The 71,402-nt window shown below is 48.7% G+C and overlaps 1 long non-coding RNA gene across 3 annotated transcripts; it reads left to right on the forward strand.

Annotated features, from left to right (window-relative positions):
- Positions 1–14,091: 14,091 nt before the first annotated feature.
- LOC129060275 (uncharacterized) lies at positions 14,092–39,871 on the forward strand. Of its 3 annotated transcripts, none has more exons than XR_008526854.1 (5): positions 14,092–14,198; positions 18,790–19,064; positions 35,256–35,454; positions 37,859–38,097; positions 39,507–39,871. It is a non-coding gene; the product is annotated as an uncharacterized LOC129060275 (long non-coding RNA). The 3 variants fall into 3 exon arrangements; XR_008526855.1 differs by having other exon boundaries at positions 14,127–14,182; XR_008526856.1 differs by lacking the exons at positions 14,092–14,198; positions 18,790–19,064 and adding an exon at positions 31,671–31,814 and having other exon boundaries at positions 39,507–39,868.
- The last annotated feature ends 31,531 nt before the right edge of the window (positions 39,872–71,402 follow it).

The raw sequence follows: 71,402 nt of genomic DNA on the forward strand, positions 1-71,402 counted from the left end.
TCACCTTCCAGCCCCCACCCTGGCCCTGGCCCTGGCCCTGAGACCTCCCCACATGGATCTCCTGCCTCGGTGCTCCCTGCAGTTGGATGAGCAGCCCCAGTGGTCCTGACAAGGAGTGAGAGCAGTCGCTGCCCCGGTGTGGCCCATGCTGCTGTCTTCAGCCCAGCAGGTCAGTCCTGCTCTGTGACTTTGCTGAGATGGGCTTGGCACTTCTTTGGGTCAAATGCTGCTCTGACCCTTCATTCATTTCAGTTTCCGGGGAAGAGAATCTTCCAGAGTGATAGAGAAGGGCCAAAGGATGTTGGAGCTGGAAGGAACCGAGGCCCCACACAGTCTTATCAGGTTTTCAACTTCAGCTGTACGTTAGAATCATCTGAAAAGTTCTAGAAAAATGCCTCTGTGTAGCCTCACTGCCAGAAGCCATCATTTAATTTGTTTGGGATGGAGCCCAGGAATTATCTTCCAGGTGAGTCTGATGTGTAGCCAGGGCTGAGTTTCATGGATCCCAAAGCTGTGAGCCTATGTGGCTCAGAGTGGGGAAGTGAGTTGGAGGAGGGGGCTGCGGCGCAGGCCTCTGATGGCCTCATGCCCTCTGCCCGCCATGGCTTGCTCCTCAGAGGCTGCGGGTTTAGGCTATGGAGTAATTTTCAAAAATACCAATTCTGGATCTTGCAGGCATTTAGAGTCCCCCAAACAATTTCTTCGGCGAATCCTGAAAACTGCCTTTTATACAAACTTCTGTGCATCTCAGCAGAAACTAACAGCAAAATGGCACTTGGCTTAAGCTCTGGAGACATTTGAAATCTTGGCTAGTTGCACAATGATGTCTTGTGGCATTTCGGCGTGCTGGGGACCCTTTGTGGGCACGGCCGCAGCGAGGCTGCTCTTTGGGGGCTCTTTGACTGGTTGTCCAGCCGCACCTGCTGGGAACCTGAGGCCGAGTCTGCACCACCCCCATTGGAATTCCCAGGCAGTGCCCTGGGAATCTGCCTGCCCCTGGACTGAGTGGTGACAGCTGGTGGGTTGTCCCTCCCATCACGGAAAGCTGCTCCCAAGACAGCCTGCGGCTTCGGACACGCAGTGGCATTTCTGATGGAGGGTGCCAAAGCCTGGGGACACCCGCTTCCTCCTGTAAAACCAAACGGTCTTTGGTTCTGCTGCCTGGGAAGTCCAGCCATGCCTCCACCCTGTCCTCTTTGGGGCCGAGTGGGGAGCACGCAGCTGGGGGCCAGCTGACACATCTGGGGTGACAGAGTTCTCTGGCAGCTGGCATCCTAAAGGCCAGAGGTTTGCAAGTGCACTGTGAATTTCCTGCTCTGTTCTTTAAGGAGAGCTTAGTTCTCAAAAAAGTGCCATTTGCTAGATGAGGCTCAGTGTGGCTCAGTGGGGAGTGCTCCGGAGGGACCTGGGGGGATGGGAGGGCAGGGGCTGCCCAGTGGGCCAAGCCCCATTCATAGCCTGCTAGGCCACTCCTTAAGCCCATGGCGGGAATTGGTTGGTGGTTTTCTGGGTCCATGAGCTGTCACTTAAAAAAAAATTTCTTTTTCAATGTAATTTGCTCACCACACATCGACCCATTTGAATTGTATAATCCAGTGGTTTTTAGCATATTCACAGATACGTGCAGCCATCACCACGTTTTCGGAGCTATTCATGACCTCCAAAAGTAACCTTGAGCTCTAACCCTCCCTTCCCCCGGCCTCTCCCAGCAGATCCACTGTCTGGCTCTGCAGGTTTCCCTCATCTGGACATTTGGCATGAATGAAATGGCACAATGTGAGGTCCCTGCGGCAGCTTCTTTAGAATAGTCACACAGCACGATGCTTCCAGGCTTGCCTGTGTTGTGGTGAGTGATGGGGCTCCTTGTCGCTTTGTGGCTGAGTGACACCACGGGACACGGAGGCGCATTTTCTGTGTCCGTTTGTTCACAATAGATGTTTGTGTTTTCTCCACTTTTGGCCACTGTGAGCCGTGCTACTGTGGCTGTGATGTGTGCAGCTCTCCTGGGTGTGTGTCTAGGTGTGTATTCCTCGACTGGAATCTGCATTCGCTTCGCAGCGAGAAGCCAGGTCAACAGCGGAGGCAGAGTGAGGGGTGAGGCCTCCCTCAGGGGCTGGGTGGCGAGAGGGGAAGGCACTGGGCCAGTGGCCGTTCTCAGAGTTTCCCTCCACAGAGCCAGCCCTTTATCATGTTGTTCTGTGAAGACAGTGACTGTCTCTGAGCCCCTGCCCTTCGTAAGGGTCTCTGAGTTCCTTCCTACAATTCTTTTTTGGTGGGAAGGAGCAGTCAGGGTCTTGCTCTGTTGCCCAGGCTGGGGTGCAGTGGTGCAATCCTGGCTCACTGCAGCCTTAACCCCCTGGGCTCAAGCGATCCTCCCACCTCAGCCTCCCAAAGTACTGGGACCACAGGTGCACACGCCAGGCCTGGTTAATTTTTTTTTTTTAATTTTATGTTTCGCAGAGATGGCGTCTCACTATGTTACCGAGGCTGGTCTTGCACTCCTGGGCTCAAGCAATCCTCCTGCCTTGGCCTCCCAAAGAAATGGGATTATGGGCATGAGCCACTGTACCTGGCTCCTTCCTATAATTCTTACAATTCCTATATATAATAAAAACTATTTACAAAATGATATGTTTAGAGATTATATGTAGGAAATGACTCCTATATATAATTTCCTGGAATTCTCATGATTCCTTTAGTTTATCTTCCGAAATGATGGACAAAAACACACTCTGAGGACAGACTTCTGAACCACAGGGAAGGCCTTGGTGCCTGCAGGTGGTGATGACACAGGTGAGGCCCAAGGGGGATGGCATGGGGCTGGAGCTGGGCGGCTGCCCTTTCTCCCTGAGCTCAGGCTCCCCTGGGCCCAGTGACTTCCAGTCCAGGTTCCTGGTCTGGGCTCCTAGGAAACCTGCCAGTGCTCCTTGTGTCTCTAGGCCTCAGTTTCCCTAGCCTTGAAACAGCACACCCGTTGCCATTTGACGAGTGTGTATCTTCACATCTCTCACGTCCTCACTGCCAGCAGCTGCCCACACCTCCTCAGCATCCCTAGTTCCAGCCACGCCCAGGGCACCATCCCCAGGCACCTGTGACTCCACCTGTGGGTAGGCAGGCCACGGGCTCAGTTTCTGGGAACAGCCGTTGGTCCAGGGCAGACAGATGCTGGAGGATAAGCCCCTCAGTTGCCCCCAGTCCCTGGTGGGCTGACCCAGCTGTGTCCTGTGCTGACCACCAGAGCTCCTGGCAGGACAGAGCCCCACTGTCTGTGCCAGGGACCTGCCTGTCAGTCACCCTGCATCGACTCCTGGGGTCACCTCCCCACAACTGCTTGCTCTGAAATCCCTGTCTTAGGAAACTGAGTTGAGACAAGGATTCCTTTAAAAATCCCTCCTTGCCTTTTGTTGCTCCTGGACAGCAGGGGTTTGGGGTGATTGCATCTGAACAAACTTCCCTTGGCTGTTCCTGCCCGGCCCCGGGCCTCTCTGATCTGTTGTTGTGGAGACCGATTCTTCTTGCCCTTTGTGGTTGAGTCAGGTAAGGGAGGCCTGTTTATCCATGAACACACACAGCGCTCGGCACAAACATTAATGGATGGAGACAAGGTGTGAGCGTGGCTCTGTCGGTGACTGTCACCTGGGGTGGAGCACGCCATCCTCCTTGAGCCCCACGGACTCACACAGAAACACAGGGCAGCTGCACAAGATGAACTTGGACACGGAGGAAATCTGCCAGGGCAGAACTCACCGTCGTGTGAAGTCACACGTGCCCCTCTCCATCCCCAGATGGCAGGAAGTGACTTGGGCAGGGCGGCTCTGAGCTGCGAGCCCGGGGTCCTGACCTCAGGTGGGCACCCGACGTCTCTGGTGGGTTTGAGTTTCCTCCTCTGAAAAACAGTCCTTGCACTTTATCATCCAGTTGGAGGCTCAGCTTGGATCAGACGTCTCTCTCAGCTACACAGGACAGGGTGAAGGCCCTGTGTGTGGGGACTGGCCAGCAAACCCCCCGCCAGGCTTGATGCCCACTGGTGCATGGCCCGGGCTGTAGAGGGTGTGACAGAGCTGGTGTCTGGAGGGGCTGGTGTCTGCGGAGGGGCCGGCAGCTGCCAGGGGACACCAGCAGGCTCTGGCCCTTGGTAGCTGGACACGGGCCTCTGGCTGTGTAGCTCAGGACTGGTGTGAGGCTGTGGTCTCCGGGGCTGTCTCTCCTCCTCCGTCTAGAGAGGGGAAGCTGCAGCACAGCAGGCTGGAGAGGCCTGTGGAGGCTGCTGTGGAATGGGGAGGGTCTTGGGGAGGAGCCTCTATCTAACATGCCTCCCAGATCCCACCTTGTCCCCCACCTTGATCCCACCCTAGCCCTGGTGTAGGCATACAAAGGGTATTTAATAAATACTTGTCAAGTGCTTGACGAATTTTAAGTGATATCCCCAAACTTCACCAATGAAGACATCGCTGGAACACCATGTGAGTGATTCATCTGTCTCTATGTGGTTTTAGCAGGGTGGTCCAGGACACTGGGGTTGCCTTGACTGTTTAGCCTGGGAGAACACCTTTTCTTCTTCACGTTGGCTACCTGGGCCTTGCTGGCAGAGACGGGCTTTGAGACACAGTGTGTACGTGACAATGCCCATTTCAACTAAGAGAAACCCAATCACAGAGCCAGCTTTTTTCTGGAGTCTTTGTCAGCTAATTGTTCAAATAGTGACTCTTCTCAACTTTGCTTTTCTTTTTAAAAATTTTTATTTTTATTTATTTTTTATATTTTTGAGATGGAGTCTCACTCTGTTGCCCAGGCTGAAGTGCAGTGGTGTGATCTTGGCTCACTGCAACCTCCACCTTCAGGGTTCAAGTGATTCTCCTGCCTCAGCCTCCTGAGTAGCTGGGATTACAGGTGCCTGCCATCACACATGGCTAATTTTGTATTTTTGGTAAAGACAGGGTTTCACCGTGTTGGCCTGGCTGTTCTTGAACTCCTGGCCTCAAGTGATCCACCGGCCTCGACCTCCCAAAGTGCTGGTTAATAGGCCTGAGTCACAGCGCCTGGCTGACTTTGCTTTTCATAAAGGGTGACAGAGGCCAAGACTCTTCAAACATGCTCACTTTTTGGGCACTGGGGCCCTTGCATTGACATCCAATTTCTTTCCCTGTGTTGCTGGGATGGGGCTCAGGAGGGAGATCCGGTGTGGTCTCCCCTGATCTCAGTGACCTTGGGAAATCCACTTCTTAGCTACATGCTCTTATTGTAAAGGGGGAGAGTGTCCCTTTACTATCCCATAGGTTTGCATGTGGCTCAAGGAATGCATACACTGGGTGTAGGAGTGAGATAATCAGTATAGAAGAGAATTGACCAGTACAGAGAAATAGAACTAATGCCATGCTCATGATTACTGTGGATGGTTGTGGGACCTGCTTACTTGTTTTTTGATGCAGGTTGTCTTGGAGCACAAACAAATACAGTCGGAATTTGCTCTTTTCTTTTCTGTTTTCTTTTTTTTTTTTTTTGATGGAGTTTCAATCTTGTTGCCCAGGCTGAAGTGCAATGGTGCTATATCGGCTCACTGCAACTTCCGCTTCCCAGGTTCAAGTGATTTTCCTGCCTCAGCCTCCTGAGTAGCTGGGATTACAGGCATGCGCCTCCACGCCCAGCTAATTTAGTATTTTTTTAGTAGAGATGGGGTTTTACCATGTTGGTCAGGCCGGTGTTGAACTCCTGACCTCAGGTGATCTGCCCTCCTCGGCCTCCCAAAGTGCTGGAATTACAGGCGTGAGCCACCACGCCCGGCCTTTCTTGTGTTGTTCATGATAGTGTGGGTCTTCTTTCAAAGCAGTGTTAAGTGCTTCAGATTTCTGGGAGGTGAGACAGAAAGTTATGGTTCAGGATGTCTCAAAATGATGGTTCTGGAAAGCACTGTAGCTCTGTGACTGAACTGAGAGGTTCCTAGAGAAAATAGAGTGGCTTTGGTTGCTTTCTGGAATCATTTGTGATAATAAAGGTTTAAAGCTCAATGAACTGATTAGAAATATAAGTTAATGGATGCATTTCCCTCCATGCTAAGCTTATGACCCATGGAATTTTCTTAAACTGTGGCATCTCTTATCAAGTGTTATCAGATGACAAAAATAAGTGAACACATGAAGTGTGGTTAAGTACTAGGTGAGAATCTTTCCAAAAACAATTATGTTAGGTTCTTAACCTAAGTTAGGTGACTTATTTTTGTTGGACACATGTCCTTGTGGCTATGACTGATTGTATACAAACTTATAAAGTGAAACTTTCAATGAGAAAACCATTTTAACTCCTTAACTGCATTAGATCAGTACATTTGTCACGGTAGTCTTAAAAACTGCCATGTCTATGACAGCTCTTTTGTTGGGAGAGCATGAAAGTGGGAGGACTCGGCACTGAATTCCAGGGTCACCACGAAGCCCAGTAGCTCTCCTATTATTCTGTGGTTAAGGATTTAGGATCAGACACATGAGCTCATTTCACTGGGATGCTGGAAGCCAAGCTCCAAGTCATAGTGCAGATGGCTTATTATGAAGTTACAGCAGAGATATGGGAAACGAACAGCGTGAATCAGACTTCTCTGAAGTCAGCAGTTCTTTACTTACTGTATCTTGATGATGGTAATCTGGATGAAGCTATGCAAATATGCTAAGTCAAGTCATTAATTTTGGCGATGTGGAGGGCTGTGGCCATCTCAGAACCATTACCTCTGGGGACTATTACCCAGTTCCTGGCGAGGGAGGCTGGCTTTCGGGTACCACGTATCTCAGGAGGGCAGAATCTGCTCGATGTGCAGGTGCAGCACTGGGTTTGCTCTTCAGATTCTCTGCTGCGATCGCAGGACTGTTTTATGATGGTATCCATCATGCTGTCAAAGAAGAAATCTTATCTTCTCTCGTTTCTCAGTATACAAAGGGCTGGGATTTCCACTTGGCACATGTTCCTGTTTACCTGAAGACTGTTTTCCCCTGAACTCTGATAAAGTTCATTTGCAGCTATGTGCAGAGACAGACCAAACTTCTAATTCCCAGCATGCTTTAATGCTCATATACTAAGCTCTGCTCTCAGCTAGGAGGACCTTTGTCATGTAGAGGCTTTGGTGATGAGAATCAGAGGTCGGATGGTAGAAACGACCAAGGAGTCTTGAGAAGATGTTCATTCCAGAAGTTAGCACCACCACCAGTTCCCTGTCCTGGAAGCTTCCGGCACCTGTTTCCCTTCGTGTCATAGAAAACCAGAAGAGTTTATTGGAATTTGTGAGCAATTTTCCACTTAGAGTTCACAGACCCTCAAAGTATATTTTGTATGCATGTGCATTTCAGCCAGATTCAGCTAGGTCCTATTTTAAACAGATCCGAGACATAATCACAACAAAACATATCTATTTGAAGGTATATTTGCTTTCAAAAGGGATGGGCTAGTAGGTACCTTTTAATAGTAGATTCCCCAGTGCATTTACTTGTGAGTCTGTCAGCTCTGTGAGGCTTCAAAACAAAGTGTGAGATGTGCCAGCGAGCGGGCACACACACACACACACACACACACACACCTGGCAAGGAAAGAACACCGATTTTTCTTTATCCAATACACTTGACCACACACATCCCCGTGAGTGCTTTCCTTCAAAGTCCTCACCTCAGGAAGCCGAGCTCTTCTGTAGTTTGACCATGCTGGACAGCCCATTGCAGTCACTGCATTTGGCTTATGATATCTCTGGTTGCTTCAGAAGATGAAATTCATCCTTAAAGGACAACTCTCGGTCACTTCTGAGGATATCTGAAAAGCGCGCTTCAGATTCTGAACCCAGGTGTTGTTGGCTGCATGATTGGAACAGGAGCCTGTTTGGAAGGACAAACCTCTTCAGAAGGAGTGGCCCTGCCTGTGTAGAGAAAGTCCAAATCTGTGCTGTTGTCAGAACTGAGTGTGTTTGTTCTACGTGGGCACCTGTCCCCATCGATACGAAGGCTGGAGCCTCAGAGATGGAACGTAACTCACACAGTCACTTAGCTGGCTCAGTCATCTCCAGGTACCTCGGCACCTTCTGGGCTGCCCTTGCGTTGGATTTTTCTGCCCTTGACAAGTGACTCTTGAAAAATTATCTCACTTTTAGGTTTTCTTATGTCATCTCTGGCAAGCTGGCTTCTGGGTTACATGGCACTGTAGTGCTGCCTGCTTGGCCTGCTTTCATCCAAGACCAGTTCTTGGCTTTGTGGACCAGGCCCTATTCCTCCCTGCAAGGTGAGTGATGTCCTGTTCTTTCCTTCCTTGCCTGCCCCAAAGGGAGGACGATGCAATCCCGCGGGCACACGTGTCTCAGGGTGAAGGTCCACGTGCTGACCAATATGTGCAGACAAGAGACCGCGCCTGTGTTGACGCTTTTATTCCTCACCCACGGTGTGCGTATGTTTCTGTGCACCCTGGGTGCTGTTGCCCATCTTCAGTAGCAACCAATTTGTCACTAAACAGCATTCCGTTTGGTTTGCATGGACTGGCAGTTAAACTGACCTGATTTTTACGGTTTTGTCTCTTAAGGCCGACTGCTAATGTTTTGCTACCCCTTTGGTTTAGTGGCAGCCCCCAGGGCTGTAGCGGCTGAGAAACAGGAGGGTGGAGGTCATATCCCTGGGATGTTAGCTTGGCAGGTGCTCACCCTCTGATGCGTCTTCACCTGTACTTTCCTCAGCCTCTTTAATTTTTTTTTTTTCTTGAGACAGTCTCCCTCTGTCACCCAGGCTGGAGTGCAATGGCATGATCTCAGCTCACCATAACCTCCACCTTCTGGGTTCAAGCAATTCTTCTGTCTCAGCCTCCCAAGTAGCTGAGACTATAGGTGCATGCCATCATGGCTGGCTAAATTTTGTATTTTTAGTAAAGACGGGGTTTTGCCATCTTGGCCAGGCTGGTCTCGAACTCCTGACCTCAGATGATCCTCCTGCCTCAGCCCCCCAAAGTGCTGGGATTACAAGCATGAGCCAGCGTGCCCGGCAGCCCCTTCAATTTTTGAGAAAAATCATTCATTTTTATTCTCGGAACAACTTCACCTTGGAAGCGGAAAAGTGAATTCCGATCATGGCCCACAGATCCTACCTGTGTCCTTAGTACCATGCTCTGTCCTGGGTGTGAGGATGTGGGCCAGAGGTAAGTTGATAGCATCGTTTCCACCTCGTTTGATATTAAATCATCTGCAGTAAGATGGGAGAAGCTATGGTGGGTGGACCTTTCCTTTCTCCCTCACCCTCCTGTGTTACAGATATCTTGGAACGACGTCCTTCCTCTCCCTGATGACATGTCAGGGTAGCAGGAAACCAGCACCTTTCCCCTTAGAGCTATTTCCTTCTTCCCCAACCACAGGTGTTTACCAAGTGTCTACACTGTGGTGGTGATGGAGGTGGAGGATATATAAAAAACAAATAGTAGGGCTGGGCGCGGTGGCTTACACCTGTAATCCTAGCACTTTGGGAGGCTGAGGTGGGCAGATCACGAGGTCAGGAATTTGAGACTAGCCTGACCGACGTTGTGAAACCCGTCTCTATTAAAAACACAAAAATTAGCCGAGTGTGGTGGCGTGTGCCTGTAATCCCAGCTACTCAGGAGGCTGAGGCTGGATAATTGCTTGAACCTGGGGGGCGGAGGTTGCAGTGAGCTGAGATCGCGCCACTGCACTCCAGCCGGGGTGACAGAGTGAGACCCTGTCTCATAAAGAAAAATAAAAGTCATTTCTTTGTTTTGGCCCACACAGAGCTTAGCTCCTCCTTCAGGAGTAAAGACTGTGTGCACCAAATGCTGATTTGTGTAACATCAACAGCAAGTGCGAGGGCTTTCGGGGCCCAGGGCAGGAGGAGTGATGTCCTGCGGTGGCTGGGGCAGGAACTTCATGGAAGGGTGGTCAGCACTGAGACGGCGGGAGGCCAGGACAAAGGAGATGCCAGAAGCAGGGAGTGAAGAGGGAGTTTAGGGCCTCAGGTGAGTGCTCCTTTCCATGCAGAAAAGGCCAAACAAACACGTCCCAGACTCACTGACCAGGGAGGACTGAGGATGCCAGGCCAGGACCCTCTGTCCCTTATGGAGCCATTGCCTACAAATGTATACAGGAGACAACAGTGACACACATGAGATGTCCTTGAAGTGAAACTGTTCAAGATTCCCCAGAGGAAATCTTCACGGAGACCCCAAGAAGGGGCTGGGCCCAGGTTACCCTGATCCACGTCTCAGGTCTGAGAGCTGCAGACACAGCAGGTCAGGGCAGAGTAGGGGCTGATCTTGGTGTCCTCAGCGTTCAGGGGTGCATCTGTGAGTTGTTTTGTTTTGTTTTCGCATAGGCTGTGTTTTACACTTATGGACCGTAAGCCCACAAGACTCCCCTGTTCTCAAGGGTGGGACCAGGCCTGCCCCCTGGCAAGGCCCTCATGCTTAGAACTCAGCCACTTAGCACACGCTGAGTCTCCCTTATCCAAATGCTTGGGGCTGCAGTGATTTGGATTTCCGACTGTTTTGGATTTTGGCATATTTGCATAAGGGATATCTTGGGGATGGCACCCAAGTCTAAACACAAAATTCATTTATGTTTCATATGCGCTGTCTATACACAGCCTGAAGGTAATGTGTTTCCCCTCAGGGACGCTGCAGCAACTGTGTGTTGTGCGCCTGAGTTTTGAGCCGTGTGTGGAATTTTCTGCTCGTGGCGTTGTGACTGTGCTCAAAAAAATTCAGATTCTTGAGCATTTCAGATTTCAGATTTTCAGGTTAGGGAAGTTTCACTTCTCAGTAACTGTCTGTGGACCTGAGGCCTGTGGTGTGGTGGCATGGAGAGGCTGGCACCTGCGGGGCCTGGTGTCTGCGGGGCCTGGTGTCTGCAGGGCCTGCTGGCCTAGGCCAGGGCTGTGGGGTTCCTGGGGGGGGACATGAGTAGGATGAACTCAACTGATGTGCTCCATCAGCACCTGCTGGACATTTTCCCAAGAAAGGAGACCGGGAAGGGACGAGAGAAAGCATCCAGAATGGGGCAAGCGTCCCCTGGGGTCAGAGTGTGGATGAGCAGTGTTGGCCAACCCACACCGCACCCAGGCCAGCTGGCAAGGGGTGGGGTCCACAGAAGGGCATGGGGGACGGGCTGCCCCTGCGTGTGGCTGGTGCTTACTCCTCAACTCGGGAAGCCTGGGGGATGTGAGCCCGGCACTCGTGTGGTGGGCTTAGCCCTGCTGAGTGGTGCTGGCCACCTTATGAGGACTCTCAGGTGACTTCTGGGGTGCCGGGTGGGAGACTCCATGAAGAGTGGCTGGCCCTGGCTTCTGGCAGGCCAGGCCCTGTGTAGCTGGGGTCCTGGGCAGGCCATCACCCCCTCACCCCGCAGGCCTTGCCCTCCTTACCCTGCGACCTGATCGCTGGCCGGCACGAGGACTGCACCCCCGCCGCCCGCCTGTGGCTGTTTGCGTGGGGAGGGATGAAAAATGTCTCTGATGTCCAGCTAGGGGCCTCCCTCGAGCTGGCGGCGTCCTCAGGCCACTTCCTTAAGAGCTCTGGACGGCCCCAGGAGCCCAGCAATGATTAACCACAGCGTTCCTGGGTGTTCCCTCCTGGGTCCCCCTCCCCCGCTCTTGAACTGGAGCCAGAAGGGCGTTGGGAGGCGGCATGGCTTGGAAGAACATGAGTGGGGCCCAATTCCAGTTTCTCCACTTTCTGACTCTGAGAATCTCTGGAGGAAGTTACTAAACCAAAGCTGCCCTAACATGAGTCTGTGTCTAAGATCCAGGGACCTGACAGTGGCGGAGACTCAGAACATGCACCAAGAGTTTGGGCAAACCTCCAGACGTGTTTCCACGGAAGATCCCGGGCAGCTGGGACTTCAGCGCCCCCGAGCTCCACGAGGGCATGGAACCTGTTTGGGCCTTTTCCTATATCTCCGTAGGCACTGGGGATGTTTCCCCGCTGAGATCGCCATCTTCTCCTCCTAGCGGCCCGTCCTCCCCATGCCCTGGCCCAAGCACATCACTCCCCGTCCCCTCCTTGCCCCTCTCTGCCCACGGCCTGGGACAGACCCTTGGGTAATGCAGGTCTCCTGAACCCTGGACAGAATGGTCAGATTACCTTTGGGGCTCTCTGCGCAGGAACTCTCTCCCTGGAATTGGAGGCCTGTCTTCCTGGTGGGGCCCTGCCTGTCCCCAAGGCAACATCTGGAGCCCGTGTCTCAGAGGAAGCCCCTCCTGGCTAAGGCAGATGCACACCTGCATCTAAGCCAGGTGAGGGTCCCGAATCCAGACACCTGCTTCCCTTCCTCACCTCCCGATTTCTATCTGTGGTCATTGAGAGAAAGAGGGGTCCAGGTTTTCCAGTTTTTGGGTTTTCCCTGCTAGAAACCTGGAAGCGAATGCAGGCTGTCCACAGTTCACAGGTCTGGGAAGGGAAAGGCCATTCCACTTGGCTTTGCGTGGGTTAGTAGTCTTCGCCACGCCCCTATTTGGTCGTTACTAGTAGATTTCTTCTGTGAGCAGGAATCTGGGGCTCAGGGGTCCTCCCACTTGCCCAGGTCCCTTACCGTGAGCTCCTGGGGGTAGACCCGGACTTCGTACTCAGCAGGACCGGCTCTTTCACAGGAGGATGATGGTGCCCGACGGGCCCTGCAGCATCTCTTATCGGGCCTGGTAGCCCAGCCCCCTGGGGACGAAGGCTCCCGACTCTCACCTAGGGGCACAGCTCCCCGGCACCCCTGATTTTCCCACATTTCAGAACAGTCGCCCTCACATGCAGTGCGGTGCTCATTAGACATTCTCTATTCTTTTCCCTGATACCCTCCGTTTGTCCAGGTACTGCAGCCCTGTCCCTCAATACGTAAAAATGTCCAACAACAAAATTAATGACTTTCCTTCTGTAACTACAACCAGATATGCTCTCACACCTGAACTTCAACATAATTTTACCTATACTTAATCTTTACCACCTGCATATGAACCATAAACTAAAACACTAGATTCAAGTAGTCTCCTAAAACCCATCTAAAAGAACACTCCTGGACTCCCTGACTGGAGGCCTCAGGCTGTAGTTCTCAATAAGACTTCTAATAAAACTAACTTTAAATCTTTGGCCAGGTGCAGTGGCTCCTGCCTGTAATCCCAGCACTTTGGGAGGCCAAGGCGTGTGGATCACAAGGTCAGGAGATCGAGACCATCCTGGCTAACACGGTGAAACCCCGTCTCTACTAAAAATACAAAAAATTAGCCGGGTATGGCAGCGTGTGCCTATAGTCCCAGCTACTCGGGAGGCTGAGGCAGGAGGATGGTGTGAACCCGGAAGGCAGAGCTTGCAGTGAGCTGAGATCGCACCTCTGCACTCCAGCCTGGGCGACAGAGTGAGACTCTGTAAAAAACAAAACAAAACAAAACAAAACAAAACAAAAAAATTAACTTTAAATCTTTAAAAGCTTATGTTTTTTTCTTTAATCAACAAAGGTAATATGTATTTTTAGAAAAAATAGAGCCAGGTAAGGACCTGGGTACGCTTGGGGCAGTGAGATGATGCAAGCTACGTGGGGCATCTGGATGGGACCTTTGAGAAGACGCCAACTGAGCAGAAGGGGAAGCTGGGTGTGTGTAGTGAGCCTGGCAGAATTCTGGGGGAGCATTCTGGGAGGAGGGGTGGTTCACGCAAAGGCCTGTGGCGGTGTGGGCTTGGTAGGGGTGGGCTGAGGGAGATGAGGTTGGAGAAGTGCTGGGGCAAATCTGTAGGACCCTGGAGTCCACTCTGGGAATTCTGCTCTGACGCTAAGAGAAGTGGAGTCCTTAGAGGGCTTTGGCGAAGAACTGTCTGACTTATGCTTTAACAGGATCAGTTTGGAGCTGTGTTGAGAACAGATTCCAGGAGCTTGGATGAAAGCAGGGAGACCAGTAAAGCATGGAAAGATGTCTTGGACCTGTGTGGACTAGGTGGATGGGTTGGAGAAGATCAGAGTGTCTGGTCATGGAGACGTTGTGAAATGGAGACGTCGTGAGGTGGAGACATTGTGAGGTGGCAGACGTTGTGAGGTGGGAGATGTTATGAGGTGGAGAGGTCGTGAGGTGGGGACGTCGTGAGGTGGAGACGTCATGAGGTGGAGACGTCGTGAGGTGGGGACGTCGTGAGGTGGGGACGTCGTGAGGTGGGGACGTCGTGAGGTGGAGAGGTCGTGAGGTGGAGACGTCGTGAGGTGGAGACGTCGTGAGGTGGGGACGTCGTGAGGTGGGGACGTCGTGAGGTGGAGAGGTTGTGAGGTGGAGACGTCGTGAGGTGGGGACGTCGTGAGGTGGAGAGGTTGTGAGGTGGAGACGTCGTGAGGTGGGGACGTCGTGAGGTGGGGACGTCGTGAGGTGGGAACGTCGTGAGGTGGAGAGGTTGAGGTGGAGACGTCATGAGGTGGAGACGTCGTTAGGTGGGGACGTCGTGAGGTGGGGAAGTCCTGAGGTGGAGACGTCGTGAGGTGGGGACGTCGTGAGGTGGGGACGTCGTGAGGTGGAGAGGTCGTGAGGTGGAGAGGTTGTGAGGTGGAGACATTGTGAGGTGGAGACGTTGTGAGGTGGAGAGGTTGTGAGGTGGGAGACTGGGCGGTTCCTCTTCACAAGACCACAAGGCTGGCTGTTGGCTCTCAGGGCACCATCTGCCGACGCAGGGGCTGACGCATCTTTACTTGGGAAGAAGGATACACTGTGAGGGGTGATGTGGGGGCTCAAAGGGGAAGGAAACACTGTCTCGAATGTCAAGGAGTTGATTATAATGTAGCAGAGCAATCAGAGATACGCTGAGGAGACTGTGAGACTGAGCCCAGGTCCCAGGGAGAGCCGTGACTGCAGGGCTGAGGGCGAGGGTGAGGGTCCGGACCATGTGGGTCTTTGTGGGTTGGGAAGGGGTGCTCACCTTTAAACAGCTTTATTGAGATATAATTCACAATACTATACAATTCCCCCATTTAATGTGTACAGTTCAATGGTTTTTGTTACATCGTTTTATTAACTTACGAAACATTTAGCAAAATATGGATAACAAAATTTGTCCTTTAAGACCATTTTTAAGTGTACAACTCTGTGGCATTAATTGCATTCACAACGTTGTGGAACCCACTATTTACTTCCAAGCCTTTTTCATCACCCCAAACAGCAGCTCTGTACCTATTAGGGAAGACCTCCCCACACCTTCCTCCTCGCAGCTGTGAGAACCTCGAGCCCACCTTCTCTGTCTCTGGATTTTAGATATTTCATCTGTGCTTGTTCTTTGGTGAGTGGCTTCCTTCACGGAGCATAAGGTCCTCAAGACTCACCCGTGTTGTGGGTGTTGTGGCAGGATGTCAGAATTTCCTACCTTTTGAAGGCAGAATGACATTCCTCTGTGTGTGGCCACATTCTTTGCCCATGGGTCCCTGGATGGACACCTGGGTTGTTTCCCCGCCTTGGCTGCTGAGGATGCTGCTGCTCTGAGCACTGGAAAGGCTTTAAAGCCACAGGAATGGAAAAAAGGAGTGTGTTCAGGGAAGCGTGGACAGATCGCCCGCTGGTGAGGCTCTGCGTTCAGGAACAGAGGGTGCTTCTCAGGTAGGAGGCAGGTGTGTGGGACAAGCTTCTGCAGTCCTGCAGGGAGTCTCTGCAAGGGCCTGTGGGAAGAAGGCCCTGGCAGGAGGCCCTGAGGCCTCAGGGAAGAACAGGAGGTGCCTGGAGCTTTCCTGCTGCCTGCACAGGCACAAGTCCCTCCCTCAATGTTGGGAGAGCAGGGGATCTGCACCTCCCTCCTTCCCCGCCCACTCTCTAGCCTCCTGTCTCCTATTCTCTGGTGCCCCCAGGCCTGGGGCTCTCAGTGTGTCCCTCCCCTCCCCTCGCCTCCACTCCCCTCCCCTCGCCTTCCCTTCCCTTCCCTTCTCTTTTTGAGAGTCTTGCTCTGTTGCCCAGGCTGGAGTCCAGTGGTGTGATCTCAGCTCACCACAACCTCCGCCTCCTGGGTTCAAGTGATTCTCCTATCTCAGCCTCCCGAGTAGCTGGGATTACAGGCACCCGCCACCATGCCCGGCTTATTTTTGCGTTTTTAGTAGAGATGGGGTTTTGCCATGTTGGCCAGGCTGGTCTCAAACTTCTGACCTCAGGTGATCTGCCTGCCTTGGCTTCCCAAAGTGCTGGGATTACAGGTGTAAGCCACCGAACCCAGCCTGGGTCTCCACTTTCATTGACCCATCCCTCTTGTACTTGGCTCAGAAGACCAGGATTGCCCCAGGAGTTCCTGCCACATCCCTCAGTGTCCTGTCCCCGTCTTCTCTTCCTCTGCCCATGTGACAGGGCTCGTGTGTCAACCACGGTCCTGGGGTCCTGGCTTTCCCACCATCACTCCGTGTCCACTACGGTCTTGGGGTCCTGGCTGTCCCACCATCACTCTGAGTCCACTACGGTCTTGGGGTCCTGGCTGTCCCACCATCACTCTGAGTCCAGGGCTTTTTGCTGTCTGTCAGAAGGATTTATGGGTGTAGGGGTGAAGGGACAGGGTGTGACACGGATGTCGCTAAAGGGAAGGAGATACGTCGCAAGTCCCACAGCTGTTCCCAGGGGCTGGGAGGGCATATGCTTCCTTTAACAGGTGCGTAGTTCACTCTTAATGCCCACTGTGCCTCGTCAATCCTATAAAAAGGCAGTTATCCTCTTAAAGACACTCTTGGAAGTGTGGGGCTGTCCCACTGGCCTCCCTCCTACTCTGAGATGGGATTTTCCGGGTGGCTTCCTCCGCAGGAGTGATTCTGCTCGTGCGGTTTTGCACATTCAGAAAAGTGTGTCTGTAACAGGCTCCACTCCTCTGGCCCCAGAATCTTAACTCCAGCTGTCGCCTGAGGCCTGCTAGTGGACCGTAAAGAACACCTGTGGGGTTACTGCTCTCAAGACTTAAAGACAAGCAGGGAGGAGATGGTGGCTCTCACACACTGTGACAGGGAGCCACCTGCCGCTTACCGAAAGCCAACCTGAGCACCGTGTCCACACACCCAGCTCCAGGGATTGTGTGTAGCAACAATACTTGCTTTCCATCATCCCTCAAGAGGGACTTGGTGCTGTCTGTTTCCTCATCTGCCTTTTGTCTAATCTGTTGGGCACCTTGGTGTCTCCACAGCTCCCGTCTGAGGTCACTCTGGGGTGGATCCAGCAGCAGTGAGACCCTGGGGATGGCGGTGCACAGCGTGACTTAGCCCTGGGGTGCACATAACCCTGTGGCAGCTTGGCCCCAGGGGCAGGGGGCAAGGAAACCTAGGACCAGGGGGCGGGGTGGAGGTAACTTGGAACCGGGGGTGGGGGGTGGAGGTAACTTAGATTCAGGGGTGGGGGGTGGAGGTAACTTAGGCTCAGGGGTGGGGGGTGGAGGTAACTTAGATTCAGGGGTGGGGGTGGAGGTAACTTAGATTCAGGGGTGAGGGGTGGAGGTAACTTAGATTCAGGGGTGGGGGGTGGAGGTAACTTAGATTCAGGGGTGGGGGGTGGAGGTAACAGGCTCAGGGGTGGGGGGTGGAGGTAACTTAGGCTCAGGGGTAGGGGGTGGAGGTAACTTAGATTCAGGGGTGGGGGGTGGAGGTAACTTAGGCTCGGGGGTGGGGGGTGGAGGTAACTTAGATTCGGGGGTGGGGGGTGGAGGTAACTTAGGCTCAGGGGTGGGGGGTGGAGGTAACTTAGATTCAGGGGTGGGGGGTGGAGGTAACTTAGGCTCAGGGGTGGGGGGTGGAGGTAACTTAGGCTCAGGGGTGGGGGGTGGAGGTAACTTAGATTCAGGGGTGGGGGGTGGAGGTAACTTAGATTCAGGGGTGGGGGGTGGAGGTAACTTAGGCTCAGGGGTGGGGGGTGGAGGTAACTTAGGCTCAGGGGTGGGAGGTGGAGGTAACTTAGATTCAGGGGTGGGGGGTGGATGTAACTTGGGCCCAGGGGTGGGAGGTAGAGGTAACTTGGACCCAGTGGTAGGGGGTGGAGGTAACTTGGACCCAAGAGTTGGGGGTAGAGGTAACTTGGTTCCAGGGCTGGGGGTGTCACAGCAGCCCAGGCTCTGGGGAATGGTGGGGCAGGTGCAGCAGCTACTCAGGCCCCAGGCGTGGGGCATGACGGCAGCCCCTTCTTTCAGGGAAGCGCAGCGGTGTGGACTCTGAACAGCTCTCTTTATTGTGCAGAGCCTCGCTGACTAACACAGAGGTGCCTGTGGTGAAGGCTGTGGGTTCTGCAGGGGTGATGGGGACCACCAGGATCCTGCTCACCTTTTCCCTGCAGGGAGAAATCTCTCTGAGAGGACCCCTCCTCCTTGGAGCAGCACAGCTCAGCTCCAAGCTGCTCCCCATGGGGGAATGGGGTGGCAGAGCCAGAGTGGCATCTCTGGTTTCTGCTCTCCACAAAGTTTCTGCAGCTTCTCTGCTGTCTTGGAGCTCTCCCAGCATGGTTTTCATAGTGTGTAGTGTCTTTGTGTTGTTTTGTTGTTTTGTGGGGGGGAAAAGCACTGAGATCTCCTAGTCCACCATCTTGCTGATGTCACCTTGGGAATGGTTTTATACTTTACTAAGGGACAGTCCACAGGGTGGATTTTAATAACAAGGGCCCCAACTTGTATTCAAACTAATGCTTGATTGATTTCAAAGTGCCTTGTGTATGACTTTGCAGGAAGCTGATATCTTGCTAAGGGAGGCACATTGTAGCTGTGGGGTTCCCCCTTTAGTACTTGCTTCCAAAGTGTATTACTATGCCTCTGATGTGTCTTCCACAGGCCCCAGTTGAGTAAGTGTGCAGTTGAGTAAGTGTGCCTGTATCACTTGTTACTTTAAAGGTCTCACCCCAGCCTCTACGATGTTCTCAGGAAGCCAATAGAACATGCCTGGATTTAGCATCTGCTTCATCAAGGCTCCAAAGCACTAGAATAACAGGCAGGTGTTTAAAGCAAAGTCCCTGGCCTTGAGTAACCTACAGCCTGGTAGGAAACAGAAACACATGCTCTGTACAGCATGGAATTGTGAGCAAAGTCCCATGGAGACAGGAGGGGAGAATGACAGGCTGGAGGCAGAAACTGCAGAGACTGGCTCCACATAGCTGCTGTGAGAAACGGTAAGTCACTCGTATGGCTATATGAGTGAGCTATACAGAGTGCGGGCACCTCAGAAAGGGTCCCTGAAGTAAGACAGTCCAGAATTAGGCTCTGGGATTCAGGGCAGGGCTGACGCTCACAAAAGGCAGAGCCTTCCTGGGCATCTGGACCGTGTCCAGCCTCTCACTGCGGTGCTAGGAAGTGCCAGACCGATGTCTGGGAAAGTGCCACCAGGTTTTTAGAAAGCTCACTGGAACCCTGCTTCCATCATTGCTTCTCTGTAAACTCCTCTCTGTCTACACGTGTAATCCAATCACTTCTACAAGGTTCTCTGTAAAGGAAAAGCATCACAGGGAACCAAGCACCCCACCATGCCTACGCTCCCCCGTGGTAAACGTGGGGAACACGTCTGCCCCGACTTCCATGCCGAAGGGTGGCAGGGAGACGCAGCCTCCTTGGCATGAACAGGTCATGGGGCTACCTGGAAAGGGTCTTCTCGGCTTGCAGAACCGGGAGGGTCCTTCCGGGGCTCCAGGTCTGATGTGGGTATGCTCAACATCATCGTAAAATGATGAGACGAACTGCTAAGCGGCTGCAGCCGGGAAAATGTATTAACAGTTGGAGGCAGAAAATCACAAAGTGTGAATCTTCAATGAAGGGGCAAACTTTTCCTACTAAAAATCATTATTCCTGCTATGCAGCACAGCTCAGCAAAGAACAGGAGGGCAGAACACAGGCTGAAACATTATCATCGTTTCAGACAGATCCTGGAAATGGAGCTGATGAGATCTGTGTTCTTGAGGAACCACACCAGAGGCGCTAGGACCCTCTGAAATCACGTTAAAGAGCTCTGAACTCTAGGCTGCTGCAGGCCCAGCCATCCCAGGAACTGAAGTCACCAGCGCTGTACCCTGCCTCTGGGGCCCTAGTCATGGCTGCACCCTGCTGTCCCTGGAGCCGTACCGCCATGGTGTTCTGACATGCCTGGGCATGAGTGGCGGTAGCCCTGTCCCTCCTAGGCCTGAGCCACAACAGCAGTGCTCTACCCCAGGGGCTTCCATTGCCACTGTGCCCTGACATCCTTAGGATCCAAGTCGCTGTGGCACCTCTTGGGGTTGCAGCCACTGGCATGCCGCTGACATCCACTGACACCTTCATCCCCAGGGCTGAGCTGCTGCTTACCCTACTCCCTGGAGCCCGAGCCACTGCCATGCCTCATCTCCCCAGGCCCAAGCTATTGAGGTGCATCCTAGAATCATTGACCCCAGCTCTGTGAGCAGTCTGCACATGGCCATGCCTTAGCAGGTGCACCAGTGCCATAGGACCCATGGATGCACAGCAGTTCTGTAATCCCCTGAGTCCCATACTTGGCTCTGTAGCTGTTCTGAGCATCTGTATCCTGAAATCTAGCACTGCTATGGCTGCCCGCAGACTGTGCCAGGCCAGAACCAAGAGGAATCTCCTGCAGGGGAAAGGCCCTCCTAGGGCCTGAGCCATAACAGTGCTGTACCACCCCAGGGGCCTCAGTTGCCACTGTTCCTTGACATCCTTAAGACCCAAGTCACTGTGGTACCCCTTTTCCTGGGGCTGCGTCCACTGACATGACACCGAGATGCCACTGACCGAGATGCACTTTCATCCCCAGCTGCTGCTTACCCTTCCCCCTGGGGCCTGAGCCACTGCCACACCCCATCTCTCCAGGCCCAAGATATTGTGCCCCAAGAGGACACTAGCAGCTTTTGTCACCAAAGATCCCAACAGCCCTTGCTGCCACCACCACCACTTCAAATGGCCTTGGTCACCAAGGATCCCCACAGTCTTTACCTCCTCTAGCCTCGAGGCTGATGGAGGTAAATAGAGACTGCGCACTGCATTCCGTGGAGCCAGAGCTGCCACACCCCACCTGACTGGGCACCTTATGCTTACCTCCTGGTGAAAGTCTTTCCTCATCAAAGCTATTCTGTAAAGTCTGGAAGAGGTGACTGCTTCTTCAAGTGCTCAGACATCAACACAAGGCTGCAAAAGTCATGGAAAATTAAGGAAACATGACATCACCAAAAGAACAAATAATTCTCCAGTAACTGATTACAAAGAAATGGAGATCTAGGAATTATCTGGAAAGAAATTCAAAATTATTATTTGAAGGAAGCTTAGTAAGATACAAGAGAACATAGATAAACAACTCAATGAAATCAGGAAAACAACATATGAATAAAACAGGAAATTCAACAAAGAGATAAAAATCATGAAAAAGAACCAAACAAATTCTGGGGTTGAAAAATATAATGAATAAAATGAAAAATGCAATGGAGAGTTTCAACCTTCCCAACAGAGTGGAAGAAAGAATCTGTGAACATGAAGATGTGTCTTTGGAAATTGCCCAGTTAGAGGTGAAAGAGAAAATGAATAAAAAAGAGTAAAGAAAGCTGTCCGGGTGCAGTGGCACACGCCTGTAATCCCAGCACTTTGGGAGGCTGAGGTGGGGGGAATTATCAAGATCAGCCTGGCCAACACAGTGAAAATCCATCTCTACCAAAAAATACAAAAATTAGCTGGGTATGATGGTGCATGCCTGTAGTCTCAGCTACTCCGGAGGCTGAGGTGGGAGAATTGCTTGAACTAGGGAGGAGGAGGTTGCAGTGAGCCTCGGTTGTGCCACTGTACTCCAGCTTGGGCAACAGAGTGAGACTCTGTCAAAAAAAAAAAAAAAAAAAAAGAAAAGAAAGAATAAAGAAAGCCTATGGGACTTATGGGACACCATTAAAGGACCCGATATGTGCATTATTGGACTCTCAGAAAAAGAAGACAGAGAGAAAGAAACAGAAAGCTTATTTTAGAAAATAATTGCTGCAAACTTCCCAAATCTTGGGAGAGATATGGACATCTAGACCCCAAGCAGGTTAAACCCAAAGAAATTTTCCCCAAGACACATTATAATCAAATTATCAAGTCAAAGACAAAGAGAGAATTTTGTAAGCCGCAATAGAAAAGTGACATGTGTTAGTCTGTTTGTGTTGCTATAAAGGAACAACTGATGCAGGGTAATTTATTTCCTTAAAAAACAGGTTTCTCTGGCTCACAGTTCTGCAGGCTGTATAAGAAGCTTGGCACCAACATCTGCTCTGGTGAGGGCCTCAAGCTGCTTCCACTCATGGTGGAAAGCAAAGAGGAGCTGGCATATGCAGCAACCACATGGCGAGAGAGAGGGGAGGGAGGTCCAGACTCCTTTTAAACAACCAGTTTTCATGGGAACTAATAAAGCAAGACCTTATTCATTACCATGAGGACAACACCAAGCCTTTTATAAGAAATCCACCTCCATGATCCAAACACCTCCCATTAGGCCCCACCTCCAACACTGGAAGTCAAATTTCAACATGACAATTGTGGGTGGGTGAGTGAGACAAATCAAACTATAGCACCTACCTTACAAGAAACACTAAAGGGAGTTATTCATTGGAAACAAAAATACTAACTACTAATATAAACCATATGAAAATATAAAATTCACTGGTAAAGGTAAATATATAGTCAAATTCAAATATTCTAATACTGTAATGATGATCTGTAAATCTCTTTTAACTCTAGTATAAAGGTTAAAGACAAAAATATTAAAGCTAACAATAGCTTAGTTAAATATTCAATAATTAATAAAATTAAAGATAACTATGAAATATTTCCTTAATGGATACACTGTCTAAAGATTTTGCACTGTGTAAATTGTGAACTCACAAACATGTAAGGTAAGGAGGGAAGTGAAAGTATGGTTTCTGTATGTGATTGAAGATAAGCTGTTATCAGTTCCATATAGATTTGCACAATTAGGTTTTCTGTAAGACTCACAGTAACCACAAAGCAAAAACCTATAGTAGATACTCAACAGACAGAGAAAAGTAACAGCAAACCACTACAAAAATTTATTAAATCACAAAGGAAGGAGCAAGAGAAGAACAAAGGAAAAAGGAAGTACCAAACAGTCAGAAAACAATTAACAAAGTGGCAATAGTGAGTTCTTTTTTTTTCTTTTTATTTATTTATTTATTTATTTTTTATTATACTTTAAGTTTTAGGGTACACGTGCACAATGTGCAGGTTAGTTACATATGTATACATGTGCCATGTTGGTGTGCTGCACCCAGCAACTTGTCATTTAACATTAGGTATATCTCCTAATGCTATCCCTCCCCGCTCCCCCGAGTTCTTACCTATTAATAACTACTTTAAATGTAAATGGATTAAATTTTCTCATCAAAAGACATTCAGTGGCTGAATAAATAAAAATATCAGATCTAACTATGTGTTGCCTACAAGAAACTCATGTTAGCTTTAAGAATATGCATTGGCTGGAAGTGAAGGGATGGGAAAAAAATCCCATGCAAATGGCAACCGAGGGAGAGGCAAAGAAGGTCATTATATAATGATAAAAAAGTCACTTCATCAAGGAGCTATAGCAACAGTAAATATTTATGCACCAAATTTTGGAGCACCTAAATATATAAAGTCAATGTCAACAGAACTGGAAGGAGAAATAAACAGCAATATAATTACAGTAGTGGGACTTTAATACACTTTCAACAATGGATAAATCATCCAGACAGAAAATAAATCAGGAAACAGTCGATTTGAACAACACCATAGACCAAATGGACCTAACACACATGTTCAGAAGATTTCATCCAACCTACTAATTTTTGTATGCTAATTTTGTATTCTGCAACTTTACTGAATTAGTTTTCTAGTTGTAACAGGTTTTGTTTTTGGCAGTCTTTAGGGTTTTCATTATACAAGATTATGTCATCTGCAAACAGAGACAATTTAACTTCTTCCTTTCTGATTTAGATTATTTCTTTTTATTACCTAATTGCTCTGGCGAGGACTTCCAGTGCTATGTTAAATGGGAGTGGTAAGTGTAGGCCTCCTTATCTTGTTCCTTTATAGAAAAAGCTTTCAACTTTTCACTGTTGAGTATGATGTTAGCTGCGGGTTTCATATATGTGTGTGTTATCACACACACATACAATAGTAACTATATGAAGTGATGGATATGTTAATTGTCGTGTCATTTTACAATGTATATGTATATCAAACATTGTGTTACACGCCTTAAATACATACAATTTTTATTAGTCAATTATACCTCAATAAGGCTGAAAAAGAAAATCATCCCCATATTTATACTTTGTGTAAATTCAAATAGAGGGCTTATTTAAATTTATGTATTAACCATGTTGCTCATATAAATGACACCATTGAATCTTCTTAGGAAAGAAAATAGTTTGGGTATACTTTTCCAGTTGAAGCTGGATCCTCACCATCCTTCCACACTTTTTTACTCGATTTTCTGTATGATCTCTGCAAGGCATTTGTGTATCACTAGAGTGAGGGGCACTCATAAAAACCACTCAGGGTACCTGATGCCTGAAGGTAGCCAACTATGTCATTGGCTGTGTCCCTGTCCCATCAGCATGGCTCAGCACAGCCAGGACTGAAATCCAGCATGGCTTATGCCTAGGCTAAGACTTGGGCCATGCTTCTAATTATGGGCTTCCCTAGTACAGAGTGAATTGGGAAAACAAAAGGAAAAGGAACATATTTCCTAGGAGCATTCAGTTCTAAGCTAAAGATCATCTACTTTTCTTGGAGAGCGAGTTAAAAAACTGCCAAGGAGGAATAGCCACTTTTTGCTAGCTTTAGACTTGGATCTTCTCACAGAAGTCCATGACTTTGCTGAGTAATAACCTGGGAGAACTGGGAATTGTGGGAGCCCCCATCAGAACAAACATAGAGCCTTGTATGGCATCAAGATCTCTGGCAAGCTGGCCCAAGCCTACCTTTCCATGGTCTCCCTGGCCAGTCATTCCTTCCCACTCTAAGTCAGCTGCAGGGTGCTGCATGACTGCCTTCACCATGTGACATCATGTTTTCTGGTCTTTATTCTTGGTGTTCCTGCTGTCATGTCTGGAGGGCTTCTAGTCATCCTCCAAGGCCATCTCCACCTGCTGGCTCCCTCTGCGAACTGCCCCTTGCCTTCCTGCTGAGCCAAAGTCCCTCCTGTATGTTGCAGGGCTCTCTAAACATGCCTCTGGCTGTGCCCCCACCTGACCAAAGCTCTTAGAGGTCTTTCTTACTTATCTTGCATTCTTGACAAGGAGTTCAACATGCATGTGCTCCAGATACTGTACAAACACTGGGAGGCACAGAAATGTCTGAGGCTCCTTATGTTATTGATTCTTGGCCGCATTTTCTAGTTTGGTCTGTAAAGTTCCACTTATAAGAGGGAGGCACATATTGCTCAGTGGTGGGCCATCTTCTCGTCAAGAGTCACACAACACGGCGGGGTAATCTTGATGAAAAGTAAGAACAGGGGATATTGGCTATTGGCTAGAAGAAGTGGTGTGAACTTCCATCGCTCACAAGGCTTTATACCCAGGAATGCCGTCGGGTTGCCCACAGTACATATACCTGGATAATCCACAGCAGGGTGAGGGCGCTTCTGCCTCAGTGGGCAACAGTGGAATAAGCACTAGAGACTGGCTTGGCTGCTGAGTGTCTGTGTGACCTTGAGGAAGTCCTTCAGCCTTTCTTGGCCTCAGTCCCCCCATCTGTTAAGTGAGGGTAAAAGATTTGAGGACCTTCAAGTTCCCTTCTTGCTATAATGTTTGATTGCTGTTGCTTAGGATTTTGGCAAGTAATCATGTGAGGATTGAAAGCACTTTAGTCTTGAGAGCTGTACATAGTGCTCCAACACCCCAAAGTGCTCTAAAAATTTCCACTCTTTGGATCTGGATCAAACCCCGAAATATTCTATAACCTGCTCCTCAAAGTGTGGTCTGAGAAGCAGCAGCATCACTGGGAACTTCTCGGAAATGCAGAATCTTTGTCCCACCCAGAACTCCTGCATCAGAATCCGCAGTTAAACGACACCCCAGGTGGTTTGTGTGCATGCTAACCCCCAAGGAAGGTCACAGATGAGAACTTTATTTTTCTATCACTTGTCTGTACATCTTTGATCTTTGCTGCTGCTGTTACTGTGGTTTGAGCCCAAGGCTGGATTTGGGTCAGAATGATCATGACGAGCTTCAGCCTACATGAAGGAGGAAGTGACTATGCTCCTTCCTTTGCAGGCCACGGGAAGTCAGGGGAGAAGTGAACATGGAGGACAGTCTAGGGGAGAAGGAAAGGCAGTGAGATGTCCCAACAAACACTGTGCAATCGCCAGTGTGTATGAGTGTGTGTGTGTGAGTCTGCATATGGATGTGTGACAGTACACTTGTGCGAGTGTGTCTGAGTATGTGTTATGTGCATGTATGAGTGTATATGTGACTGTATCTGACCATGTGTATGTGAGGGTGTGCATGTATGAGCGTATGGGCATATGTTCATGTGAGCGCATAAGTGTGTGTGTGAATGCATGCACGTGTGAGTGTTATGAGTGTGACCATGTGAACGTGCATGTGTGAACATGATTGTATGTCTGAGTGTGTAAGAGCATGTGTGTGTACTTGTGAGTGCAAGCATGTGAGTGTCCACTGTGTGAATGTGCAAGTATGTGTGCACACATGTGAGTGTATATATGTGTGTGTGTACAGGTGAGTGTAAATATGTGGGTGTATGCCATGAGTGTGTGCACATGTGAATGTAAGCATGTATATGTGTGAGTGTATGTGCATGTGACTGTGAGTGTATAAGTGTATGTGTGTGCTAACATGTGTGGGAATTTGTGTGGTACAGCTGTGTGTGTTAGTGTGAGATTGTGTGTGCATATGTTCATGTGTGAATGTTTGTGTGTGTACAGGTGTGAGCTTGTGTGCATGTAAGTGTGAATGTGTAAGTGTGCATGTTGTGTGTGCATGTGTGTGAGTGTGAGCGTGCATGTGTATATATGTGTGAGCCTGTGTGCATTTGTGTGCATGTGTGTATGCATGTGAATATGTGAGTGTGCATATGTGACCTGTGCAAATGTGTGTGTGCATATGAGTGTGCATGTGTGAGTGTATGCATGTGTGAGTGTGTGTGTATGAGTGGCAGGGGCATAAGGGTGGGGCAATGGAACTAGTAATAATAAGTAGTTACCATGTGTTGAGAATCACTGCCAGCCAGCCACCAAGCCAAGCACTTAGCATGAGTCATTGTCTTATTCCTTTTTCCCGGTCAGTGGAGGGACTGTGAGTTAGTGGACAGTGCTGGACTTTGCCTTGGGGCAATCACTTAGCCACACTGCCCAAATTTTTCCCATACCAGTAGCAGAGGATTCTTACGAGGATTAAATGAATTAATCCAGGAAAACCCCTTAACTAAGAGCCTCACATTTTAAGTCTTCAATAGGTGCTATAATTATTCAATTCTTAAGGAAATCCTGAAGTGGTTATTGTTATCTTTATTTCATAGTTGAGGAAAATGAGGCTCAGAGAGATTAAGTAACTTTACCCAAAGCCACACAGCTAGGATGAGGAGGAGTGGGGATTTGAACTCAGTCCATGTGACTGTAAAGCTACAGTCCTTCCATAATTTTCTCTGAGGAGGTCTATCTCTGCATCTGTATCTTCATCTCTATCTGTAATCTCTGTATCTGTATCTATGTCTGTAACTGTATCTGTAACTGTATCTGCATCTATCTGTAGCTGCATCTCTACTGTATCTATCTGTATCTGCGTCTATATATCTCTGTCTCTGTAATTGTATCTGCATCTGCATATGTATCTGTATCTATCTCTGTATCTGTATCTGCATCTGTATATGTATCTATCTTTGTATCTGTATCTATGTCTGCATCTGTGTCTGTCTCTGTATCTGCATCTGTATTTGCATCTATCTCTGTATCTGTATCTATCTCTGTATCTGTATCTGCATCTGTATCTGTATCTATCTCTGTATCTCTGTCTGCATCTGTATCTGTATCTGCATCTGTATTTGCATCTATCTCTGTATCTGCATCTGCATCTGTATCTGTATCTATCTCTGTATCTGTATCTGCATCTGTATTTGCATCTATCTCTGTATCTGCATCTGCATCTGTATCTGTATCTATCTCTGTATCTATGTCTGCATCTGTATCTGTATCTGCATCTGTATTTGCATCTATCTCTGTATCTGCATCTGCATCTGTATCTGTATCTATCTCTGTATCTGTATCTGCATCTGTATTTGCATCTATCTCTGTATCTGCATCTGCATCTGTATCTGTATCTATCTCTGTATCTATGTCTGCATCTGTATCTGTATCTGCATCTGCATCTGTATTTGCATCTATCTCTGTATCTGTATCTATCTCTGTATCTGTATCTGCATCTGTATCTGTATCTATCTCTGTATCTATGTCTGCCTCTGTATCTGCATCTGTATCTGTATCTATCTCTGTATCTATGTCTGCATCTGTATCTGTATCTTCATCTGCATCTGTATTTGCATCTATCTCTGTATCTGTATCTATCTCTGTATCTGCATCTGCATCTGTATCTGTATCTATCTCTGTATCTATGTCTGCATCTGTATCTGTATCTTCATCTGCATCTGTATTTGCATCTATCTCTGTATCTGTATCTATCTCTGCATCTGCATCTGCATCTGTATCTGTATCTATCTCTGTATCTATGTCTGCATCTGCATCTGTATCTGTGTCTATCTCTGTATCTATGTCTGCATCTTTATCTTTATCTGTATCTGCATCTACATCTGTATTTGCATCTATCTCTGTGTCTGCATCTGCATCTGTATCTATCTCTGTATCTCTGCATTTGTATCTGTATCTGCATCTGTATTTGTATCTTTTTCTGTATCTGTATCTATCTCTGTATCTATGTCTGCATCTGTATCTGTATCTGTGTCTGCATCTGCATCTGTATTTGCATCTATCTCTGTATCTGTATCTATCTCTGTATCTGTATCTGCATTGTATCTGTATCTGTCTCTGTATCTATGTTTGCATCTGTATCTGTGCCTGCATCTGTATTTGCATCTATCTCTGTGTCTGTATCTATCTCTGTATCTGCATCTGAATCTGTATCTGTATCTATCTCTGTATCTATGTTTGCATCTGTGTCTGTATCTGCATCTGCATTTGCATCTTTTTCTGTATCTGTATCTATCTCTGTATCTGCATCTGAATCTGTATCTGTATCTATCTCTGTATCTATGTCTGCATCTGTATCTGTATCTGCATCTACATCTGTATTTGCATCTATCTCTGTATCTGCATCTGTATCTGCATCTATCTCTGTATCTGTATCTGTCTCTGTATCTGCATGTGCATCATCTGTATTTGCATCTATCTCTGTATCTATATCTATCTGTATCTGTATCTGCATCTGTATTTGCATCTATCTCTATATCCATATCTATCACTGTATCTGCATCTGTATCCCAGCTTCTCTTCCTAAGCGCCCAACAGCAGAATCGTCTGCTTCTCCTTGTTCCTATCTCTCTGAAACTTGGCTACCCTCGGCTCTCCCCAGGGATGATGTCTTTGTTGCTGATCCCAAGAGTGGGTCTCTTCTTCTGTACCTGCCTCCATTTCCTTGGGGGTTAACTGGGGCAGAATCACAGGGACTGGTCCCTGGGTTATCAAATGGTAACCGGGCATCAACAACAAAGCAAGTAGGATGAATAGTGCCGAGCCCATGATGAAGAATGTCATCAGGCTTTCAGGTGTCTTCTCTGTGTATTGGGAGAGTGTCTGGCTCCAGGAGCACTGATGCTTTGAAGGCTTCTATTTTTAGGCAGCCTACTGCCTGTGAGGTCTAAAACCATCAGCGCTGAGCTCCTGGCCATCTGAGACCCCAAGTGGCCTGGGCAGTGACTTCTGCATAGGAGATCTGAACACAGCTGTACCTGGGAGTTAGGGCTCCTTTGGTCCAAATGAATGGGGAAGAAGGAGAGACTGTATTCTGAATGACCTCATCCTGCTACCAACCTTTAGCCTCCAAAGAGAAAGCTGACGTCTGCTCATATTTGCAATCATTTTTCCTCTTTCTTGCAAAATGGCCCCTTCTGCTGGGAGAGCATTTGGCAGGCAGCCCGCTGCGGGCTTGCCAAGGCACGGTTTCATCATTGAGAGTATTTCTCAGTGCCCAGCGAGGGGGCAGTGAGGGAGTGGCCCCTCGTGAGTGCCTCCCTGGGGGTAATTCCAGTACACTGGGTACCTCTTGAGGTGCCTCCTCCAGTCCTGGGTGAGAGGAGACGATGTCAGAGACGAGGGCACCTGGTGCAGCTCTGCAAACACTGCAGAAGCAGCAAAGAGCTGGCCCCTGTCCAGTCATGAAAAGGGTTCTCAGGGAGATCACTACCAGGCTTGTCTCTGTAGATAAGTGAAAATCACGGTCATGCCCACTGAGCAGATATGCCCTGGCACGAAATGGGGAGGGAGGCAGGGCAGGGACGGGAACAGGAAAGGCCCCAGGGCCAGCACCAGGGTGGCATGGCAGAGCTCTGGTCCTCAGGAGACTGCAGAGGTCTGGGTCCTCTGTCCAGGAGGGGTGAGGTAGAGATGCACACCGAAATGGTGGCATCGCACAGGAGCCAGGCAGCTTTGCAAGGTCGTAACGACAGTCGCGCGTGGCTGCTGACAGGAATCACAGTGGAATTCACATTCTGAGTAACAGTTCCAATTTTGTAAGTGCATTTCTCCTGCAGGCTGGCTCCCTCTGCATGCCCTATAAATAGTGAGTTGTTAAGCATGTCACTCTGCTCTGTCGCACAGGTCCCTGCTGCTGACACAGGCATGCAGTGAGGAAGGGTCAGCTACACACCTTCCCGGAGATGCCCGGTGTCAGAATTCACTCTCCAGTCTTCTCTGTCACTGTCACCACAGCGATGACGTCGTCACAGTCATCTTTCTTTTTACTGGAGGCACTGTCCTTCCCATTCCAGGCAAGGGACACTTCCCCACATCTCTTCCTTACTCCACCCAAGATGGGCATCATCACCCACTTCAGTCTACACATTGAAGATCAGGTGTTCTCAAAGACAATGATCAATTAACCCCAGGAGCTTGCAGACATCAGCACGTATTTACTGAGTGTTGAATAGTTAAGATAGGGGGCTAATTAATAAGGGTGCCTCATTCTTACATATTTGCAATTGTATATCTCATCTTCATTTAGAATCTCTTTGGGAAAAAAAATTCACCATGACCATATGTAGAATGTTGAAAGCTTTGGGTCATATTTTTATTTAGCGAAAAGAATATAGAACATTCTTATCCAGTCACCTGTCGTAAGATTAAGAAAACATGCTCCACCCTGCTGTGGCTCAATTTCAGCAGTATTGATTTTATTACTCATACTTTATAAATGAGAATGCTATTCTTAAAGAATGCAAACATTTGCTTTGTTGTGCTATTGTCTCAGCCCTGCATAAACCTCTCACTCTTAATATATGCCCATCGATTATTATTCTTGTCATTATTTCACAACAGGAGGCATTTTAATGATGATTTACAGGGTTACATATTGTTGGACCATAAACTTCTGTTTGCAATTAAAAAAAAGTTAAATGCAAACTTCAACTTGAAAATGACTCTTAGGTTTAGCATGATGATAAAATGCAAAGGGTGCTGCCTGCCCTTCCAGAGGCCATCAGACACCTGCAAGGCTTCCTGGCAGACAGGGATTGTTGTCTTTGCTCCCCAGGGCTGACCCTGACTTTGGAGGGCTTTGCCTTATCTGTTGTCTGGACCGTGCCACCCTCAGCCCTCACAAGTGATCCTTCCTGAACAAGCTGCCTGGTGCAGCTCGCTGGCGCCTCTGGTGGCTGCACCTGGGAGGCCAGCCCTGGTAAGCCGTGGGGACATGGTTTTTGCCAATTCAGCTAACACAGGCTCTTCATGTTATGGCCTGCTGTCCTCTGATGGTGCTGCACGAGTCCTTGCACTCAGAATGACACAAGAAAACCCACAGGGAAACGAGCTATGGCCCCAGACCAACCTGCTTGAATTCCAGCTCAGATACATCCATTTCCACATCTGTAAAATGGGATTCCCAGCAAGGACCTTGCAGGGTCACTCTGACACGTGCATGACACCAGGCAGACCTTGCAGGGTCACTCTGACACGTGCATGACACCAGGCAGGAACACTTGTGGTCAGGGCTGCCCAACAGACAAGAGGTGCTCCCGGTGTGTGGGGGCTGCTGGTAGATTGTCCTCCATCCCCCTCGGAACCTCAGACCTCCCCACCACCCCTCGCCTACTCCACGCACAGAGGCCTGTCCCTCGGGGAGCTTGCCAGCCTCTGGGCAAGGGGGCCAGGCCCACCTTCTGGGTGCTGCCTCCCTCATGCTCAGAGTCACTTTCCTTTTCTGAGGTTGTTGCTCCTTCCAATACCTTCATCACTGCCTTGACTTTTGTACCCTGGGGCTTTGTGAGGAGAGGATGCAATTTCCCAAAGCTTTTCAGAGTAAACAACTCAAAATAGATCAAGGTCCATCCTTGGCTTTTTTATTTTTTTATTTTTTTTTGACAGAGTCTCCCCAGGCTGGAGTGCAGTGGCATGATCTTGGCTCCCTGCAACCTCTGCCTCCCAGGATCAAGTGATTCTCCTGCCTCAGCCTCCCGAATAGCTGGGACTACAGGCACGTGCCACCACGCCTGGCTAATTTTTGTATTTTTAGTAGAGTTGGGGTTTCACCGTGTTGGCCAGGATGGTCTCAATCTCTTGACCTCATGATCTGCCCGCCTCGGACTCCCAAAGTGCTGCTATTACAGGTGTGAGCCATTGCACCTGGCCCATCCTTAGCTTTTTATCCTTATCCAGAACTGCCATGGTCCCTGGACTCCTTCAGCTTGGGGGGTACCTGCCCGGCACAAACTCCCGGCAGTGCTGCCCTGTGGGGGCAGCTGGTGGCCCCGTCTGGCCTGACCTGCACCTTCTGCCCACGTGCACATCTCAGTGGTGGCCTCCTCTGCTCTCTGCACTCTGCACCCTTGGGTGTCCAGAGCTGACTGTCATCCTGAGACAGAATCCGGCCCTGTTCACAGGCCCCTGGGAAAACCACACACACAGGTTACCCCAGGAGCTTGCAGACTTCATAGACACAGCGGAGGAGGCTTCCGGGGCTCATTAGCTTCACCTGTGCTCCCCTTCCATCGTGGTCTCCACAGTGTGGCCCTGACTGCATCCTCGACCCCAGGCACTCGCCAAGGATTTTTGGGGAAGCAAGTACAGCTCCTTTCTAAGAGCAATTCTGTGCCGTGAATTCCCTGACATTTCCCCAGTCTGCTGCATGCACAGTGGCCACTCTGTCTCCTCGCAGAGTCGGGGTGGACCTTCTAGTCCAGGCCCCTTGCTCCCCTCACACTTGTGGCTGTGGTTTTGTGTGTGTGTGGCAGAAGGGCACATTTCACACAAGCAGGCAAGAATATGAACCTATGAGTTGACACATTTAGAGCTGTGTCTGCTTTCTTCAAAAGCTGTCTCCTGTGGGGTCCGCTCTAAGGAAGGGAGATCTCTTGGTTGTGTAGCTCCAAATCCCTTCGTTGCGTCCTCTTCCTTCTTCGTTCCCGACCCCGGGGCAACAGCTTGTCCTTGGTAAGCATCATTCTCTGGGTGCAGCCCTGCCCTTACCGTGCTGCCATTCTCTCTCCTTTCTCTTCTGTTCAGTTCCAGCTTCAGCACCATCTCTTCAGGAAGGCCTTCCTGAATGATCCCCCATTATGCTAGCTTTTAATTTATTAGGATAAAGACTAAGATGCTGTCACAGAAACCTTCACATGTGGCTGCTTAAGTAAAAACAGGAGTCATCTCTCTTCTACATCATGCTACGGAGGCTCTGCTCCTTCAGGACAGGCAGGGCTCCAGGATCTCCCAAATAGGGCTTCTGTCCCAGGTCCAGCGCGCTTATTCCTAACAATTTCCTGGCCATAGGAAATGGAGCAAGAGAAGAAGGGGACACACGAAGAAACCCCAAAAACAAACAATGGCCTATTAAGTTAGTGATACAGAGGTTGCCATTTTGCTTCCTTTCATAGCCCATTGGTGCAAGTTGCATGGCCAAACCTAGCTACCCAGGAGGCTGGGAATGCAATCTCTGGTTAGGCAGTCCTCAGCTAAGACTGGAGGTTATGAGGGAAATCCTATTATTAAAAGGAAAGGGAGGTGGATATTGAGGACCATACACAGTCCCTGCTACACGACCTGAGTGGTTCTTGCTCAATACACTATTGCACAGAGGGCGAGAGCATGAGAACATGTCCCAGGGTTTCAGGATGCACCATTAGGCTTTCTTCTCTCTCCAAAAGAAAAACTGGCTCCACCGTACTTTCTCCTGGACAGGCTAACCAGCTAACGGGCCTTGCCGGATCTCCTTCTGCTGGAGTGGGCAGGAGCTCCCCTCGGGTGGCCTTGTCTGTAGCATGGCTCTCTGGTTGCCCATGGCCCAGAGGAGGTGCAGCTGGTGCTCTCTTGGACCTTGTTGCAGATGCTTGGAAGCCACTGACTGTGGCTAGATCCTAGCAAGGGTTCTGAGCTGGACGCCACCCAGGCCTTGGCTGACTTCTGCTTTAGAGTTCTCCCCATGAGGCCCTCCTCATCCTTGTTGCCTTCCCTATTCTCCCTCTGGGACCTGTCATGGCCCTGTGAGCAAATGTCCCGACAGCCTCTGGTTGGACCTGTTCATCTGTCCAGCTCCCTGGGCGGTCTGCCTCCAGCCATCACCATTCTAAGAATGTCAGCATGTTTCAATAAACAGAAACTCTCATGTCCCCTGGGGAGGATGCTACGCCTGCCTTAGGTCCAGCCCCACTGAGAGCAGAGACCAAGATGAGGGTTTGGGGAACATATTTATGAGGGAGGTGACCCCAGAAATCAGGAGCAAGGGTGGAGGAGCATGAGACTTGGGAGGAAGAGCTGGGGAGGTCACTAGGGTTCCTGCTGAAGGCAGTCGGGGCTTTGCTTGGAGAAGCCAGGAATGATTCCCAGAACTGCCTCCAGAAGGAAGGGAGGCAGGGGCACTGATCCACAGCTACCCTCCTCTTTAGGTAGAGGGGAACCCCTGGGTGTTAGTTTCCTCTTGTTTTCATGTGTAGCTTGCTTCAGGCAAAAGAGCAGAGAGGGCCCAGCAGACCTGGTGGAGGGCGAGCGGCCTGGTGCTGTCCAGCACAGCCTCGTGGAATCAGAGGTGCCCAGCGTGACTTATTGTAGTAATTAAGCTGAATGTGATTCTTTTAATGAGAGAAGTTGATGTTTAGAAGTTGCCAACCCGTTTGCTCGTCCCCTGCAGCATCAGATCCTGCTGAGAGCCCAGCGAAGGGGAATGCAGAAACACACCCATAACAGCGCAGGTCACAACGGGTGGCAGGCAGTGAGATGGTTCAACAGATTTCTGCAGGACCTGACGTGGATGGAAGCTGGTCCAGGCGGCAGAGTGGGGGAAGCACAGCCTTGGACGGAACCGGAGACTGGGTGTGGCTACTTCCCAGGTGGGGGCAGATCTGAGCTGCAGGTGTGGCCACAGGTGTGGCGGGAGCAGCGGGTGGAAACAGAGTAGCCAGTCTGTCTTGGGGATACTCATGGCTCTTCCCCTGGCCTGTGGGTCTGCCTCCCATCCCCGGCCCACTGCCAGCTCCATGTGAAATGCAGGTGGCAGGTTTGCAGGAACAGGATTTTTACCATAGACATGGACAGACTTCCTGTGGAATTTCAGGATGCCTTTCCCAGCCTGGTATTTTTGGGACCCCAGTTTCATGGGTGAGCTCCTTGTGGGCCAGTCATTAAGCGCCACACTTGCACACAAAGTACCTGGTTAACCAATCATCCTGTTTAGGGGACAAATGGCAGGAAAACAGGTCTGTGTCCAGGTAAAACCCCCATTTGCCTTCCTAGAAGTCCACCTAGTTCTCTGTCTTAAGTATTAATGACATAGAATCATAGAATCTTCAATACATGAAGAAGACCTACTAGCAGCACAAAAGAGGAAGATCAGAATAAATAAGGATAACTACCCCAGATAGAAAAGAAACAATTCTGGGATCGTAAATTAATTTCAAAATGAAATATTTTGAAGTATTCTTCCAGCACACACTGCATTTAAAAAAAAGAACAGATATTATGAAACCCTGAGAAAGAATATTCAGAAATAAAAACAAAAGGATTATAAAACAAATCAAAGAGGAGTTGGGAGGTAAGTTGAGGAAATTTCCAGAACACAGAGTAAAATAGGAACTATGAGAAAAATGACAAAAAACATAAAAGATCAATTCAGGAAAGAAAAATATCAGACTGCAATATTTCTTGAAAGAACAGAGAAAAAATGGACAAGAAAATTATCAAAGAAGTAATATATGAAAATTTCAAGACCTGAACAGAGACACAAATTTTCAAAATAACAGGAACTCAGTGAGTGACCAGCATGATAAGTGAAAAAAGACCTGCATATCTTGATGAAATTTTAGAAAACTAAAGATAAAGAAAAGCATGGAGGACCTTCCAAGGAGGGGGAATCGGGCCATCCACAAAGGGATGAAATTCAGATTAGAGCCAGTGTTTTCATAAGCAGCCACATCAAGGTCAAGTATGATTCAGCACAAGGGCAAGGTGAACGCATTTTGTTTCTGATAGGCCTTTGCTGAAAATGCTACCTGAGGATATATTCCAGAAAGTCAATAAAGATAAGGTAAGGCAAACAAGAAACAGAGGCACTACCCTGGGAGTCCAGTGAAAATGCCTTCAAGAATGATGTTACACTGCAGCCTCAGAGAGCAACAGAGCCCAGTCAGCACAAGAAGTCAGTGAGCATTAAGAGAACCCCATAAAACAAAACTGGATTATGTCATAGATTGAAAAAGGAGCTGGGAGATAGTAGTGGCGTGTGGAAGAAGAAATGCTTCTTCTCTAACATAGTAAGGTCTGTCAGTTGGGGAGCTTTTGGCTGCAAGTAACACATCATCTGCCTGAGGGTGGCTTAATCCATGAGCGCATTTATTATTCACCTAACAGAACTCCAGAGACAGGTCATCTCTGAGTTGGCTCAGAAGCTCAAAGACATCATCAAGGACCTGGCTATTTCCACTGCACTGTTTGGCCATTCTCAGCACGAGGACCTTTTGTTCTCCAGCTTGTCACCTCATGATGAGCAGGTGGCTCTCATATTTTCAGGCACATTGTACCCACACTGCATTCAAAGGCAAGAAAGGAGCAATGAGGGTGGGTGGAGAAGGTCTTTCCTCTTGTCACAAAGGAAAAACTTCCAGAACTTTCCGGCAGACCTTTTCTTACATCTGTTTGGCCACAGGAGGGTCCTATGTGCACCTCCGGCTGCCAGATGGGATGGGAAGGTGCGTATCTGGCAAAATGAAGCAGAATGGTTACGATTGGCTTCAACTTAAAATAAATGGGTGATGAGGCCCCAACCCAGGACATCTTGTCCAGCTGGCATGGAGTGGCACTTGGGCATGTGTGGTCATATAAAGTTTCCTGGGTGATGCTAATCGGTAGAGTTGAGACCCACTGACTGGACTATTTGTGACTCCTGAGGCTGGCATATTGTCACCTGAACATGTCAAGTTCTGTTTAGCCAGAAGGAAGAGGGAGGGCATACCAGCTAGGCAGGACTAATAATAACGTCTAGGAAAAGCCCCAAAACAGTACAAAAAAGCCATGTTCCAGGTAGGAAGACAATACCGAGAAACCTGGTGGAGCACAAGAAGAGAGAATCCATTCAACTCTGATGCTGGGAACCTTCTCCCTTGAGTGGCAGAAGATCTTAACATTGGACCTATAGAGAATAAAATTTTACTGTACTACTTGGCCCTGGAAGGAACAGTTTTATACAGTCATAATCACATAAATGCATTCATTCTTTTTAAAAAATTATTTTTCTTTTAGAATCAACCTAGGAATAAAGCCCGGAAGACTTGGTAATGGCTTCAAGATAGAACGCTGTTGTTATGATTCCCCACAATGAAAAGGTAAAGCGATCACTGATGGAAGTAGGGTGGGAGAAGGAGAGCCAGGACGGCAGAGGAAGACTGCTTTACTGCTACCCTGATGTACGTGGTGGAAAGCCAAGAGATACCTTCAATGTCCGGTGGAAGAAAGGGAAAATATCATCTAAATTTGCAAAGGTAAGCAATAGAAAAAAAATAACACAGCTGGCACCTATTGTTCAAGGGGTAGCAAGAAGTGTGTAAGTGAGGAAAGCTTCACCTTCCTAGCCTCAGTCAACAGACAGTTTCTAAAGCGGAGACATAGGTCTTGTAGTGAACAGGACAGACAAGCTTCTGCTGTGTAACAACCTCCAAAGTCTCAGTCACAGAACAAGACGTATTTAGCAACACAACGAAGCATATTTCTAGCTCCTGTTAATGGTGAGACAGTGACCCCAGGCCTGGGGGTGGGGGTGGGTGGTGGTGCAGGCCCTGGCAGTGGTTTCTGGCTTCAAGGGAGCCACAGGAAGCAGCTTCGGCTGCATTTAGGATCTGAGCTGCTCAAGTAGGAGGTTTGGGGTCTTGGCAGAAATCCAGGAACAGAGTGTGTGACTTGGTCTCCCTTCTTCTACACGACTCCTTGGATTCTTTGGCATCTTGGCCAGCCGTACCTTGGCCACCAATGGAGGTGGCTCTGCAAACTCTGGCTAGAGGGACAAATATGGCCTAAGAATGGTTTTTACATTTTTAAGTGGTTGAAAAAAATCAAATGAGGAATGATATTTCATGACATGTGAAAAGTATGTGAAATTCAAATGTCAGTGTTCACAAATAAAGTTTGATTGGAACACAGCCACGCTCACCCCGTTCCACGTTGTCTGTGGCAAAGGTGAATGGCCACGACAGGAACCACATGGCCCAGAAAGCCTAAACTATTCCTGTCTGTCCCTTTACAGAAAAAGTTCACCCATCCTTGACCTAGATGCATTTTAGAGGTTAGGATCTGCTCTGTGGTTCCATTCACATCTGGAGTCACTCATTCATTCATTCATTCATGCACTTAGCAAATGTTCGATTAGCACTTACCTGGTGAGAGAATATGTCCCCGAGGGCTGCTGAGGATATGAAGGTCAGAAAGGTGTGTTTCCCATCCTCAAGGACAGTAAGTACAAATCACATTCAAGTCCCACTCTGCAGACGAAAGTCAGGGGCTCTTGCTACATTTTCGCTACTGCAAGAGGGTCCTATAGCTGTCCGTTTGGATCTGTAGAGTAAATTCAGTTTGATATTAGGCCTTTCTCAAAGGCAGGCATCAGCCCTAGGGTGGAGTGGGATAGAAATTTCCTCTAAAGGTCTCAGGAGCCCAGAGTTTGCTGTGTGGAGTGTGCCTCGAGGGTCCTGGTCTGCCTGTCACCTCCCTAGGGAGCTCCTGAACTCATGAAATATGGCCAGCAAAATAGTCCTCAGGGCCCAGCCTCTCTTCAGTGCACAGGCATAACTTGGTTTATAAATATTACATGGAGTTGTTCATGCACAGCTCGGGGAGAATAGGCCCCCATTGTCGGGCTCTGTCCATGGCCTTGTATTAATTAACTCTGATTTTGCAGGGAACGGACCGGCAACCGTGCACCCTGAGGGCTGTGATCTTATCGGGATTGGGTGAGCTCACAGGCTCGTGGCAGGGATGGAGGGAACGGGGAACGGAGGCATCCGGCTGCCATACCTGGGTCTTCTCGGGGCCTGGACCTGCCGCACTTCTCTGGCGAGGGGCTTTCACAGTCTCCTCGTCCACCCCTTTGGTGATCCTCCTCATGGGCTAGGGTCACCGTACTGGGTACACACCTTCCCAAACTGATCTTCCTCATGGGCCAGGGTCGCCGTGCCTGGGCGCCAACCTTCCCAAACTGGAACATCTCCAATGATTCCCCTTTCCTTAAAAGAGTTTTGAAGATCAATAAAACATATTTTTAAAATTAATAAAAAACGTGCATTGATTCAGCTTGTCTTCTCTTAGGGGGTGGTGGTGAAGGGGAGAGTAGTGTTTTTCAGATGTGGACAGCTTCATTTTGTCCAAAGTTGACTCCTGAGCAAGGCGTTCAGAGCCCTCCGTAGGAGCCCCAGCCCTGAGTTCCCCGTGGTGTCTCAGCTTACCCTTTCTAACTCCACCCACTGCTCCCAGTGGCTGTTCTGGGCACTCCCTCTGCCTCAAACACCCCACACGTGCTTCCTCTTTGCCACCTGGGTTGAGCTAATCCTGTCTCAGGCCTGGAATGCTGTCTCCTCTCCTCCTCCATCTGATCCTCCAAGCCAGGCACAAATGCCCCACCTTTAGCCACTGTTCGCAGCCGGCCTGCTGTCCCCTCCTGGGAGCTCCTGAAACACCACACAGCACCTGAGGACGAGCTCCCCAGACCCAAGCATGGCCAGGACCTGCCTCCCTTGGTCTCTTCCCCTTTGCTGTGGGCAGTTGGGGCTGTCTGCCAGTGGGGCGGGGCAGGACAGGGCCCCCAAACTCCTGTACTAAATCTGAGCTCTTGCCTGCCACCACTTCACCCGATGGACTGTTTCTCTTAACAACAATTTGCCTTGCAGGAATTTTTGTTTATTGTGTTCACTTGCCCTGTGTTAGTTTGCTAGAGCTGCCATAAGAAAGCACTGCAGACAGGAGGCTTCAGCAACAGAAATGTATTTTCTTACAGTCCTGGAGGCTGGAAGTCTAAGATCAAGATGTGAGCCGAGTTGGTTGCTCCTGAGGCCTCTCTCCTTGGCTTGCAGATGGCCATCTTCTCCCTGCGTCCTCGCATGGCCATCTCTGTGTGTGTGTCTGTGTCTTCTTATGAGGACGCTAGTCGGATTGAATTAAGGTCCAGCCAACTGTCTCATTTTAACTTGATTCCCTCTTCAAGGGCCCTTTCTCAAATATGGTCACATTCCGAAGTCCTTGGGATAAGGAGTTCAAGATATAAATTTTGGGGGAACACAGTACAGGACAAAACACCCTAAAAAGAAGAATCATATTGAAACTGTTATGTAAAGAAACATTCTGGAAAATAAGAAAAAGGACCGGAAGCTTTTCAGAATGGATGGAAAAACTGTCTGAGGCCAACAGGTCTCGGGTGAATGAGCCTCCCAGGCCCCTGTCTGGGCTCTCTGAGCTCAGTGGCGGGAAGGGGGTCAGTCCTGTTTCACAAGGGAGGAGGCAGGTCCAGAGACGGGCATGGATAACAGGAATTCTGGCTCCGGCTGCAGAACACAGGCCTATCATTCCTTTCAAACCATCGCATCCTTTTGCTTGGACGATGGCAGCTGCAGTATTGATGAGATTTGGAATCCTGTTTCTCCTTCTTCTCCAAGTGTGGTAGATTTCTCAGGCAGGAGAGGCCTGACTGCCTTGTCCTTGAGGCCTCCTTGGGACCTCTCTTTTGCTACCAGGGAAGACACAGGCGCGGCACCAGGTTGCGCATTCCTTCCAGCCCTCAGAGCCGCCGGTCCCTGTTAATCTGTCTTCACCATTTCTAGATAATTGGCCCAGGGTTCATGTTGCTAAATTATAATTCCCCGGACTGGAATCCAAGAACATTTTTGCCCAGAACAGTCACTGAGTCCCAAGGATGAGATTCTGAAGAGCAATACCAGGTATACTGTCCTCTCAGCTGGCAAGCACACCTATTAGCTTAGTGCAAAAGTAAGTGCGGTTTTTGCCATTAAAAGTAACAGCAAAAACTGCGACTACTTTTGCACCAACCTAATATTTTTATTTACAGCTTCACATTTTCTTAGTTCAGAAGATAATGTTATTTTTGTCCTGAAAAATTCAGCCTTCTTATTAATAACAAATGCAAACCCATGGCCATATCCTGCCTCTGTTCCGTGCTCAGATCGATGGCAGGATATAGCTTGAGCTATATGTGTATTTTCTTTACTAATAAAACATTCCATTTAGGGATGTTTAATATTATTTAGTTATGATGTGTCCAGAGTGGCCGAAAAATGTCCCAATATTTTTTAGCCCCTTTGATTGGTTACCACCATGCAGACATGATCCAGGGGAATTTTAGTCCAATTTTTATAGAATAAAAATTTTGGAGGTTAAAAAAGATCTTGTTGTGGGGTGGGGGGAGGGGGAAGGGTGGCATTAGGAGATATACCTAATGCTAAATGACGAGTTAATGGGTGCAGCACACCAACATGGCACATGTATACATATGTAACAAACCTGCAGATTGTGCACATGTACCCTATAACTTAAAGTATAATAATAATAATAATACAAAAGATGTTAAGATCATCTGCTCCCACAGCCTCATTGTAGAGATAAAAAGAACTGAGGCCCAGAGAGCTTAAAGAGCTGAAGTTCATCTGCTAGTTAGCAGCAGAATCAATGCTAGAACCCAGGGACGCTTTCTCAATGTGAAATTTCCTCTTTGCTGATACTGCCTCAGCTAAAACATGGATTCCTGGGGTTTGCTGCTCTCCCACTTTGACAGCTGTTCTGTGGCCCTGGCCCGCGGTCCAAGGCTAAGTGATGCAAAGGCAGGGCCTTGAAAGTGAATTGTTTGCATGACCTGATTTCCTTCAGTCTGGTCATTGCAGTGGCAAATCACAGTGCCTCAATTTCCACTGGTTAACTCCGAGTAACTTCTCTTTGGCAATTACCCGGCTGCCCGTGCTAGTATTGGTATTGGCGTCTCATATGTGCACAGGGCTGTAACTGATTGACTGTATTGAGGAATTAAGGAAGAAAAATAGAGCCATACTTGAAGAATCAAATGAGACGTTTAAGAAAACAGCAGCCCCGCCCATGTCGTCCCCCAAAGTCTTCCTTTGTACAACTCCAGTAGGAAACAATCTTTGCACAATCTGAAAATATGCACGAGCCCACTGCTCTTACCATGAGCAAAGGCGCATCGATCTCGCGCTGCTTCTATTGATTTAATGTCACCTCTGTGATGTAATCATGCTTTCTTTCCTATCTGTTTGCAGTCTTTTCTTCTATTGTCTGCCATGAGGCAGCCAAGGCCTTTCAGCCTCTGAGCTGGTCAAAATAACTTTGTCTTCCATTTGCATTGTTTTTAAGAAATGATTACACTGACTCGGGTAGGGCCTTGGTGGATAGCATGATGAGGAGTGCATAATGCTATGTGAAAACTCCAGACACCAACCTTGGGGTCCCAGCTACGATGCTGGTGCTAACCTTGGGGTCCCAGCTACGATGCTGGCGCTAACCTTGGGGTCCCAGATACGATGCTGGCGCTAACCTTGGGGTCCCAGCTATGATGCTGGTGCTAACCTTGGGGTCCCAGCTACATCCTGGTGGGAGTCAGGCCTCAAAGGAACTTCTTCCTGCTCAGCAATGAGGGAGGCATTGGCTTCATGCATAGATGATGCTCCCCTTCCTTCCTTCCTTCCTTCCTTCCTTCCTTCCTTCCCTTCCTTCCTTCCTTCCTTTTCTTTCTTTCTTTCTTTCTTTCTTTCTTTCTTTCTTTCTTTCTCTCTTTCTGTCTCTCTCTCTCTCTCTCTTTCTTTCTTTCTTTCTTTTTTTTTTGAGACAGAGCCTTGCTCTGTTGCCTTGGCTGGAGTGCAGTGGTGTGATCATAGCTCACTGCAGCCTTGAACTCCTGGGCTCAGGTAATCCTCCTGCCTCAGCCTCTCTAGTATCTGGGACTATAGGTGCATGCTACTATGCCTGGCTGTGAGTGATGCCTCTTATTCCACTTCTCTCTCTTCTTAGATTGTGGACGTACGTGGCTATTGTTGATCATGTTGGAGATGGTGAAAGGTAGAAAGAACGACACAAACTCATATCCAAAAGTAAAAGCTACTTTGGATTTGGTATGGACAAGTCTATGGGGCTTGAAATTAGTCCAAAAAGGCACATGGAAATGCACTTTGTTTTAAAACAGGTTTTAGTTCCTAGGGTGACTTTCGTGCACAGCGCCTGCTTGTCATTGGTGAATGGTGGCAAGCAGGCAGCGGTGGTGGCAGACGGGAGACAGATACTTGCTCAGAGGCCCCCGTTTTCTTTTTTTTCTTTTTTTTTTTGAGACGGAGTCTCGCTCTGTCACTCAGGCTGGAGTGCAGTGGCACGATCTCGGCTCACTGCAAGCTCGGAGGCCCCCATTTTCTGATAGCAAGAGCTGTTCGTGAGTTTCAGCTCTCAATCATGGAGCTTGTGCTTTCTGCCAGCATGTGGGCAGAGAAAACGGCTCTGACACACTCAAGTATGTTTGTTTATGGTGATGGTGATGAGATTTCTATTGGAGACTTCATGGTTTGAGAGCATTACCAAGATTTTAGAATAGTGCCTTTTTGAAAGAAAGTTTTTATTTTTTTCAGAAGAGGTTGATGTAGAAATAGAGAGAGATAGAGATGGGTATGGAGAGAGGGAGAAAGAGGAAGAGAAAAAGAAAGAGAAAGGAAGGAGGAAGAGAGAGAGAGCGAGCGCAGGAGTGCACCCCTCCCTGGTGCTAGTCAGTGTCCTAGGGCTGGCCTGGAGGCCCAGACCTTGAAAGGTTCGTTGGCTGCGTGGTCCTGGCTGTGTCATCCTCCTGAGCTGGGACTACAGGACTCTGGTGACTGGCCACTCTGGCTGTGCATGTCTGTGCCTCTGTTCACATTCCCTCTGCCTTCCCATCTACCTCCATCCATTGAGATCCGGATCTGCTCATATGCTATGTCAGCCTTGACCAAAAGTTTTAGCCCCAACCCTAAACTTTTTAGAAATTAAGAATCATTCAACAAAATAAGTGGCATTAAAGAAAGAATCAAAAAGGCACTCGCTGTTTAGTTAGTATCGATGGAATCCTGCTTATGAGCTCTTACAGGAGTAGTCAAAACAGTATTCGTGAAAATATATGGAATTAACATTTATTATTCATTCATTACTATATTATTCATTCATATTATTACCATATTATTCTTTATTACCATATACAAAAAAATATAGATAGATATGCTAGGTATTCAAGAAGTGGAAAAAAAGACAAAAAATAAGCAGAAACACAAAAAAAGAAAAGCAGAGAAAATAAAATGATATATGTGAAAATTATTATGTTAGAAAACAGAAGGATATTCATATGGGTTATAAATCTATCAATTGGTTATTTGGGGAAAAAAGACATCCAAAAGTCGAATAATAAAGAGAAAATACAAATGCATAAAATTAGAAATGGAAAAGGAGATATGAACATAATATGACGTTTCAGAGAGTAAACATGAGAATAAACATGATTATAAAATTCTGCTTGTAAATTTTTAGGTTTTGATAAATTTGATTATTGGGAAAATAAAGATGGGCAAAACTGGGTTAATAAGATGTTTAAAACATGGATAGATTGATGACATTGGAATACATTTTAAATGTTGTCAAAGAATTATTGCAAAAACAAGAATACATAGTTCCATGACACAGACAATTTTATTGGCAAGTTTTTTGTGCTGTATAAATATCTAACCATAAAATGAAAAGCGTCCTGAATTCATTTTTCAAAGATAGCAAAATTCTTATATAAATCCTGGATGAAATAGTATAAGAAATTATAAACCATCCTCATTTATACCTATCAATGCATTACATTGTAAATAAAATACTACCTAATCAAATCATGCAGAATATTGAAAGACTATTACATCTTAATTTTAATAAAGATTTATGTCAGAAATGAGATACTGGCTTAATATAGGATACTGTTAATCTAATTTGTCACATCAATAGGTTCAGGGACAGGAAAAAATATTCATCTTGACGAACTTCTAGGAGATGCTGGTAAAATCTTTTTAGTGGATTAGGAATAAAATGATTACTTTTTAACTTGGTAAATATTCTGTCTTTTAAACTAAAACCTAACATCAGACATTAGGATAAAACAATCAAAACAAGCCTATTAAACTGGAGAATAAGGCAGGAGAGCCCATTTCCCCATCTTAACCCTGCTCTATAAGTTTTAAACAATGCAATAAGATAAGAAAAACATACGAAGTAATAGATATATTGCCAAAAGGCAGATAAAAATTATTGTAATTTGTAGACCTTTTTCTTTTCTACCTAAAAAATTCAAGAGAATAAATTGAAAACACTAGTGCTACCATTCAAAGAGTTTGTACTAAATTGGCTAGTCATAGCACAGAAATATTAGCCAATAGGTGTTCTCTATGTTGGCAATAAAAGGTTTGAAAACATAGGGGAGAAAAGACTGTATGTATTATAGTACACAAAATATCTTGGAATCAATTTTAGAAATGTGAAGAACTTGTATAACAAAACAGTGTTTTAAAATTTAATTAAATGAAAAGATTTGCCATATTCTCAGATGTGAAGGCTCAATGTTATCAGGGTAATACTTTTCCTATAATTAATTTAAAACATAATGTAATTCCAACCAAAATCATTTCAGGACAATTTTGGAACTTGACCAGGTGATTCTAAATTGGAGAAATAACAAATGAGTGAAAATAGATGAAAATTTTTGTAAAATAAAATTTGGTTGTTGTATTTGCTCTACCAAACTACAGGTAGTATAAATAAATATTAAATCAAACAGTGCGAGAAAGGTAGATCAACATAATGAAAAATGGAAAAACAAAATATTTTATAAAAAATTAATTTTATGTTGATTAATTTATAATGTTAAAATGTTTTATGCTACTTTAGTATATGATAGAACATACATTTCACATGGGCTATTGAGTGAAGGGTGCTGGATGGACACTGGTTACTATTTGGAAGGGAAGAGTTATAGTCTACTTTCCATCAGACACCACCATGTTTAAAAAACCATAAAAAAATCGGAGAGAAAAAACCAGAGCAATTTTTATCTGATCTTAGAATGGGAAAGACCTTTCAAAACATAACAAAGAAAACCTACAAATGCACAGATTATTAGGTTTGACTGTATTAAAATTAAATATTTGCACATTAAAAATAAGATTTCAAGTTAAAATGCAAACAAAATGTACTGGAAAAATATTCCAGTACGGCAGACTAAGAGTTAAAAACCTTAAATATAAAAGTGTTCTTAAGGATCAATAAAAAAATGTTGAACATCCAGGGAGAAAAATTAGCAAATGGTGTCAACAGACAATTACCAAAAGTAAGACAAATGGCCAATAAAAATAAGTGAAATGTTGAACCCCACTAGTGATTAAATAATTTACAGTAAAATTAAAAAAATATTTTTCAATGCTCAAATTGGCAGAGATAGAGCAATGAGATAACAGTCAGGTTTGACAAAGGTTGAGTAATACAAACATTCTCTTCTACAGCTATGAGTAAATTGGTATAATTTTCTGGAAGTAATTTTATGACTTTTTATCAAGATTCTTAATGTTTAAACCATTTGACCCAGCAATAAACCTGTCCTAGGAATTTATCCTAAAGAAATAATAAAAAGCTACATAGTAGAATTTTTTTTTTAACCGCAATGCTCTATATAATACCAAAAGACGGAGACAACACAAACAGCTAAAATAGGAAACTGTCCAGTAAGGAAAGCCCTATTCGTGGGTGGAACGCCATAGCCATAATTTTGAAGATGATCTAATGAGTTGGAAAATTTGCATAATGTGTTGATATGGGAAAGAAGGATGCTGCTGATAAGAAATTGTGCAAACCCCATGTTGTAAGATAAATCTTTTATATATATATCAAGTCCATAACGTAGTCATTATTTAGCTCTAGATGATGAGGTGAAGGGTGATTAAAAGTGATCTTTCGAGCTGGGCGCGGTGACTCACGCCTGTAATCCTAGCACCTTGGGAGGCCAAGGCGGGCGGATCACAAGGTCAAGAGATCGAGACCATCCTGGCCAATATGGTGACACCCCGTCTCTACTAAAAATACAAAAATTAGCTGAGCGTGGTGGCGCATGCCTGTAATTCCAGCTACTCCGGAGGCTGAGGCAGGACAATCACTTGAACCCGGGAGGCGGAGCTTGCAGTGAGCCCAGATCGTGCCACTGCACTCCAGCCTGGGCGACAGAGCAAGACTCCATCTCAAAAAAAAAAAAAAAAAAGTGACCTCTGTGTCTTCCAAACTTTGTCCAATGAGCTTGTATTACTTTTATAATCAGTAGGGAGAAAGGAGCATCATGAGACTCAACAAGGATCTCTGTGGACAGAAATGGAGACAGTAAATTGTGTAAGAGGACAGCTGGACACGCGAGACCTGTTCGTTCTTTAGGCCTACATGACTCACACCCAGGCTGGAGAAGAACTGTTCAGATATGTTCTCACCCTGCTGTGGGGAGCCCTTGGCGTGGGGACCAGCAGCACCCCAGAAGGCTGGAACCAGCTGAGCATCACTCCTCGCCTCTCCTCAGGAGGTGCGGGGCAGGGGTGGAGCTCAAGCCAGGAGGTGCGGGGCAGGGGTGGTGTCAGCCTCTGGGTGGAAGAGGGGCTCTGAGTGTGTGGGAGGTTGGGAGGGGACTCCCGCTCCCTCCGTTTTCTGTTCCTAGCCCTGGGAGGTGGCTGTGGACAGGTTTGGGCTTAGGTGAACTAGTTCCTCCAGAGAGCAAAAGGCTTCCTTGGGGAATATTTTTATTATCTTGGGTATTGGGAAAGCCCAATACATATTTATGTTATTTAATACTGAAGTTGCAGAAGGTGTAAGAGAAAGAGCTGCAGCATCTTAGAGCTGGCAGAGGCCTGGGGATTACCCAGCTCACTCTGTTCCCATTCAGCGCCGGTGTTTGTTCTGGGACACCTTGAGCTGACTGCACACTTTGAACAGAAGTGTAACACTTTGAGAGGAGTGCTTCTCAAGTTTAGTATCCAGAAATTCTGCATTGCAATCCAACTCTCTGGAGCTGGGGGCATGTCACTCTCTGGTGGCTTTTCACCTTATCCCTGGACACCTGGCCCACAGCTCCCACCTGCTAGCCTCAGCACAGCAGGAGGTCTTTTTTTTAGCACAATGATGCTAATAACAATAATTTAGCAGATTTGTTGAGTGCTTACTTAGGGACAGGCAATGTGATTTACATAATTACCTCATTTAGAGAAAGTTTATATTGTATAGATGAGAAAACAGAGGTTCAGAGAGGTTCAGTAGCTGTTTGAAGTCACACGGTTAAATGGCAGATTGGAGAATGGGCTGCAAACACCACCTGCTGACCACATGCCTCAGTACATCCCTCGCTGAGATGAGCGTTTTTGTCTAGTCTAGGCATTCTCTTTGGGGGTCACCTAGTGTTCTTAAGAGTTAGTCTTCAAAGGGTCCAGGGCTGAACCCAGTATGCGGAATTTGGTTTGACCAGCTGTAGTCTGAATGTTAAATTCTATTGATGTAGCCCAAACTTGTGTTTTAAACATTGCATTCTATTTTGCAGACCTCTCACATCTGCCATCATGTTCCCTGGGTCTTCTTCACATGTCCTAAATCATCTCGGCTCTTCTCCAGCTGACAGTTGAGTTCAGGATGTTGTATTTGTGCTAGATAAATTCCATCTTTTAAGTTCTTCTGTAGATCTCATCTATTTGCATGCTTCCTTAACATTTTTGATCTGGTCATTTGAATATGAGCTGTATCTTAAGCCTTTGATCAACCTTACATTTTAGGAATGGGCTGACATCTTTGACATTGGTAAGATATTGAGGAGTGATGCTTGGAGGATGGGACCAGCCACACCAAGGCCTCCTCCAAGGGACACGAGTCCATGACCTGCACCCGGTTCCATCCTGCAGCCCTTTCCTCTCCTTCTGTCTTCTGAAATGTCCCAAGACGGGGGCTGTGTCTGCGGCTATCCTGGAAGCAGTGCTCAGTCCACCAAGTGAGTCTGTTTAAATGATGTTTCTCAACTTCTCATCAGAGTAGGATGAAGACAGGGTATCACCTAAGCCTTTGGTTAGTGAGTTTTGTGGCTGTAGCAATCTGAACTGGTATACTTCCTCCTGGACCAAAGGTCTACTTAGTGGATGCTCAAGGCCACCACCCTCACCACTCTGGGAGTTCCCATGGCTTTCTCAATTTGCTTACCATTCTGTTGGTGCTTTCTGTCCCCTGCAGGCTCACCACAGACATCTGATGGATGATAAGGATAACATCCAGTCTCTAAGGAGACTGCATCACTTCCCAGACACAGCTTGGATTCCACTTTGTTCTTCACACCAACAGACCTGCATACTTCAAGTGCAAATTAAGCCTCTTGCAGTAATGTGCCTGTGGCTTGACCGTAAGGCAGTAAGATGGGTTCCATGAGCCACACGCAAAACCCGTCTCCATAATTTTACAGTGAGGTGTCCTACGTATTTAAGTTTATCCTCTGTCAAAAATTATATATTGGGATAACTTCTAAAGAGCAACTGAAAAATAAAATTTAAAAAAGATTGCATTTTAAGTACTCGGTAAAATGATGGGGTCCATTAGTGGCCCTCTGTCCTCCCAATCTCTAGAAGCTCAGTTCTAGAAACTCAAAGCAGGGCAGCTGGAAAATCTAAGATTTGGACTTTTTAGGAACCGGGTTGCCTTAAAATTTAACTTCACATTCACATTGTTCTTCCCAAGCCCTCACTTAACCGCAACTTCTCAGAGGCCCCCAGACCCAGGAAGGTGGTCCCAATTGTCATAGCACAGTGGAAAGTAGAGATGCCAGCGATACTCACGGAGTGGACAGCCTGGGCTGATAAATGTGAGAGTTGGCATTGCACTGGTCTTGGCTAGTTCGAACCCTTGCTCTCCTCTCTGACTCTGAAAGTGTATCTGACTTTCATTCCTTGGAAACAATGCCACCATCTGGGATACGAAGCCAGGCAGGAAGGAGCCGCCGCTGTGTGCTCTGCCTGGGAATGCTGACCATGGGTTTCTGGTACTGTCAGGCCACTGGGGGAGTCAGTCTGGTCCAAGCTCCGCACACAGGTCACCCTGGCCAAAGCACTTAGGATGCTGTTCAGTTTCCTGAGAGGTGTGCACCTGGGAGGGTCCTAGCCACGTCCCACTGCCAAGGCATCCAGAAAACAGGTGGCTCTCTCTCTCATCTTACATCCGCCATTACCCTCTCAACTCCAAAGTAAGGAAGTATTGTACAAAGAGAAATCCTTCACAGTTACTTAAGATGCCCATCCACTCTGAACACTGCATGAGTGGCCCCCAGCACCTACAATTTCAGGATGGACACTCCAGTTGTCCCTTGACCCCCAAACACCCTACCAATGTCGCACACTGGCTTTTGCCAAACCCTCTTCAATCAAACAACATTTCCCTCTCTCCTTCGGGAAAGCATCATTACAGGAATTACAAATTCATTCAGAATCAGATCCAAATACATTTAAAAAAATCAGCCTTGTCATTATCACAGTGTTTTCTCCCCAGAATCCTGCAGAAAGGCCACATACCATTTCTGGCTGTGTCATTGGTGCTGGCCACACACCAGAGAAAGAGTCCTCTGGCCTTTGGTTAGGAAGCTGACTCAAGCTATCCACAGTCCATACAGAGAAGCTACTCTGCTGTAGCTGCAGTCCAGGCCTGGTGTGGTGGTCTCCTTTCCTGTTTCTTTGTGGGGGGCTGACACATGAGAAGGTGACCACCCAGACCTGTCATGGTCGGTACCAGGTGATGGGGAGCTGGGAGCTTGGCTGAGGGGAGCTGGGCTAGGAAGGGCATCCTGGAGGGGGACGTGAGGTAGTTTACAGTGCTCTTGAGCAGGAAAATCCCAGATACCTGTATTCTAGGGTCAGCCTTAATTTTAACTGAAAGTTAAGTTCAGTCTTAATTTTCACCAGCACAAGATGTGCCCCGAGGCAGGTCACCACCAACCCTCTCTAAGGCTAATGTCGCTCTATACGCACCACTGACCGGTCACATGACCGTGAACGTCCCAAAGCCTCCTTTTCACCATCTGTGAAATGAAGGTTATGACAGTACCTGCCTCACCTGGTTATCGCTAAGGTAGACGAGGCAAGGAGAAATACAGCAAATGTGACTGCGATGGTCGCTACACTATTGTCAGTCAAAAATGGAGGGGTCAGATGAGGCTGCCTCCAAGGATTCTTCCCAATCAGTGATTCCAGGGCAGGCGGTGATGGGCTTCCTCCAGTTTCCTGGACGCAGTCAGCTGACCTGAAACAGAAAGCTCTCCCACAACAGCGCTCCCTCCCGAGGCGGGGCGCAGGCGGAGCCCACGGCAGCCACGCAGGCCCTGAAGGAAAGGCTTTCTTCACGTCCTCTCGCCTCTGGGACAGAATGGAGGTGTTTCTGTTTGGAAGGCCCATGGTGTCTCGGATGAAAGACTCTTCACAGGATCACAGCAAGAGGATTTTCTGTCCTAATATGAATCAGAATCTACAATAGAAAGGCGGGAGACAGCCGGGCTTGGGGAGTGTGCCTGTGGTCTCAGCTACTCAGGAGGCTGAGGCGGGAGGGTCGCTGGAGCTCAAGAGGTCAAAGCTGCAGTGAGCTGCTATAGCACCACTGCACTCCAGCCTGGGTGACAGAGCAAGACCCTGACACCGCTCCCCCCAACCAAAAAAATAAAAATAAAAAAGATAGGGGAGAGACTTAAAACCCAATTGTTCTGGCACACTTCTGTAGCCACCCAGGAAACTCAGGGCCCAGGAGGCTGAACATCTCCACCCGGGCCTCTTGGGGATGTAGGGAACACGGAGGCTGAGCATCTCCACCCGGGCCTCCTGGGGATGTAGGGAACACAGCAGGTCTCCTTGCTCCTGCCCTGTGGCCCACGCTGACTTCACTGCGTGTGTAATAATACCAAATGCATTATTCATCATGCTTCCATTTATGAAAACCTTTAATTGTGAAATATAAAGCATACAAAAAAATGCATAAAATTCACAGACGGCATAGTGAATAATTGTAAACAACAGTGTGATTCTCCCATTGACTCAGGAAGCAGGACCCTGCTGTCTCCCCAGAAGTTCTCCTCCCTCCTCGTGAGGAGCCCCAGCGCTGACTTCCATGTGGAGCCCTTCCTTGTTTGGACCTGTAGTTTTGAACTATGCATGCATCTTTAAAATAGGATTTAGTGTTGCTGTTTTTCAAAGATTATAAAGTGGAATTCCACTGTTGATGTTCTTTTGAGTCATTGATTTTGCTAAACATGATGTTTTTAAGATTAGTCCATGTTGCTGCCTGCAGTTCTAACTTGTTCATTCGACTGCTGTATATGGGTCTGTCTTTCAAAATGTGCCGTAATCTTGTACTCATTCTGCGTTTGATGGCTATTTGAGTCGTTTCCAGCTCTCAGGAGCATCACTGGTCTGCGTGGCCTGTGTATGGGCCTAAGTGTCTCTAGGCTGTGTTCTTAGCAGTGGAATTGCTGGAGCCTAGGATGTGTATTTCCTCAGCTGCCCTAGACAGTCAACTGTTCTCTAAGATGCTTGTACCAATTTTCCCTCTGCTGTGGTCTGAATTATTGTTTAAAAATACCTGGTGCCCCTCCTGTGAAAGGATTACACATTTCCACCTTGTTGGACCTGAGAGTGGCTGTGTGACTTGCCTGAGTCAATGAAACATGTGCAGCAGTGGCCTGTGCCACTTTGGGGCAGAAGCTCCAAGAGCCAGCACATCACACACTTTTCCTCGCCCCCGTGATCCTGAAAGCATGTGCAGAGATGGGCAGCCTCCTGCCCTGGGTCCCTGAGCAGAGCTCCTGTCTGCCATGGTGGCCAGGCAGAGTGAGCCGGGACAGAAGGGGCTGCTGGACCAGTCCTGTCCTGACCCACCCGCACACCTAGGCCAGGGCTTGGGTGTTCCCTCAGTGCTACTTCCCATGTGGTTTCCAGGCTCCTGTATGGCCTCTGCAGCTCCTCTTCCTGTTCTTGGTATGAGCTGCCCCCCAGACAGTGGGCTGGGGTGTCCTGTTGGTGTCTCCCCTTCCTTCTTGCTTCCTTTCCTATTTGCCTTTCACTTTCCTGCCCTATGATTGCATCAGGCCCCGGACTACTAATGGTGGTGCCCCGTGCTGTATTCCAGGTGATGCCATGGGTGGCCCATCCGTCCGAGGAATGACCAGCATGATCCGAGACGTAGGCTGGAGGGTGCAAGGGAGGTGCTTTCAAGAAAGGGAGTCAAAGAGCCTTCTGCTGGGCCTGGAGGAGGACAGCCCCTCAGTCCCTGTGGGGCTCACTTGACTTCATGAGGTGCCCCATTCATTTCTGTTTCTGCTGGAAATCCTATCTGATTAGGAAAACGTCTAAAGAATTGGATGTCAACAGCAGGTTCTTAGAGGCTGGGTAGCCCTGAAGGTGCTGTGAGGGAGAGGGGTTTGCCAGGGGTGGGTGGGTTTGGTTTGAGTGGTCTAGGAAGCTTACTCAGGGGGTTTTGTATTTGTTAAGGAAGACTGCTTTCCAGTCCCCCAGCCCCGCGTTGTGCTCGTCTGCTGCTGGAGCAGAGGCCTGGCCATCCACTCCGGGCATCCGGAGGCAGAGCTGGCATTCAGCAGGGCAGCAAGTGGCTGACAGCAAGGACAGACGGGGAAATGTCAGCTTGCTCAGCACACGGGGCTCTCGGCCACCCACAGAGTAGATTCTGGTTCTGCCCTTGCTGTAATATTGGTTTGCAGGAGAGTGTGGGGGACAGCCCTTCCCAGGCACCTGTGCCTGCGCCTGTTCACCACCTTCTCAGCCCTCGTGGGTGAACAGGTGCCAGAGACACTTTCGAGAAGGAACAAATAAAACTCTGTCTCTATCAAGAGGGGCTGTCCTAAGGCCTGGCCCCTTCAGGCCTGTTCCCTGGAGCCAGGAGCCCAGTAGCAAAGAGCACACTTGCTGGGAGAGAGTTTCTAAATGGTGCCCTTTATGCACCGGCGTGGTCCCTTTATGCATGCCCTTTATACACCGGCGTGAAGACCCCTGATGTAGTGGCACTGTATGGCACAGGAGGTGAGATTCAGAGGTTACACCACACAGCTAGAGCAATGGTAGACTGGGTTGAGCCCCAGAGGGCGGCTGTGGGTTGGGAAGGGGCAGGCCCCTCGTAGGGCCCCTGGAGCCTGTCATAGAGGCTGGTGGCATTCTCTTGGGTTGACTTCAGCTCTGGACTACTTGGGGCTTCAGAGGCCCACACAGCTGTTGGGCACCTGCTCTGCCTGTGTTTGCCCTTGGTTCCTGCGAATGCCTTGTTGCTGGGTGTGCCTGCGGTGGCAGAAGTGTCATGGGGATTGCAGTGATGGGGAGACGCTGTGGACCTTCAGGTGCCTCAAAGCTTGTGCAAGGAGGGGGTGTCCCAGGAAGGATGCGGATGGAGGCAGCAGCCATCCTCATGCTTAAAGTTCATACAAACCAGAGGGGCCAGGCAGGCCTACAGACGCCTGGCAGGGCCAGGCTGGTGCCACAGGCTCTGGTTGGAGCTTGAGGAGCTGGGCCGGACACGGAGCCTGTGGACGCTGCCTGGAGTCCTGGAAAGCCGTAGGGTGAGGTCGCCCCTTGGCCTCAAATATTTTCCAGCCTAGTCTAGCAGTTCGTCCTGTGGCTGAGTCTTCTCAGCGTGGGCCTCTGTGCCCCCTCCTCTGTCCTGGGTGCCCTGTGAGCACGCTGCTTCCTGGAAGACCCATGAATGATCCTGCACTTCCTGCGGCCCCCAGCCCACACCCAGGAGCTGCCTTTCTTCCCCAAGTGTTTGCCCCCGGCTCTGCCCTGGGTTTGGTAGCTGCTCCATAGAACTGCTTTGTTCTGCGTGGAGCCCGTGCACCGCCCCACCATTGTGGACAAGTCACAAAAGCACAGCCCTGAGTCACCACTGCCTGGCCGGGCCTCCTGCCCTTCCCTTCCCAGGGCTGTGAGCTCATCCCGCCTCCCGTTTCCTCTCTGCACACGCTGGGCTATTCGATGATTAGACTTGTGTTTCTCTTTTGATTCTCTTCTCTTCTCTCCTCCTCCCCCGTCCTTTTCCTTCTTCCTTTGGCGTTGGTGGGGGCGGGGGGATGAGGTGTTAGGGAAGTGAGCAAGGCACCCTGAAAACAGCCCCCCAATCCTACAGAGTCAGAGCGGGGCCTGTGAGTGCACGCCAGGCGGAAGGGACAGACGTCCTGGGAAGCAGGCTTGGGGGTTTCAGTTCTGGGAAGGAGGCTGGATTGAGTGGCCTTGAAGCTTCCTTCCCTTCCTCCGACACTGAAGGTCCTGGGGAGTTGTGTGGCTTTGCTCACTCCATGCTGAAGATGCTCTGAGGGAGGTGAGTAGCAGAAATCCATGAGTCCCCATTCATTCATTCACTCATTCATTCACTCTGTCGATATTTATCAGGCCCTGTGCTGGGCACGGGATGTAGAGTGGGCAACACTGCCCTGTGCCACGGAGTGTGCAGCCTGGTGAGGGAAACGCATCCCCATGGGTGACAAACATGGGTAAGCGTGCGCAGACGTGGAGAGGGCATGGGGTGAGGGAAGCACAACCCCGTGGGTGACATGGGTAAGCGTGCGCAGACGTGGAGAGGGCGTGGGGGAGCAGAATGCGGTTTTACGGGTGTGATCACAGGGAGGACAGACTGGAATGGAAGGCTCAGCCCCGAGGTGGTCCTGTTCACCTGAGCGAGAGGGGGCCTGCTGGCTCCTTTCCCTGACAAGGCCGACTCGGAGGGCAGGCTGGGAGCCTGGGGTGGTGGGGCTGGGAGTGGTAAGGGAGCTCAGAGGGACGCCTGCGTTCTTCATGATTTTCCCATCCAAGACTTGCAGCACGTCGGCTTCTTCCAGGCTCCACACCACGGGCAGACCCGTGCAGCTCCGCTGAGGGCTTGCGCCTGGTATGGGTTCCCTGCCGCCACGTACAGCTGAGGGAGGCTGCAGGGAGCCTCCCTGGACTCATCTCTGCCTCTGTTTCTTCCCCGTGAGACATGGGAGCTGAGACCTGTGGACTGGCTGTGCTCCTGCAGGGATTGGAAAGGGCTTAACCCAGCTTGGCAGAGAGCCCTGAGTGTGACTCCAGCACCCCAGCCGTCCTGATATTGAGAAGCATTGGAGCTGCCAGACCCGCTCAGGGACTGCACAATCGCTCAGGCAGCTCGCACAGTCAAGCACGTTGTCCTCGTGCCTGGCCTGGCGTCTCCTCCAGGGACTGGAGTCCCCAGGCCCAGGAAGCCACTTGGTTTCTGCCCGAGAGCGTTCCTTTGACCTCTTCTCTCTGGGTCTCTTCTCCCTCAAGGGCGACCCAGATGGTTCACCCGTGGTCTTCCCATGTCCTGCCACGGCTGCACTGTGGGCTGGGGGTGGAAGGAATTCCGACTGTGCAGGAGAGAGCTGCGTGGCCAGGTCGGACAGGAGGCCATGCCGAGCCAGGGCTGGAGCTTCTGCGCTTGGCTGTGGCTCCCCCAGTGTGGAGGGGTGTCGGCCTGGGCCCTCGGTCTTGAGGGCAGAGGCGGCTGTGGTGGGGTGTGAGGACTGGGGGCCAGGCCAACCTACCAACCACCCTTCCAGGGCTGGGCTGCTTTGGCCCTTGCTGTTTTATGATTTTTTAATTTAATTTTAAAAATTGAGCTATGATTCACTTATTATAAAATTCACCATTTAGAAGTGTGAAATTCGTGTGTTTTAGCATATTTCAGAGTTGTGCAGTCATCATCATTAGTAATTCCCAAACATTTTTATCACCGCGAAAGAAACCTTGCGTGCAGTAGCTGTCACTCCTCTATCCTCCCTTCCCCAGGCCATGGCACCCACAAATCCAGTTTCTGTCTCTGAGGGGTCCCTATTCTGAACACTTCATATTTTCAGGTGGGATCACACAACATGACCAGCCTCTTTGACTTAGCATGTTCTCGTGGTTCATCCATGTGGTAGCGTGCATCGGACCTTCATTCCTTCCCATGGTGGAGTAATAGTCCAGTGCATGAATAGACCCTATTTTATTGATGCACTTATCTGTGGGTGGACATGTGGGTTGCATCCTTGTTTTGGGGATTGTGAGTAATGCTGCTGTGAACATTTATGTGCAGGTTCTTCCTATGAATGTCAGTTTCATGTCTCCTGGGTGCATTGCTGGGAGTGGAATTGCTGGGTCATAATTAACGTTATGGTTAATTATTTTATTTTATTTTTTGAGACAGAGTTTCGCTCTTGTTGCCCTGGCTGGAGTGCAGTGGCACGATCTCGGCTCACCACAACCTCTGCCTCCCGGGTTCAAGCAATTCTCTTGCCTCAGCCTCCCGAGCAGTTGGAATTACAGGCATGCGCCACCACCCCCAGCTAATTTTGTATTTTTAGTAGAGACGGGGTTTCTCCATATTGGTCAGGCTGGTCTCGAACTCCCAACCTCAGGTGATCCACCCGCCTTGGCCTCCCAAAGTGTTGGGATTACAGGCGTGAGCCTGGGAAACCTCACCCTTACTGTATCTCAAACCATGCCAGCCTGGCAGTGTCCAGAGTGTCGGCTGGTGGCCCCATCCACACAATGACCTCATCCCTTCCCTTAGGGTCATCTCTGTCTCCTGTGGGTCCCATCAGGCAATGCCTAGTCACCCTATAAATCTAGCTTTCTATACTAACCCCAGCCCCCTAAACCTTAGAAGTACGTAGAGCTTTTGCTTGCTTTGTTTTATAAAACCAGGCCTGCCATTCAGCTAACTTAGCTAAGCTGGAAGTTTAGGAACCTCACTTTGCCAGAGATTACCATGAAGAGCCTAGGTTTTGCTTTTTTCTTTGAGGACAACTTTTTAACTATGTGAAACTGAATTTCCATGCACATAATAAACCCATGTCACATTACTGGTCATGGTTATTTATTGATTGTTGCCCAGCAACTCTGATCTTGTTGCTCTTCTGTTTGGGACCCAGACAATGCAAGTGGTGGAGGGGTTTTCCTTGTCAGGTCCTTTCAGGCTGAAGTGTGGGCACATTTCATGGTGGTGAGGGGAACGCACAGATGGTGGCATGCTTGCTGCCCCAGTGTGTCATCGCTGAAAGCCCTTGGGCGTGTGGGCTGTACAGGCAAAGGGACTTGATCAGGGGAGTGTCAGTGACAACAGTGACGAAGACAGCTGCCCCTCCTTAGTGCAGCACTTGGTGAACAGGAAGGACTTTCACACACGTCTTGCCGAGGGCTCTCTGAACTGGATGGCATCATCGCGACTTTATAAGGGTGAAATGACTTTCCCAACAAGAGTGACCAACTCCCCCCAGTTTGCCTGGACTTTCTGGGTTTTAGCAAGGAATGTCTTGCATACTGGGAAGCCTCTCAGTCCCGGCTCACAGGTCACAGACTACTTAGTGATAGGCTGGGCCTTGAACTTCAGAGGTGTTCACCATAGCACCTCCGCCTCTGTACTTGGAACTGTTCACTGAGGGCTGCCTGGGAGTTGCTTTTGGTGCTAACCCCTTTTTTTGTTTGTTTGTAATCACATTTTCAACCCTTACCACGTCCCTAGGAGAAGGAAGTCTTGCCATTTCCATTTAATGGGAGAGGACCCGAGGCTTGTAATCGATGGACAGCTCACTCATGCAGCCAGGAGAGGCAAGGTTTGAGCTCAGCCCTGACTCCAAAGCTCTGGCTTGAATGCACGTGGCCTTCACTGCTCTGATTGCAGGTGGGAGGCAGATGATGGCAGCTCAGGGCCACTCCTGCCCTGAACCAATCCAGGGCAATGGGGAAGTGAATGGAAAGCCAGTGCCTGCCATTGTCACCACGTCCCCACGTCACGTGTCCTGCATTGGCCCCTGTCCTAGGAGTCAGTCTGAATGAACCTGAACACCTTCATCAATTCCAGTGCTCAAGTCTCTCCTCAGAGGCATGAAATAGGCTGCCCAGGGCTGGCCATGACCTCCGGGGGACTCAACAGCCCCCAGCACCCCGGCTCCAGCCCCCTGGCATCCAGGTCACACCCCTCACCAGGATGTTGTGCAGCTGAATGCACTAGGCTGGGGGACAGATGCCCCTTCTCACTTGACTTGCTCCTTAATTCTTGGTCGGCATTTGGCTCCCGCGAATTTGCCTGGCGAGGCCTTCTCCATGGAGTCAGGTGCTCAGCACCTGCCTGCTGCACCCACATATGCTCTCCCCTGCCCTCTTTGGAGGTAAGAAGGAAATAAATCCACTTCTTATAAAATTGCCAAAGCCTGGGCACACACTAGTGGTTTACTTTTTGGCCGAAGGACATTTTTCCCAGCCCCACCTTCAATATGGGGGATGTCCCAGGGCCTGGCAGCTGGACACAGAGGAGCTCTATGTGGTGCAAAGAGTGCAGGCCCCAGCCTGGGCCTCACTCAACTCCACCTCAACTTCTCCCTAAGCAACTGCAAGGGAAGCCAAGGTCACTGGCCTCGGCGCGCCCTTCCGCAGGTCTGCTCACTTGCAGCAGCTGTGTTTGGGGGACAACGCCCTCCGTTATTTGCCCTCGCAGCTGTTCTAGCACAGAAGAGAGTTTACCAGCACCTACTGCTCAGTAAACGGAAGGTTTTCCTTCTACTTTCCACTGCCTTCTGAGAGGTGGAGGAGGAGGAGCAGCCTTGGGAAGCCTAAACTTCTACAGACCCTTAAGACACAGCCAAGGGGTGAGGAGGGCCTTGATGCCAAGGCAGACACTGCAGAGTGCACAGGGCAAGACCTGAGAGACTCCAGCTGGGCTGAGAGGGGTGCTGGATATGAGGACACCCCTTGGAAAGGACAGATTCCAAGACGGAGCTCTTGATGCATTCTAAGAGCAGCCTCTCTAGACGAGAGTTGCCCAGGTCCTCGAGACCTGAGTGGCATCCTGTGGCCTGGGACATGGCTGGGCTCTTCTAAATGATTTCCCCAAGAGAGGGGCACTGGCCATAGACTCTCCTCCAGCTGGCTTTGTTGGAGCCCCTCAAAATGGGATCGTAAGCAAAGAGGTCTAAAAACCATCTGTGGCTTCTAAATAAAGCGTTTTGGATTGCTGAAGCCTTTCCTTTCCCATAAAGCTTTCTCCAGAGAGACCAGAAGACAGTGGCATTTAGCCCTGCTTCACCAGAAGGGGCATAGCTGTTAGGGAGGTGGTAGGGGTGATGGAGGTGATGGTGGTGGTGGAGGTGGTGAATGTGGTGAGATGGTAGAAATGGTGGTGGAGGTGGTGGTGGAGGTGATGGAGGTGGAGGAGGTAGTGGGGATGGGGGAGGCAATGGAGGTAGTGGTGATGGAGGTGGTGAAGGTGGTGATGGAGGTGAAGAAGATGATGGTAGTGCTGGAGTAGAATTGCTGGAGGTGGTGGAGGTGGTGCAGGTGGTAGAGGTGGTGGAGGTGGTGATGGTGGTGGAGGTGGTGATTGTGCAGATAGTGGAGGTGATGAAAGTGGTTGTGGTTTTGGTGGAGATCAGGGAGCTGATGGAGCTGGTGGTGTTGTTGTTGGTGGAGATGGAAGTGGTAGTAGTGGTGGGGGTGATGGAAGTGTTGGTGCTGTAGGTGCTGGAGGTGGTAGAGTGGTATTGGTGGGGATGGGGGAGGTGATGGAGACAGAGGTGGTGGTAAAGGTGATGAAGGTGGTGAAGGTTGTGGAGGTGGTGATTGTGGTGGAGGTGGTGACAGTGGTGGAGGTGGTCTCGGTTGTGTTGGAATTGGGGAGCTGATGGAGCTGGTGGAGCTGGAGATCATGGAGGTTGTGAAAGTGGTGGAGGTGATGGAGGTGGCGGTGGATATGGTGGAGGTGGTAATGGTGATGGAGTTGTTGGAAGTGGAGGAGGTGATGGAGGTGGTGGAGGTGGTGGTGGATATGGTGGAGGTGGTAATGGTGATGGAGTTGGTGGAAGTGGAGGAGGTGATGGATGTGGTGGAGGTGGTGGTGGATATGGTGGAGGTGGTAATGGTGATGGAGTTGTTGGAAGTGGAGGAGGTGATGGAGGTGGTGGAGGTAGTGGTTGTGGAGGTGGAGGTGGTGATGACAGTGAAGGTGGTGGAGGTAGGGGTGGTGCAGGTGGTGGAGGTGATAGAGGTGGTCATGGTTGTGGTGGCAATGGGGGAGGTGTTGGAGTTGGTGGGGAAGGTGTTGGAAGGGCTGGAGGTGGTGATGGTGGTGGGGGTAATGGAAGTGGTGGTGTTGGATTTTCTGGAGATGGTAGAGTAGTTTTGGTGGAGATCCTGGAGGTGATGGAGCTGGTGGTGCTGGTGGTGGAAGTGGTGAAGTTGATGAAAATGATAAAGGTGATGGAGGCGGTGATGTCGGTGGAGGTGGTGGTGCTGGAGGTATTGTTGGTGATGGAGGCAGTGATGTTGGTGGAAGTGGAGGTTGTGGAGGTGGTTGTGGTGGAGATGGAGGAGGTGATGAAGTTGGTGGTGGTGGAGGTGCTAGAGGTCATGGAGGTGGTGAAGATGGTGAAAGTGGTGATGGTGGTGGAGGTGATGGAGGCTGTGGAGCTGGTAGAGAGAGTGGTGGAGGAGGTGATGATGTTGGTGGAGGTGGTGGAGGTGAGGTGGTGCAGGTGGTGGAGGTGATGGAGGTCATGACTGGAGGTGATGAAAGTCACGGTTTTGGTGGTGATGTGGGAGGTGATGGAGCTGTGGGTGGTGGACGTGCTGGAGGTGGTAATGGTGGTGGAAGTCATGGAGGTGACAGAACTGGTGGTGCTGTGGGTGCTGCAGTGCGGATGGTGGAGGTAATTTTGCTGGGGATTAGGAAGGTGTTGGAGCTGGTGTTGGTGGGTGTGGTGGAGGTGGTGATGGTGGTAAAAGTGGTGACACTGTGGTTTTGATTTGCATTTCTCTGATGGCCAGTGATGGTGAGCATTTTTTCATGTGTTTTTTGGCTGCATAAATGTCTTCTTTTGAGAAGTGTCTGTTCATGTCCTTCGCCCACTTTTTGATGGGGTTGTTTGTTTTTTTCTTGTAAATTTGTTGGAGTTCATTGTAGATTCTGGATATTAGCCCTTTGTCAGATGAGTAGGTTGCGAAAATTTTCTCCCATTTTGTAGGTTGCCTGTTCACTCTGATGGTAGTTTCCTTTGCTGTGCAGAAGCTCTTTAGTTTAATTAGATCCCATTTGTCAATTTTGGCTTTTGTTGCCATTGCTTTTGGTGTTTTAGACATGAAGTCCTTGCCCATGCCTATGTCCTGAATGGTAATGCCTAGGTTTTCTTCTAGGGTTTTTATGGTTTTAGGTCTAACATTTAAGTCTTTAATCCATCTTGAATTGATTTTTGTATAAGGTGTAAGGAAGGGATCCAGTTTCAGCTTTCTCCATATGGCTAGCCAGTTTTCCCAGCACCATTTATTAAATAGGGAATCCTTTCCCCATTTCTTGTTTTTGTCAGGTTTGTCAAAGATCAGATAGTTGTAGATATGTGGCATTATTTCTGACGGCTCTGTTCTGTTCCATTGATCTATATCTCTGTTTTGGTACCAGTACCATGCTGTTTTGGTTACTGTAGCCTTGTAGTATAGTTTGAAGTCAGGTAGTGTGATGCCTCCAGCTTTGTTCTTTTGGCTTAGGATTGACTTGGCGATGCGGGCTCTTTTTTGGTTCCATATGAACTTTAAAGTAGTTTTTTCCAATTCTGTGAAGGAAGTCATTGGTAGCTTGATGGGGATGGCATTGAATCTGTAAATTACCTTGGGAAGGATGGCCATTTTCATGATATTGATTCTTCCTACCCATGAGCATGGAATGTTCTTCCATTTGTTTGTATCCTCTTTTATTTCCTTGAGCAGTGGTTTGTAGTTCTCCTTGAAGAGAAATGCAAATCAAAACCACAATGAGATACCATCTCACACCAGTTAGAATGGCAATCATTAAAAAGTCAGGAAACAACAGGTGCTGGAGAGGATGTGGAGAAATAGGAACACTTTTACACTGTTGGTGGGACTGTAAACTAGTTCAACCCTTGTGGAAGTCAGTGTGGCGATTCCTCAGGGATCTAGAACTAGAAATTCCATTCGACCCAGCCATCCCATTACTGGGTATATACCCAAAGGACTATAAATCATGCTGCTATAAAGACACATGCACACGTATGTTTATTGCCGCATTATTCACAATAGCAAAGACTTGGAACCAACCCAAATGTCCAACAATGATAGACTGGATTAAGAAAATGTGGCACATATACACCATGGAATACTATGCAGCCATAAAAAATGATGAGTTTATGTCCTTTGTAGGGACATGGATGAAATTGGAAATCATCATTCTCAGTAAACTATCGCAAGAACAAAAAACCAAACACTGCATATTCTCACTCATAGGTGGGAATTGAACAGTGAGAACACATGGACACAGGAAGGGGAACATCACACTTTGGGGACTGTTGTGGGTTGGGGGGAGTGGGGAGGGATAGCATTGGGAGATATACCTAATGCTAGATGACGAGTTGGTGGGTGCAGCGCACCAGCATGGCACATGTATACATATGTAACTAACCTGCACATTGCGCACATGTACCATAAAACCTAAAGTATACTAATAATAATAATAATAATAATAATAATAATAATAATAAAAGAAAAAAATAAACAAGGATTCATGTACCAGAAAAAAAAAAAGTGGTGACACTGGTGGGGGTGGTGGATTTGATGGAGGTGATGGAGGTGGTGATGGTGGTAGAGGTAATGGTGGTGGTGATGGTGGTTGTGGTGGGAATGAGAAAGGTAATGCACCTGGTGGTGTTGGTGGTGGTGGAGGTATTGGAGGTGTGGAGGTGGTGTGGGTGGTGTTGGAGATAAATATAATAGAAGCACTGCAGGTGATAAAGGTCGAGGAGGTGATGATGTTGGTGGAGGCGATGGAAGTGGTGGAAGCAGTGGTGGTGGCGGTAGAGGTGGTGATAGAGGTGGTAATGGTGGTGGGAGTGATGGAGGTGGTAGAGGTGTGGAGGTGGTGGTGGTGGTGGTGGTGGTGGTTGTGGTGTTGAGGTGGTGATGGTGGTGAAAGTGGTAAAGGTGGTGGTGGTGTAGGTCATGATGGTGGTGGAAGTGGTGGAGGTGATGGAGGCAGTGGAGGTGATGGAGGTGGGTTGGTGGTGGAAGTGGTGGAGATGATGGAGGCAGTGGAGGTGATGGAGGTGGGTTGGTGGTGGATGTGATGATGTTGTTGGTGATGATAGAGGTGATGGTGAAGGGGATGGGAGTAGGGGACAGAGATGGGAGAGGTGATGAATGTGGTGGTGGAGGAGGTGGTGGAGGTGCTGGGTGGTGGTGGAGGTGATAGAGGTGGTTATGGTGGTGGAGGTGATGGAAGTGATAGAGGTGGTTATGGTGCTGGAGGTGGTGAAGGTAGTGGTAGTGAAGGTGGTGAAGGTTGTGGTGATGAAGGTGGTGAAGGTGGTGGAGGTGATGGAGATGGAAGTGGTGGCTGTTGTGGGGATGGGGTGATGGAAGTGATAGAGATGGTTGTGATGGTTGTGGTGGTGAATGTAGTGGTGGTGAAGGTGGTGAAGCTGGTAGTGAAGGTGGCGGAGGTGGAGGTAGTGGCTGTTGTGGTGGTGGGGGTGATGGAGGTGATCGAGGTGGTTGTGGTGGTAGAGGTGGTGAAGGTGGTGGTGGAGGTGGTGGTGGTGGAGATGGAGATGGTGGCTGTTGTGGTGGAGTTGATGGAGGTAACAGAGGTGGTTGTGGTGGTGGAGGTGGTGAAGGTGGTGGTGCAGGTGGTGCAGGTGGTGGCTGTTGTGGTGGAGTTGATGGAGGTGGTAGAGGTGGTGTGGTTGTGAAGGTGGTGGTGGAGGTGGCGGAGATGGAGGTGGTGGCTGTTATGGTGGTGGAGGTGATGGAGGTGATAGAGGTGGTTGTGCTGGTGGTGAAGGTGGTGGTGGAGGTGGTGGAGGTGGAGGTGGTGGTGACTGTTGTGGTGGTGGGGGTGATGAGGTGATAGAGGTGGTTGTGGTGGTGGTGAAGATGGTGGTGGAGGTGGAGGTGGTGGCTGTTGTGGTGGTGGAGTTGATGGAGGTGATAGAGGTGGTTGTGGTGGTGGAAGTGGTGGTGGTGAAGATGGTGGTGGAGGTGGAGGTGGTGGCTGTTGTGGTGGTGGGGGTGATGAGGTGATAGAGGTGGTTGTGGTGGTGGAGGTGGTGAAGGCAGTGGTGAAGGTGGTGGCTGTTGCGGCGGTGGAGTTGATGGAGGTGACAGATGTGGTTGTGGTGGTGGAGGTGTGAAGGTGGTGGTGGAGGTGGTGCAGGTGGTGGCTGTTGTGGTGGAATTGATCGAGGCGATACAGGTGGTTGTGGTTGTGAATGTGGTGGTGGACATGGTGGAGGTGGAGGTGGTGACTGTTATGGTGGTGGAGGTGATGGAGGTGATAGAGGTGGTTGTGGTGTGGAAGTGGTGAAGATGGTGGTGGAAGTGGAGGTGGAGATGATGATGGTGAAGGTGGTGGTGGAGGTGGTGGTGATGGAAGTGGTAAGGGTGGTGGTGGAGGTGGTAGAGGTGGAGGTGGTGGCTGCTGTGGTGGTTGTGGTGTGGAGGTGGTGGTGGTGGAGGTGGAGATGGTGGCTGTTGTGGTGGAGTTGATGGAGATGATAGAGGTGGTTGTGGTGATGGAGGTGGTGAAGGTGGTGGAGGTGGAGGTGGTGGCTATTGTGGTGGTGGGGGCGATGGAGGTGCTGGAGATGGTGGATGTAGTGGTGATGGAGAGGGCAAGGGAGGTGAGCAGCCAGGAGAGCTTGAAGGAACCTCAGGGATCCCTTATTCCACCCCACCTGGTGGCATTAAGCAGCCTGCCTAGGGCTCCATGAATAATGAGAGAGAAAATCCACGCTGAATTCCAGAGCACCCGAGTCCCCTGTGGTGTTTTGCAGGAATATGAGCCCCTGCAGCTGCTTCTCCAGAGCACCTGAGTCCCCCGTGGCATTTTGCAGGAACATGAGCCCCTGAATGAACCCCTGAATAAGCCTCTGCAGCTGCTTCTCTTCGGGACTGCAGACGGAAGTGCGGAGCTGCTGGCCTGGCCCCCTCAACACTCACGGTCCTTCCCCACCCAGGCGCGGGGAGGTTCGTCAGAGAATAAGGCTGGGCAAGGAGAGGGAACAGGAGGGGAATCTGGCAGGTGTGCTCAGCAGGCAGCAGCTCTTCCCTGGTGTGGGGAGGTGACATTGCCATGAGTTGCTGTCAGGCTGTCCCCTGCGCCTGGGAAGGCTGCAGACAGGGCAGACACTCTGTGTGCCGGAGGGGAGGCAGCACTGTGTGGCTGTGAGGCTTCTCTGTTTCTGCAGGAGACTCTCTGCTCCAGGGTCAAGCTGTCACCAGGGTGTTAAAAGGGAGCAGTCAGTGGTCTGAAACCCTCTCTGCTGCCACTGAGAGGCATTTTCTCAGTTTGTGAACTTATTCACAGAATTGGCAGAGGCTGTGAAATTCTCACAGTCTAGCAACCCTTGACCTCTCCAATTTAGAGAGAAACAAATCTAATCACTTTGAGGCTTGAAGACTTGTTGGAAGCCACATAGGTGGTTTGCGGCTGAGCCGGGTCTGAAGGCCTCGTGACCCTGAGCCCAGGGTCCTGCGGGATCCACCGTCCACGCCTGGCCCAGCTCCCGCTGCTGCCTCCTCCCCTCTGCATCTGGCCACGCCACCATCCCAGGGCCAGGTACAATCCCAGCCGTGCTACTTAATGAGAAATTGCAGAGATGTAATCATTAAAGTGAGCTCCTTGTCTTGTTGGGTTAGGGTTAGGGTTAGGGTTAGGGTTAGGGTTAGGGTTAGGGTTAGGGTTAGCGTTAGGGTTAGAACTACTGCTTATCAAATACTGTCCATGTGAGATGATGCTGGCCAATGGTTCTCTAGTGGCTGGATCACGGCAGGGGCTCAGGAGCCTTGGTAACCATCATTATTACCATTGTTATCTGCCAGGTCTTCTTTTTTATTTGGTAGTTAAAAAACCAGTATGCTGAGAAAACTATTACTCCCCACTAAGAGATCCTACCTGTTGATGAGGGAATTCAGTATTTAATTCTCTGTGGAAAAGGAACTTCATTAGAGGTTCCCAAATGTCAATTAGAAGACATTTTGTTTTTAAAGAACTATGTTTTCCCCTTTCTTAATGTGAGTGTGAATATGTATGATTGCAAAAGGCACAAAATACAGGCATACCTGGCTTTATTGCACTTTGCTTTATGGGCTCTGCAGATATTATGTTTTCTATAAACTGAAGGTTTGTGGCAACCCTGCATTGAGCCAGGCTCCTGGCACCATTTCCGCAACTGCATGTGCTCACTTTGTGTCTCCACGTCACGTTTTGGTAATTCTCACAATATTTCAAATGTTTTCATTATTGAATCTGTTATGGTGCTCTGTGGTCAGTGATTCTTGATGTTCCTATTGTAATTGTTTTGGGGTGCCATGACTGGACCCATGTGAAGACAGCAAACTTAATCGATAAATGTTGTGTGTGTTCTGACTTCTCTGCCAACTGGCCACTCCTTGTCCCTCTCCATCTCCTTAGGCCTTGCTAGTCCATGAGATACAACAATATTGAAATTAGGCTAATTAATAACTCTACAAAGGCCTGTAAGTGTTCAAGTGAAAGGAAGAGTCTCACATCTCTCACTTTCATTTCTTTTTGATTTTAAGAGATGGAGGTCGTACTCTGTCACTGAGGCTAAAATGCAGTGGCGCAATTGTAGCTCACTGCAGCCTTGAACTCCTGGGCTCGGGAGATCCTTCTGCCTTGGCATCCTAAAGTGCTGGGATTACAGGCATGAGCCACCGTGCCCAGCTACATCTCTCATTTTTAACCAAGATCTAGAAATGATTAAGCTTAGTGAGGCCGCCATTTCAAAAGCCAAGGTAGTCCAAAAGCTGGGCCCTTTCTGAATGATAAAAAAGTGACACGGCCTTATTGCTGATATGAAAAAAGTTTGAGTGATCTGGATAGAAGATCAAACCAGCCACAACTTTCCCTGAAGCCACAGCCACAGAGAAGGCCCTAACCCTCTTCAATTCTATGAAGGCTGAGAAAGGTGAGGAAGCTGCAGAAGAAAAGCTTGGAGCTGGCAGAGGTTGCTTTGTGAGCCGTAGGGAAAGAAGCTGTCTCCATAACATGAAAGTGCCAGGTGAAGAAGCCAGTATTCCAGAAGATCCAGCCGAGATCAGGGATGAAGATGTCTACACTAAACAACAGGTTTTCAGTGTAGATGAAACAGCCTTCTATTGGAAGAAGATGCCACTTAGGACTTTCAAAACTGGAGAGGAGAAGTCAGTGCCTGGCTTCAAAGCCTCAAAGGACAGGCTGACTCTCTTGTGAGGGGCGAATGCAATTTAAGTGACTTTAAGTTGTATCCAATGCTCATTTAGCATTCCAAAAATTCTAGGGACCTTAAAAATTACGCTAAATCTATTTTTCCTGTGCCATATAGATGGACCTACAAAGCCTGGATGACAGCACATCTGTTTATAGCCTAGTTCACTGGATATTTTAAGCTCATGATTGAGACCTAGTATTCAGAGAAAAAGATTCCTTTCAAAATATGACTGCTCATTGACAATGCACCTGGTCATCCAAGAGCTCTGACATCGATGTACAAGGAAGTTAATGTTTTCATGCCTGCTAATACCACATCCATTCTGCAGCCCATGGATCAAGGAGTAATTCTGACTTTCAAGTCTTATATTTTGGAAATACATTTCATAAGATTATAGCTGCCGTAGACAGTGATTCCTCTGACAGGTCTAGGCAAACTCAACTGAAAACCCTCTAGAAAGTATTCACCATCCTAGGTGCCATGAAGAACATTTGAGATTTACTAGAGGAGGTAAAAATCTCAACATTCACAGGAGTTTGGACAATGTGGATTCCAACTCTCGTGGATGACTTTGAGGGGTTCAGGACTTCAGCAGAAAAAGTTACTACAGATGTGGTGGAAATAGTAAGAGAACTAGAACTAGAGGTGGAGCCTGAAGATGGGACTGAGTTGCTACAATCTCAGGATAACACTTGAACGGATGAGGAGTGGCTTCTTAAGGATGGGCAAAGAAAGCAGTTTCTTGAGATCAGGTCTACTTCTGGCAAAGATGTTGTGAACACTGTTGAAACATCAGCAAGAATTTAGAATATTACAAAATCTTAGTTGATAAAGCAGTGGCAGGGTTTGAGAGGACTGACTCCAATTTTGAAAGAAGTTCTACTGTGGGTAAAATGCTATAAGACAGCATCATATGTTACAGAGAAATCTTTCATGGAAGGAAGAGTCCACTGATGTGGCAAACTTCATTGTCTTATTTTAAGACATTGCCACAGGCAACCCAACCTTCAGCAACCACCACCATGATCAGTCAGCAGCCATCAACATTGAGGCAAGACCCTTGTCCAGCAAAAAGATGATGACTCACTGAAAGCTCAGATGCTTAAGGTACGAATACTGGTTTTTTAGACACAATGCTGTTGACCACTTAATGGACTGCAATACAGTGAAAACATAACTTTTTTATATGCACTGGGAAACCAGAAAGTTTGTGTGACTCATTTTGTTGTGATGTTCGCTTTATTATGGTGCAGTAGAGCGGGCAGAAGTTTATGTTATAAATATACAGGCAGACCTCAGAGATGATATTGCAGGTTGATCTCTGATAGTGCAGGTTCAGTTCAACCTGCAATATCTCTGAGGTCTGCCTGTATGTTTACAATATAAACTTCTCTCGCTAAGGAGCGGATGCAAAGTGTTAGCTACTACGATGAAGAGAACAGTTTGCATTTGGCTCCAGAATGGGCTTTTCTTCTTGGAGATTTGCCTGACTTTCCCTTGTGTGTTTCACATGGGATTGGGTGGCCCTCAAAGTCTCAGCTTTGAGCTCTTTGGCTGTTTAGAGATGAGGTTTGCTGACCTCACTCCAGGGAGGAAGGAACCTTCACCCCAGCTGGTCAGGCAGGGGCAGGTGCTTCCAAGGTGGCTTTGTTCATTTAGTTAATATTCCCTGAACAGCTACTCTGTCCATGTCCTCTGTATTGTGGGTGTCAATCTGTTAGTTTCCACAACTCAGTGAATAAATTAACTTTGTCTATGAACAGAATGGCCGTTCCTATGCCAAGGATGTGTGGATTAATAGGAGTCTTGCTTCCAAGTGGTAGAAACCCAACTGAAATTAGTTTAAACACAAGAGGAAGTTTATTGGTTCAGGTAGGTGGGAAGTTTGGGGGCCGGTGTTTTTGGTATTGCTGAATCCAGGGATGCAGACCCAAAGACTGTCCCTCTCCAGGTCTCCCAGAAGTATTTGGCTTCATTCTAAGCTGTGGCTTCACCACCTTTCAGCAAAGATGGCCAAAGCAGCTGCAGACTTCCACGGTGCTCAAAGCTTGCAATTCCAGGGGGTCAGGGAGTCTCTGCCTTCCACATCTGAAACCCCGCAGAGAAGGACTTGTGTTGGCCCGGGCTGGGTCAACACCAATACATCCCTGAAGGAGGGGAAGCAAGACTCTTGGGTGACAGCCTCCTTAGAGTCTCATGAGGCTGGGAAGAGGCCGTTCCTGAAGGAAAAGCTGTACGGCGGATGAAACATAGTCACCTGCCACACCATGAACTGGGACCCAGGTAGGCGGAGAGCTGAGGGCAGCAGAGCTCAGGACTGCCAGGCTGCTGGAGGCCAGAGAAGGCTGCTTCCCAGAGCCAGGCAGGCACGCTGAGCCCCAGAAAACACGCAGGGCAAAGTCAGTGCTGTGGGGCCAGGGATTGGTGGACACCGGACAGGGGGACAGGGTGCCAGCC

This window comes from Pongo abelii, chromosome 6, assembly GCF_028885655.2.
Source record: "Pongo abelii isolate AG06213 chromosome 6, NHGRI_mPonAbe1-v2.0_pri, whole genome shotgun sequence".
NCBI lineage: Eukaryota > Metazoa > Chordata > Mammalia > Primates > Hominidae > Pongo > Pongo abelii.